General features: G+C 47.4%; 1 pseudogene across 1 annotated transcript; it reads left to right on the top strand.

The window, feature by feature from the left end:
- The first annotated feature begins 14,985 nt into the window (after positions 1 to 14,985).
- LOC309653575 (myosin-10 pseudogene) lies at positions 14,986 to 43,946 on the top strand (annotated as a pseudogene). The gene is made up of 3 exons (XR_014268815.1): positions 14,986 to 15,192; positions 27,970 to 28,068; positions 40,846 to 43,946. The product of XR_014268815.1 is annotated as a myosin-10 pseudogene (transcript).
- The last annotated feature ends 28,143 nt before the right edge of the window (positions 43,947 to 72,089 follow it).

A 72,089-nucleotide genomic window follows, 5' to 3' on the forward strand; every position in this document is an offset into this window, starting at 1 on the left:
CATTATGGTGACAGTGGTCAAGGAGCATTGTGATGAAAGTGTTCATGGAGCAATGCGATTATCGGGACAATGGAGCATTGTGAATACAAAGGCCATGGAACATTGAGATAACAGAGTTCATGGAGTATTGTGATGACAAGGGTCTTCGAACTTACTGATGACACGTTTCATACAGCATTGAGATGATAAGGCCCAAGGTGAATTGTGATGACACGTGTCATGGGGCATTGTGATGACATTGGTCATCTTGCATTGTGATGACAGTGGTCATGCAGAATTTTGATTAAAGGTATCATGGAGCACTGTGATGACAAAGGCCAAGGAACATTTTGATGACAAGTGTCATTGAGCAATGTGATGACACGGGAATGGAGCATTATGATGACAAGTGTTCCAGAGCATTGTGATGACAAGGGCACGGAGCATTGTGATTACAGGGGCCATGGAGCATTGTGATGACAACGGCATGGAGCAGTGTGATGACAGTGGTCATTGACAATTGTGATTACAAAGACCATGAGGCATTGTGATGACAGGGGCCTTGGAGCATTGTGATGACAATGGTCATCAAGCATTTTGATGACAGGGGTCATAGAGCATTGTGATGAGAAAGACCATGGAACATGGTGATGACAGTGGCCATGGAACATTGTGATGACAAGGGCATGGAGCATTGTGATTACAGGAGACATGGAGCATTGTGATGACATTGGCAGGGATCATTGTGATGACAGGGATCATGGAGCATTGCGATGACAAAGACCAAGGAACATTTTGATGACAAGTGTCATTGAGCAATGTATTGACACGGGAATGGAGCATTATGATGACAAATGTTCTGGAGCATTGTGATGACAAGCGCATGGAGCATTGTGATGACAGTGGTCATTGAGCATTGTGATTACAAAGACCATGAGGCATTGTGATGACAGGGGCCTTGGAGCATTGTGATGAAAATGGTCATAAAGCATTGTGATGACAGGGGTCATAGAGTATTGTGATGAGAAAGACCATGGAGCATGGTGATGACAGAGGCCATGGATCATTGTGATGACAAGGCAATGTACCAGTGTGATGAAAAGGGCAGGGAACCTTGTGCTGACCGGGGTCATGGAGCATTTTGATGACAACTTTCATGGAACGTTGTGATGACAGGGGTCATGGAGCATTGTGTTGAAAGGGAACATGGAGCAGTGTGATTACAGGGTCCATGGAGCATTGTGAATACATAGGCCATGGAACAATGTGATGACAGTGGTCATGGAGCATTGTGATGAAAGGGTCATGGAGCATTGTGATTACAGGGGTTATGGGGCACTGTGATGACAGGGGGCATGGAGCATTGTGATGAAAATTGTCCTGGAGCATTGTGATGACAGCGGTCACAGAGATTTGGGATGAAATGTATCATGCAGTACTGTGATGACAACGGTCATGGATCATTTTGATGACAGGGGTCATGGAACATTGTGATAACAAGGTTCATAAAGCATTTTGATGACAGGGGTCATGGAGCATTGTAATGATAGGATATCTGGAATATTGTGATGAAAATGGGATGGAGCATATTGATGACAGGATCCAAGGAGCATTGTGCTGACAATGGCATGGAGCATTGTGATGAAAAGGGTACTGGAGCACTGTGAGGAAAGTAGACATGGATCTTTGTGATGACAGGGGTCATGGAACTTTGTGATGATAAGTGTCATGGAGCATTGTAATGACAGCTTTCATTGTGCACTGTGATGACAAGGGGGATGGAGTGTTGTGATGAAACTGCTTCTGGTGCATTGTGATAACAAAAGCCATGGAGCATTGTGATGACAGGCATCATGGAGCATTGTGAAGAAAGGGGCCAATGGGAATTGTAATGACAATAGAGGAATGTGATGAAAACGGTCAGCGAGCATAGTGATTAAAATGGTCATTGAGCATTGTGATGAAAAGTGGCATAGAGCATTGTGATGACAAAGTCATGGAGAACTGTGATGACCAGGGTCATGTAGCATTGTGATGACACGTTCATGGAACATTGTGATTACAACAATTCTGGAGCATTGTGATGACAAGGGCCATAGAGAATTGTGATGCCACGGTCATGGAACATTGTGATGACTAAATTCTGGAGCATTGTGAGGAAAAAGACATTGAGCATTGTGATTATAGGGGACATGGGGCACTGTGATGACATGGGCAGGGAACACTGTGATGACAGGTGTTATGGAGAAATGAGATGACAAGTGTCATGGAGCATTGTGATGAGAGGGGCCTTGGAGAATTGTGATGACAGGCGTCATGAGGCATTGAGATGGCAGTGTTCATGGAGCGTTATGATGAAAGGTGTTATGGAGCACTGTGATTACAGGGGCCATGGAGCATTGTGAATACAAAGGCCATGGAGCATTGAGATGACAGTGGTCATGGAGCATTGTGATGAAACTGGTAATGGATCATTGTGATGACAAGTGTCCTGGGACCCTGTGATGACATGGTTCATGGAACATTGTGATGACAATGGTCATGGCGAATTGTGATGACAATGTCATGGGGCATTGTGATGGCACTGGTCATTTAGAAATGTGATTCAAGTTATTATGGAGCACAGTAATGAGAGGGGCCATGGAGCATTGTGATGACAAGTGTCATGGTGCATTGTGATGACCCGTGTCATGGAGCATCGTGATGACAAATGCCATGGAGAATTGTGATGAGAGGAGGCATTGGGCATTGTGATGAAACGGCTCATGGAGTACTGGGATTACAGGGGCCATGGAGCATTGTGATAACAAGTGACATGGAGAATAGTGATGACAGGCCTCATAGAGCATTGTGATGACAACTGCCATTTAGCATTTTGATGACAAGGGTCATCAGGCATTGTGTTGACGGGGGTCACGGGTCATTGTGATGACATGGGCCATGGAGCATTGTGAAGACAAGATTCATGGAGCATTGTGATGACACGGGCATGAAGCATGGTGATGACAACAGACCTGGAGCACTGTGATGACAAGGGCATGGAGCATTGTGATTACAGGAGACAAGGAACATTGTGATGACATTGGCAAGGATCATTGTGATGACAGGGATCATGGAACATTGTGAGGACAAGTGTCATGCAATATTGTGCTGACTCAGATCATGGAGCATTTTGATGAGAGTGGCCTTGGAGCACAGTGATGAGAGACGTCATGGGGCATTATGGTGACAGTGGTCAAGGAGCATTGTGATGAAAGTGTTCATGGAGCAACGCGATTATCGGGACAATGGAGCATTGTGAATACAAAGGCCATGGAACATTGAGATAACAGAGTTCATGGAGTATTGTGAGGACAAGGGTCTACGAACTTACTGATGACACGTTTCATACAGCATTGAGATGATAAGGCCCAAGGCGAATTGTGATGACACGTGTCATGGGGCATTGTGACGACATTGGTCATCTTGCATTGTGATGACAGTGGTCATGTAGAATTTTGATTAAAGGTATCATGGAGCACTGTGATGACAAAGGCCAAGGAACATTTTGATGACAAGTGTCATTGAGCAATGTGATGACACGGGAATGGAGCATTATGATGACAAGTGTTCCAGAGCATTGTGATGACAAGGGCACGGAGCATTGTGATTACAGGGGCCATGGAGCATTGTGATGACAACGGCATGGAGCAGTGTGATGACAGTGGTCATTGAGCATTGTGATTACAAAGACCATGAGGCATTGTGATGACAGGGGCCTTGGAGCATTGTGATGACAATGGTCATCAAGCATTGTGATGACCGGGTTCATAGAGCATTGTGATGAGAAAGACCATGGAGCATGGTGATGACAGAGGCCTTGGAACATTGTGATGACAAGGCCATGTACCAGTGTGATGACAAGGGCAGGGAAACTTGTGCTGAACGGGGTTATGGAGCTTTTTGATGACAACTTTCATGGAACGTTGTGATGACAGGGGTCATGGAGCATTGTGTTGAAAGGGAACATGGAGCAGTGTGATTACAGGGTCCATGGAGCATTGTGAATACATAGGCCATGGAACAATGTGATGACAGGAATCATGTAGCATTGTGATGAAAGGGTCACGGAGCATTGTGATTACAGGGGTTATGGGGCACTGTGATGACAGGGGTCATGGAGCATTGTGATAACAAGGTTCATAAAGCATTTTGATGACAGGGGTCATGGAGCATTGTGTGGACATGGGCATGGAGCATTGTAATGATAGGATATCTGGAGTATTGTGATGAAATAAGGATGGAGCATATTGATGACAGGATGCAAGGAGCATTGTGCTGACAATGGCATGGAGCATTGTGATGAAAAGGGTACTGGAGCACTGTGAGGAAAGGAGACATGGATCTTTGAGATGACAGGGGTCATGGAGCTTTGTGATGATAAGTGTCATGGAGCATTGTAATGACAGCTTTCATTGTGCACTGTGATGAGAAGGGGGATGGAGAGTTGTGATGAAACAGGTTCTGGTGCATTGTGATAACAAAAGCCATAGAGCATTGTGATGACAGGCATCATGGAGCATTGTGAAGAAAGGGGCCAATGGGAATTGTAATGACAAAAGAGGATGTGATGAAAACGGTCAGCGAGCATAGTGATTAAAGTGGTCATTGAGCATTGTGATGAAAAGTGGCATAGAGCATTGTGATGACAAAGTCATGGAGAACTGTGATGACCAGGGTCATGTAGCATTCTGATGACACGTTCATGGAACATTGTGATTACAACAATTCTGGAGCATTGTGATGACAAGGGCCATAGAGCATTGTGATGCCACGGTCATGGAACATTGTGATGACAAAATTCTGGAGCATTGTGAGGAAAAAGACATGGAGCATTGTGATTATAGGGGACATGGGGCACTGTGATGACATGGGCAGGGAACACTGTGATGACAGGTGTTATGGAGCAATGAGATGACAAGTGTCATGGAGCAATGTGATGAGAGGGGCCTTGGAGAATTGTGATGACAGGCGTCATAAGGCATTGAGATGGCAGTGTTCATGGAGCATTATGATGAAAGGTGTTATGGAGCACTGTGATTACAGGGGCCATGGAGCATTGTGAATACAAAGGCCATGGAGCATTGAGATGACAGTGGTCATGGAGCATTGTGATGAAAGTGGTAATGGATCATTGTGATGACAAGTGTCCTGGGACCCTGTGATGACACGGTTCATGGAGCATTGTGATGACAATGGTCATGGCGAATTGTGATGACAATGTCATGGGGCATTGTGATGGCACTGGTCACCTAGAAATGTGATTCAAGTTATTATGGAGCACAGTAATGAGAGGGGCCATGGAGCATTGTAATGACAAGTGTCATGGAGCATTGTGATGACAGGTGTCATGGAGAATCGTGATGACAAATGCCATGGAGAATTGTGATGAGAGGTGGCATTGGGCATTGTGATGAAAGGGGTCATGGAGTACTGGGATTTCAGGGGCCATGGAGCATTGTGATAACAAGTGACATGGAGAATAGTGATGACAGGCCTCATAGAGCATTGTGATGACAAGTGCCATTTAGCATTTTGATGACAAGGGTCATCAGGCATTGTGTTGACGGGGGTCACGGATCATTGTGATGACATGGGCCATGGAGCATTGTGAAGACAAGATTCATGGAGCATTGTGATGACACGGGCATGAAGCATGGTGAGGACAACAGACCTGGAGCATTGTGATGACAAGGGCATGGAGCATTGTGATTACAGGAGACATGGAACATTGTGATGACATTGGCAAGGATCATTGTGATGACAGGGATCATGGAGCATTGTGAGGACAAGTGTCATGCAATATTGTGCTGACACAGATCATGGAGCATTTTGATGAGAGTGGCCTTGGAGCACAGTGATGAAAGACGTCATGGGGCATTATGGTGACAGTGGTCAAGGTGCATTGTGATGAAAGTGTTCATGGAGCAACGCGATTATCAGGACAATGGAGCATTGTGAATACAAAGGCCATGGAACATTGAGATAACAGAGTTCATGGAGTATTGTGATGACAAGGGTCTTCGAACTTACTGATGACACGTTTCATACAGCATTGAGATGATAAGGCCCAAGGCGAATTGTGATGACACGTGTCATGAGGCATTGTGATGACATTGGTCATCTTGCATTGTGATGACAGTGGTCATGTAGAATTTTGATTAAAGGTATCATGGAGCACTGTGATGACAAAGGCCAAGGAACATTTTGATGACAAGTGTCATTGAGCAATGTGATGACACGGGAATGGAGCATTATGATGACAAGTGTTCTGGAGCATTGTGATGACAAGGGCATGGAACATTGTGATTACAGGGGCCATGGAGCATTGTGATGACAACGGCATGGAGCAGTGTGATGACAGTGGTCATTGAGCATTGTGATTGCAAAGACCATGAGGCATTGTGATGACAGGGGCCTTGGAGCATTGTGATGACAATGGTCATCAAGCATTGTGATGACAGGGTTCATAAAGCATTGTGATGAGAAAGACCATGGAGCATGGTGATGACAGAGGCCTTGGAACATTGTGATGACAAGGCCATGTATCAGTGTGATGACAAGGGTAGGGAAACTTGTGCTGAACCGGGTCATGGAGTTTTTGATGACAACTTTCATGGAACGTTGTGATGACAGGGGTCATGGAGCATTGTGTTGAAAGGGAACATGGAGCAGTGTGATTACAGGGTCCATGGAGCATTGTGAATACATAGGCCATGGAACAATGTGATGACAGGAATCAAGTAGCATTCTGATGAAAGGGTCACGGAGCATTGTGATTACAGGGGTTATGGGGCACTGTGATGACAGGGTTCATGGAGCATTGTGATAACAAGGTTCATAAAGCATTTTGATGACAGGGGTCATGGAGCATTGTGTGGACATGGGCATGGAGCACTGTGATGAAAAGAGCCATGGAGCATTGTGATGACAGGCATCATGGAGCATTGTGATGACAGGGCCCATGGAGCATTGTGATGACAGGGCCATGGAACATTGTGATTGCATAGGCCATGGAGCATTGTGATGACAAGTGTCATGGGACATTTTGATGACATTGGCATGGAGCATTATGATGACAAGAGTTCTTGAGCATTTTGATGACAAGGGCATGGAGCATTGTGATGACAGGGCCCATGGAGCATTGTGATGAAAAAAGCCATGGAGCATTGTGATGACAGGCATCATGGAGCATTGTGAAGAAAGGGGCCATGGGGAATTTTAATGACAATAGAGAAATGTGATGAAAATGGTCAGCGAACATATTGATTAAAGTGGTCATTGAGAATTGTGATGAAAAGTAACATAGAGCATTGTGATGACAAAGGTCATGGAGAAATGTGATGACCAGGGTCATGTAGCATTGTGATGACACGTTCACGGAACATTGTGATGACAAGAATTCTGGAGCATTGTGATGACAAGGGCCATGGAGCATTGTGATGCCACGGTCATGGAACATTGTGATGACAAAATTCTGGAGCATTGTGAGGAAAACTGCATGGAGCATTGTGATCATAGGGGACATGGAGCATTGTGATGACATGGGCAGGGAACACTGTGATGACAGGTGTTATGGAGCAATGTGATGACAAGTGTCATGGAGCATTGTGATGAGAGGGGCCTTGGAGAATTGTGATGACAGGCGTCATGAGGCATTGAGATGGCAGTGGTCATGAAGCATTATGATGAAAGGTGTTTTGGAGCACTGTTATTAAAGGGGCCATGGAATATTGTGAATACAAAGGCCATGGAGCATTGAGATGACAGTGGTCATGGAGCATTGTGATGAAAGTGGTAATGGAACATTGTGATGACAAGTGTCCTGGGACCCTGTGATGACATGGTTCATGGAGCATTGTGATGACAATGGTCATGGCGAACTGTGATGACAATTTCATGGGGCATTGTGATGGCAGTGGTCATCTAGAAATGTGATTAAAGTTATTATGGAGCACAGTAATGAGAGGGGACATGGAGCATTGTGATAAAAAGTGTCATGGAGCATCGTGATGACAAATGCCATGGAGAATTGTGATGTGAGGTGAAATTGGGCATTGTGATGAAAGGGGTCATGGAGTACTGGGATTACAGGGGCCATGGAGCATTGTGATAACAAGTGACATGCAGAATAGTGATGACAGGCATCATAGAGCATTGTGATGACAAGTGCTATTTGGCATTTTGTTGACATGGATCATGGAGCATTGTGATGACATGGGCCATGGAGCACTGTGAAGACAAGATTCATGGAGCATTGTGATGACACGGGCATGAAGCATGGTGATGACAATGGACTTGGAGCATTGTGATGACAAGGGCATGGAGCATTGTGATTACAGGAGATATGGAGCATTGTGATGACATTGGCAGGGATCATTATGAAGACAGGGGTCATGGAGCATTGTGATGACAAGTGTCATGCAATATTGTGCTGACACAGATCATGGAGCATTTTGATAAGAGTGGCCTTGGAGCACAGTGATGAGAGACGTCATGGGGCATTATGGTGACAGTGGTCAAGGAGCATTGTGATGAAAGTGTTCAGGGAGCAACGCGATTATCGTTACAATGGAGCATTGTGAATACAAAGGCCATGGAACATTGAGACAACAGAGTTCATGGAGCATTGTGATGACAAGGGTCTTGGAACCTACTGATGACACGTTTCATACAGTATTGAGATCAGAAGGGCCAAGGCAAATTGTGATGACACGTGTCATGGGGCATTGTGATGACATTGGTCATCTTGCATTGTGATGACAGTGGTCATGTAGAATTTTGATTAAAGGTATCATGGAGCACTGTGATGACAAAGGCCAAGGAACATTTTGATGACAAGTGTCATTGAGCAATGTGATGACATGGGAATGGAGCATTATGATGACAAATGTTCTGCAGCATTGTGATGACAAGGGCATGGAGCATTGTGATTACAGGGGCCATGGAGCATTGTGATGAAAACGGCATGGAGCATTGTGATGACAGTGGTCATTGAGCATTGTGATTACAAAGACCATGAGGCATTGTGATGACAGGGGCCTTGGAGCATTGTGATGACAATGGTCATCAAGCATTGTGAAGTCAGGGGTCATAGCGCATTGTGATGAGAAAGACCATGGAGCATGGTGATGACAGAGGCCATGAAATATTGTGATGGCAAGGCCATGTACCATTGTGATGACAAGGGCAGTGAATCTTGTGGTGACCGGGGTCATGGAGCATTTTGATGAAAACTTTCATGGAACGTTGTGATGACAGGGGTCATGGAGCATTGTGTTGAAAAGGAACATGGAGCAGTGTGATTACAGGATCCATGGAGCATTGTGAATACATAGGTCATGGAACAATGTGATGACAGGGGTCATGTAGCATTGTGATGACAGGGTCATGGAGCATTGTGATTACAGGGCTTATGGGGCACTGAGATGACAGGGGGCATGGAGCATTGTGATGAATATTGTCCTGGAGCATTGTGATGACAGCAGTCACAGAGAATTGTGATGAAAGGTATCATGCAGCATTGTGATGACAACGTCCATTAATCATTTTGATGACAGGGGTCATGGAGCATTGTGATAACAATGTTCATAAAGCATTTTGATGACTGGGGTCATGGAACATTGTGATAAGAATGTTCATAAAGCATTTTGATGACAGGGGTCATGGAACATTGTGTTGACACGGGCATGGAGCATTGTAATGATAGGATATCTGGAGCATTGTGATGAAAAGGGGATGGAGCATTTTGATGACAGGGTCCAAGGAGCATTGTGCTGACAATGGCATGGAGCATTGTGATGAAAAGGGTACTGGAGCACTGTGAGGAAAGGAATCATGGATCATTGTGATGACAGGGGTCATGGAGCTTTGTGATGACAAGGGTCATGGAGCATTGTGATGACACGGTCAAGGAACATTGCGATGACAAGAATTCTGGAGCATTGTGATGAAAGGCATGGAGCATTGTGATTAAAGGTGACAAGGAGCATAGTGATGATATGGGCAGAGAACTTTGTGATGACACGGGTCATGGAGCATTGTGATGAAAAGTGTCATGGAACATTTTACTGACAGGGATCATGGAGCTTTTTGGTAAGAGAGGCCTTGGAGATTTGTGGTGGCAGGCGTCATCGAGCATTGTGATGACAGCGGTCTTGGAGCATTGTGATGAAAGGGGTCATGGAGCACTCTGATTACAGGGGCCAGGGAGCATTGTGAAAACAAAGGCTATGGAGCATTGAGAATACAAAGGCTATGGAGCATTGAGATGACACGGTTCATGGAGCATTGTGATGAAAGTGATCATGGATCATTGTGATGACAAGTGTCCTGGAACCTTGTGATGACACGGTTCATGGAGCATTGTGATGACAAGGACCATGGCGAATTGTGATGACATCTGTTATTGGGCATTGTGATGACAGTGGTCATCTAGAATTGTGATGAAAGGTATCATGGAGCACTGTGATGACAGGGGCCATGGAACATTGTGATGAGAAAGGCCATGGAGCATTGTGATGACAAGTGTCATGGGGCATTTTGATGACATTGGCATGGAGCTTTATGATGACAAATGTTCTGGAGCATTTTGATAACAAGGCCATGGAGCATTGTTATGACAGGGGCCATGGAACATTGTGATGGCAAAGGCCATGGATCATTGTCATGACAAGTGTCATGGGACATTTTGATGACATTGGCATGGAGCATTATGATGACAAGAGTTCTGGAGCATTTTGACGACAAGGGCATGGAGCATTGTGATGACTGGGCCCTTGGAGCATTGTGATGAAAAGGGCAGGGAAAATTGTGATGACTGGGTTCATGGAGCATTGTGACGAAAGGGGCCATGGAGCATTGAGATGACAGGCGTCTTGAGGTATGGTGATGACAGTGGTCATGGGGCATTGTGATGAAAGAGATCATGGAGCAACATGATAACAGGGGCCATGGAGGATTGTGATGAGAGGTGTATTGGATCAGTGTGATGAAAATATGAATGGATCATTGTGATGACATGTGGCCTGGAACACTGTGATGACACGGTTCTTCGAGTATTGTGATGACAAGGGTCATAGCGAATTGTGATGACAGGTGTCATGGGGCATTGTGATGGCATTGATCACATAAGAGTTGTGATGAAAGGTATCATGGAACACTGTGATGACTGGGGGCATGAAGCATTGTTATGAAAATTGTCCTGGATTATTGTGATGACAGCAGTCATGGAGAATTGTGATGACAGGAATTATGCAGCATTGTGTTGACAAGGGTATGGACTATTGTGATGACAATGGTTATGGAGCAATGTGATGAAAGTTTTCATGGAACATCGTGATGAAAAGTGCCTGGGAGCATTGTGACGATAAAGGCCATGGAGCATTGTGAAGACAAGTGTCATGGAGCATTGTAATGAAAGCATTCATTATGCACTGTGATGACAAGGGGGATGGAGTATTGTGATAAAACTGTTCCTGGAGCATTGTGATAACAAAAGCCATGGAGCATTGTGATGACAGGCATCATGGAGCATTGTGAAGAAATGGGCCAGGGGAATTGTAATGACAATAGAGAAATGTGATGAAAATGGTCAGTGAGCATAGTGATTAAAGTGGTCATTGAGAATTGTGATGAATAGTGACATAGAGCATGGTGATGACAAAGGTCATGGAGAAGTGTGATGACCAGGGTCATGTAGCATTGTGATGACACGTCCATGGAATATTGTGATGACAAGAATTCTGGAGCATTGTGATGAGAAGGGCCATGAAGCACTGTGATGCCAGAGTCATGGAACATTTTGATGATAAGATTCTGGAGCATTGTGAGGAAAATGGCTTGGAGCATTGTGATTATAGGGGACATGGAGCATTGTGATGACATGGGCAGGGAACACTCTGATGACAGGTGTTATGGAACAATGTGATGACACGTGTCATGGAGCATTGTGATGAGAGGGGCCTTGGAGAATTGTGATGACAGGCGTCATGAGGCATTGAGATGGCAGTGGTCATGGAGCATTATGATGAAAGGTGTTTTGGAGCACTGTGATTACAGGGGCCATGGAGCATTGTGAATACAAAGGCCATGGAGCATTGAGATGACAGTGGTCATGGAGCATTGTGATGAAAGTGGTAATGGATCATTGTGATGACAAGTGTCCTGGGACCCTGTGATGACATGGTTCATGGAGCATTGTGATGACAATGGTCATGGCGAATTGTGATGACAATGTCATGGGGCATTGTGATGGCAGTGGTCATCTAGAAATGTGATTAAAGTTATTATGGAGCACAGTAATGAGAGGGGCCATGGAGCATTGTGATGACAAGTGTCATGGAGCATTGTGATGACAGGTGTCATGGAGCATCGTGATGACAAATGCCATGGAGAATTGTGATGAGAGGTGGCATTGGGCATTGTGATGAAAGGGGTCATGGAGTACTGGGATTACAAGGGCCATGGAGCATTGTGATAACAAGTGACATGGAGAATAGTGATGACAGGCATCATAGAGCATTGTGATGACAAGTGCCATTTAGCATTTTGATGTCAGGGTTCATCAGGCATTGTGCTGATGGGGGTCATGGAGCATTGTGATGACAAAGGTCATAGAGCATTGTGATGACAGGGCTCATGGAGCATTGTGATGACATGGGCAATGGAGCATTGTGAAGAGAAGATTCATGGAGCATTGTGATGACACGGGCATGAAGCATGGTGATGACAACACACCTGGAGCATTGTGATGACAAGGGCATGGAGCAATGTGTTTACAGGAGACATGGAGCATTGTGATGACATTGGTAGGGATCCTTGTGAAGACAGGGATCATGGAGCATTGTGATGACAAGTGTCATGCAAAATAGTGCTGACACAGATCATGGAGCATTTTGATAAGATTGGCATTGGAGCACGGTGATGAGAGACGTCATGAGGCATTATGGTGAAAGTGGTCAAGGAGCATTGTGATGAAAGTGTTCATGGAGCAACGCGATTATCGGGACAATGGAGCATTGTGAATACACAAGCCATGGAACATGGAGATAACAGAGTTCATGGAGCATTGTGATGACAAGGGTCTTGGAACCTACTGATGACACGTTTCATACAGCATTGAGATGACAAGGGCCAAGGCGAATTGTGATGACACGTGTCATGGGGCATTGTGATGACATTGGTCATCTTGCATTGTGATGACAGTGGTCATGTAGAATTTTGATTAAAGGTATCATGGAGCACTGTGATGACAAAGGCCAAGGAACATTTTGATGACAAGTGTCATTCAGCAATGTGATGACACGGGAATGGAGCATTATGATGACAAGTGTCCTGGAGCATTGTGATGACAAGGGCATGGAGCATTTTGATTACAGGGGCCATGGAGCATTGTGATGAAAACGGCATGGAGCATTGTGATGACAGTGGTCATTGAGCATTGTGATTACAAAGACCATGAGGCATTGTGATGACAGGGGCCTTGGAGCATTGTGATGACAATGGTCATCAAGCATTGTGATGACAGGGGTCATAGAGCATTGTGATGAGAAAGACCATGGAGCATGGTGATGACAGAGGCCATGGAACATTGTGATGACAAGGCCATGTACCATTGTGATGACAAGGGCAGGGAACCTTGTGGTGACCAGGGTCATGGAGCATTTTGATGACAACTTTCATGGAACATTGTGATGACAGCGGTCATGGAGCATTGTGATGACAGGGTCATGGAGCATTGTGTTTACAGGGCTTATGGGGCAATGTGATGACAGGGGGCATGGAGCATTGCGATGAAAATTGTCCTGGAGCATTGTGATGACAGCAGTCACAGAGGATTGTGATGAAAGGTATCATGCAGCATTGTGATGAAAACGTTCATTAATCATTTTGATGACAGGGGTCATGGAACATTGTGATAACAAGGTTCATAAAGCATTTTGATGACAGGGGTCATGGAACATTGTGATAAGAATGTTCATAAAGCATTTTGATGACAGGGGTCATGGAGCATTGTGTTGACACGGGCATGGAGCATTGTAATGATAGGATATCTGGAGCATTGTGATGAAAAGGGGATGGAGCATTTTGATGACAGGGTCCAAGGAGCATTGTGCTGACAATGGCATGGAGCATTGTGATGAAAAGGGTACTGGAGCACTGTGAGGAAAGGAATCATGGATCATTGTGATGACATGGCTCATGGAGCTTTGTGATGACAAGGGTCATGGAGCATTGTGATAACACGGTCAAGGAACATTGCAAAGACAAGAATTCTGGAGCATTGTGATGAAAGGGCATGGAGCATTGTGATGAAAGGTGACAAGGAGTATAGTGTTGATATGGGCAGAGAACTTTGTGATGAAAGGGGTCATGGAGCACCGTGATTACAGGGGCCATGGAGCATTGTGAATACAAAGGCTATGGAGCATTGAGATGACAGGTTTCATGGAGCATTGTGATGAAAGTGATCATGGATCATTGTGATGACAAGAGTCCTGGAACCTTGTGATGACACGGTTCATGGAGCATTGTGATGACAAGGACCATGGCGAATTGTTATGACATCTGTCATGGGGCATTGTGATGACAGTGGTCATCTAGAATTGTGATGAAAGGTATCATGGAGCACTGTGATGACAGGGGCCATGGAACATTGTGATGACAAAGGCCATGGAGCATTGTGATGACAAGTGTCATGGGGCATTTTGATGACATTGGCATGGAGCATTATGATGACAAGTGTTCTGGAGCATTTTTTTTTCTATAATGAATAAATGTATTGTCTTACAAAAATCATTGTCTAGAAATATGGGAATACAAGAAAAGATATTTGCAGTCATGTGTCTGGTGGTCAACAGCCAGTACAATTCATAAAGGGGGAAAATCAAAGATTCCAAACCCACATGACAAATTCTTCCTAACAGATGTTAAAGCTTTTAACCCAAAAGGTTTGTGTTTTCAAGCATGTTGCAGAGGATCAAGGATTTGATCCTGGCCAAGATCAGGAATAAGCAAGAAATGATGATCTCAGATTTAGAAGAGCGCTTAAAGAAGGTGAAGAAGACCCGCCAGGAACTGGAAAAGGCCAAAAGGAAACTGCACGGCGAGACCACGGACCTGCAGGACCAGATCCCTGAGCTCCAGGTGCAGATTGACGAGCTCAAGATCCAGGTGGCCAAGAAGGAGGAGGAGCTGCAGGGCGCCCTGGCCAGGGGTGACGATGAGACGCTGCACAAAAACAATGCGCTTAAAGTTGTGCGAGAGCTGCAAGCCCAGCTTGCTGAGCTGCAGGAAGACTTTGAATCCGAGAAGGCTTCGCGGAACAAGGCGGAAAATCAGAAGAGGGACTTGAGTGAGGAGCTGGAAGCTCTGAAGACAGAGCTTGAGGACACGCTGGACACCACGGCAGCTCAGCAGGAGCTGCGCACCAAACGTGAACAAGAAGTGGCAGAGCTGAAGAAGGCTCTTGAGGAGGAAACGAAGAACCACGAGGCTCAGATCCAGGACATGAGGCAGCGGCACGCGACCGCCCTGGAGGAGCTCTCGGAGCAGCTGGAGCAGGCGAAGCGGTTCAAAGCAAATCTGGAGAAGAACAAGCAGGGCCTGGAGACAGACAACAAGGAGCTGGCGTGCGAGGTGAAGGTGCTGCAGCAGGTCAAGGCCGAGTCTGAGCACAAGCGGAAGAAGCTGGACGCCCAGGTCCAGGAGCTCCACGCCAAGGTCTCGGAAGGAGACAGACTCAGGGTGGAACTGGCCGAGAAAGCGAACAAGTTACAGAATGAATTGGATAATGTCTCAACTCTTCTAGAAGAAGCAGAGAAAAAGGGTATTAAGTTTGCCAAGGACGCAGCTGGTCTTGAGTCTCAACTCCAGGACACACAGGAGCTTCTTCAGGAGGAGACACGACAGAAACTGAACCTGAGCAGTCGGATCCGGCAGCTGGAGGAGGAGAAGAACAGCCTTCAGGAGCAGCAGGAGGAGGAGGAGGAGGCCAGGAAGAACCTGGAAAAGCAGGTGCTGGCCCTGCAGGCCCAGTTGACAGATACCAAGAAGAAAGTAGATGATGACCTGGGGACAATTGAAAGTTTGGAAGAAGCCAAGAAGAAGCTCCTTAAAGACGTGGAAGCACTGAGCCAGCGCCTGGAGGAGAAGGCCCTGGCCTACGACAAGCTGGAGAAGACCAAGAACCGCCTGCAGCAGGAGCTCGATGACCTGCTGGTGGACCTGGACCACCAGCGCCAGATCGTCTCCAACTTAGAGAAGAAGCAGAAGAAGTTCGATCAGCTGTTAGCAGAAGAGAAGAACGTCTCTGCCCGCTACGCGGAAGAGCGAGACCGGGCCGAAGCAGAGGCCAGAGAGAAGGAAACCAAAGCCCTGTCCCTGGCCCGCGCCCTTGAGGAGGCCCTGGAGGCCAAGGAAGAGTCTGAGCGGCAGAACAAGCAGATGCGGGCAGACATGGAGGACCTGATGAGCTCCAAGGACGACGTGGGCAAGAACGTTCATGAACTTGTAAAATCCAAACGGGCCCTAGAGCAGCAGGTGGAGGAAATGAGGACCCAGCTGGAAGAGCTGGAAGATGAGCTTCAGGCTACAGAAGACGCCAAGCTTCGCCTGGAGGTCAACATGCAGGCCATGAAGGCCCAGTTTGAGAGGGACTTGCAGGCCAGAGATGAGCAGAACGAGGAGAAGAAGCGGCTCCTCGTTAAACAGGTGCGGGAGCTGGAGGCTGAGCTGGAGGATGAGCGGAAACAGCGGGCCCTTGCTGTGGCTTCAAAGAAGAAAATGGAAATAGACCTGAAGGACCTGGAAGCGCAGATCGAGGCTGCAAACAAAGCTAGGGATGAAGTGATCAAGCAGCTCCGCAAACTTCAGGCTCAGATGAAGGACTACCAACGTGAATTAGAAGAAGCTCGTGCATCCCGGGATGAGATTTTTGCTCAGTCCAAAGAGAGTGAAAAGAAACTGAAGAGTCTGGAAGCAGAAATCCTTCAACTGCAGGAGGAACTTGCCTCATCTGAGCAAGCCCACCGACACGCCGAGCAGGAGAGAGATGAGCTGGCGGATGAGATCGCCAACAGTGCCTCTGGCAAGTCTGCGCTGCTGGATGAGAAGCGGCGTCTGGAGGCATGGATAGCGCAGCTGGAGGAGGAGCTTGAAGAGGAGCAGAGCAACATGGAGTTGCTCAACGACCGCTTCCGCAAGACCACGCTGCAGGTGGACACGCTGAACACAGAGCTGGCGGCCGAGCGCAGCGCCGCCCAGAAGAGCGACAATGCGCGCCAGCAGCTGGAGCGGCAGAACAAGGAGCTGAAGGCCAAGCTGCAGGAGCTGGAGGGCGCTGTCAAGTCCAAGTTCAAGGCCACCATCTCGGCCCTGGAAGCCAAGATTGGGCAGTTGGAGGAGCAGCTTGAGCAGGAGGCCAAGGAAAGAGCAGCTGCCAACAAACTAGTCCGTCGTACCGAGAAGAAGCTGAAGGAAATCTTCATGCAGGTTGAGGATGAACGCCGCCATGCCGATCAGTATAAAGAACAGATGGAGAAGGCCAATGCCAGGATGAAGCAGCTCAAACGGCAGCTGGAGGAAGCAGAGGAAGAAGCTACACGTGCCAACGCGTCTCGGCGCAAACTCCAGCGGGAACTGGATGACGCCACCGAGGCCAACGAGGGCCTGAGCCACGAGGTCAGCACGCTGAAGAACCGGCTGAGGCGAGGAGGCCCCATCAGCTTCTCCGCCAGCCGATCTGGCTGGTGCCAGCTGCACATCGAGGGCGCTTCCCTGGAGCTGTCGGATGATGACACAGAAAGTAAGACCAGTGACGTCAATGAGACGCAGCCACCCCAGTCTGAGTAGATCCAAGGAAGCCGGGGGAGGCGATACCGAGGGACACGCAGGAAGTCACCCAGCGCCCCGGCCCCGGGGGCCGCCCTGCAGATCTGGGCGACTGGCGAACTGCACGACTCCTTCCTGAGAGATCAACTGTGTCTTAAGGACTTGCAGCCTACACAACTGTCTCCTGCTTCAGATTTAGGTACAATTGCTCCCCTTTTTATATATATATACACAAAACCTACACATATTAAACAGATCGTCTCATCATTGCGTCTATTTTCCATATATCCATCAAGAGACCATTTTATAATACATGTTAAGAAGAGAACCCTTTTTCAAACAAACTCTAGACCCCGTTGCCGGTCGCTGGGGCAGCCCCGGGGTTGCTGCCCAGTCGCTCTGCATGCTCTGTCGTACGGACAGCTACCTTAGTTCTGTGTTCATGTGGCCCCTGCCTCCTCAGCCACGTAAAGTCTCTTTTAGAACGTCGTGGAACCTAAACTGCACTTGTAGCTCTCATTTCCTTCAAATAATGATCAACACTATTTCAGTGAGCAAACTGTGAAAGGGGCTTTGGAGAGATTAGGAGGGGTGGGTTGGATGGGGGGAAGCGGCATCCGTGTGGGGTGGCCATGCCCACCTCCCTCGAGTCGTGGTGTGCCCGTATCTCTTCACGTCAACTGTCCTCGGCCCAGTCTGTACATAGGAAGAACGGTGGCCACCACCCAGCTGAGGCCCCGGGGGCAGCCATCACAGTGACTTCAGGATGGCCTCCTGAGGCCCCGGCTTCCCCAGTGTGCTCCTCGCTTCTGGAGCGAGCAGCTGCAGGCCCCTGAGCAGCAGCTCGGGGCATACCCTCCCTCGCCAGCCAGGCTCTCATGCTGACCTTGCAAATTCAGCCGCTGCTTTGAGCCCAAAATGGGAATATTGGTTTTGTGTCCGAGACTTGTTCCAAGTTTGTTGGTGAGGTTGACAGAATCTCGAGAACAGATGCCACCTGCCTGAATGTTGACATGCCAGTGGATGTGACTCCTTTTTCATTTCTCCTTTCCCCTCCCCCTTGGGACAGTGTTACAGTGAACACTTAGCATTCTGTTTTTGGTTGATAGTTAATCAAACTGACATTACAGAAAGTGCCTTAGACACTACAGTACTAAGACAATGTTAAATATATTATTTGCCTCTGTAACAATCTAATGTATTAAGTTTTGACTGCTTCATATATCATGTACCTCTCTAGTCAAAGTGGTATTATAAACATTCAGACTTCTGGAGCATTTTGATGACAAGGGCATGGAGCACTGTGATGACAGGGGCCATGGAACACTGTGATGGCAAAGGCCATGGAGCATTGTGATGACAAGTGTCATGGAACATTTTGATGACATTGGCATGGAGCATTATGATGACAAGAGTTCTGGAGCATTTTGATGACAAGGGCATGGAGCACTGTGATGACAGAGGCCATGGAACTCTGTGATGGCAAAGGTCATGGAACATTGGGATGACAAGTGTCATGTGATATTTTGATGACATTGGCATGGAGCATTATGATGACAAGAGTTCTGGAGCATTTTGATGACAAGAGCATGGAGCATTGTGATGACAGGGCCATTGAACATTGTGATGGCATAGGCCATGGAACATTGTGATGACAAGTGTCATGGGACATTTTGATGACATTGACATGGAGCATTATGATGACAAGAGTTCTGGAGCATTTTGATGACAAGGGCATGGAGCATTGTGATGACAGGGCCCATGGAGCATTGTGATGAAAAGAGCCATGGAGCATTGTGATGATAAGAGTTCTGGAGCATTTTGATGACAAGGGCATGGAGCACTGTGATGACAGAGGCCATGGAACTCTGTGATGGCAAAGGCCATGGAACATTGTGATGACAAGTGTCATGTGATATTTTGATGACATTGGCATGGAGCATTATGATGGCAAGAGTTGTGGAGCATTTTGATGACAAGAGCATGGAGCATTGTGATGACAGGGCCCATGGAGCATTGTGATGACAGGGCCATGGAACATTGTGATGGCATAGGCCATGGAGCATTGTGATGACAAGTGTCATGGGACATTTTGATGACATTGGCATGGAGCATTATGATGACAAGAGTTCTGGAGCATTTTGATGACAAGGGCATGGAGCATTGTGATGACAGGGCCCATGGAGCATTGTGATGAAAAGAGCCATGGAGCATTGTGATGACAGGCATCATGGAGCATTGTGAAGAAAGGGGCCATGGGGAATTTTAATGACAATAGAGAAATGTGATGAAAATGGTCAGCGAACATATTGATTAAAGTGGTCATTGAGAATTGTGATGAAAAGTGACATAGAGCATTGTGATGACAAAGGTCATGGAGAACTGTGATGACCAGGGTCATGTAGCATTGTGATGACACGTTCACGGAACATTGTGATGACAAGAATTCTGGAGCATTGTGATGACAAGGGCCATGGAGCATTGTGATGCCACGGTCATGGAACATTGTGATGACAAAATTCTGGAGCATTGTGAGGAAAACTGCATGGAGCATTGTGATCATAGGGGACATGGAGCATTGTGATGACATGGGCAGGGAACACTGTGATGACAGGTGTTATGGAGCAATGTGATGACAAGTGTCATGGAGCATTGTGATGAGAGGGGCCTTGGAGAATTGTGATGACAGGCGTCATGAGGCATTGAGATGGCAGTGGTCATGAAGCATTATGATGAAAGGTGTTTTGGAGCACTGTTATTAAAGGGGCCATGGAATATTGTGAATACAAAGGCCATGGAGCATTGAGATGACAGTGGTCATGGAGCATTGTGATGAAAGTGGTAATGGAACATTGTGATGACAAGTGTCCTGGGACCCTGTGATGACATGGTTCATGGAGCATTGTGATGACAATGGTCATGGCGAACTGTGATGACAATTTCATGGGGCATTGTGATGGCAGTGGTCATCTAGAAATGTGATTAAAGTTATTATGGAGCACAGTAATGAGAGGGGACATGGAGCATTGTGATAAAAAGTGTCATGGAGCATCGTGATGACAAATGCCATGGAGAATTGTGATGTGAGGTGAAATTGGGCATTGTGATGAAAGGGGTCATGGAGTACTGGGATTACAGGGGCCATGGAGCATTGTGATAACAAGTGACATGCAGAATAGTGATGACAGGCATCATAGAGCATTGTGATGACAAGTGCTATTTGGCATTTTGTTGACATGGATCATGGAGCATTGTGATGACATGGGCCATGGAGCACTGTGAAGACAAGATTCATGGAGCATTGTGATGACACGGGCATGAAGCATGGTGATGACAATGGACTTGGAGCATTGTGATGACAAGGGCATGGAGCATTGTGATTACAGGAGATATGGAGCATTGTGATGACATTGGCAGGGATCATTATGAAGACAGGGGTCATGGAGCATTGTGATGACAAGTGTCATGCAATATTGTGCTGACACAGATCATGGAGCATTTTGATAAGAGTGGCCTTGGAGCACAGTGATGAGAGACGTCATGGGGCATTATGGTGACAGTGGTCAAGGAGCATTGTGATGAAAGTGTTCAGGGAGCAACGCGATTATCGTTACAATGGAGCATTGTGAATACAAAGGCCATGGAACATTGAGACAACAGAGTTCATGGAGCATTGTGATGACAAGGGTCTTGGAACCTACTGATGACACGTTTCATACAGTATTGAGATCAGAAGGGCCAAGGCAAATTGTGATGACACGTGTCATGGGGCATTGTGATGACATTGGTCATCTTGCATTGTGATGACAGTGGTCATGTAGAATTTTGATTAAAGGTATCATGGAGCACTGTGATGACAAAGGCCAAGGAACATTTTGATGACAAGTGTCATTGAGCAATGTGATGACATGGGAATGAAGCATTATGATGACAAATGTTCTGGAGCATTGTGATGACAAGGGCATGGAGCATTGTGATTACAGGGGCCATGGAGCATTGTGATGAAAACGGCATGGAGCATTGTGATGACAGTGGTCATTGAGCATTGTGATTACAAAGACCATGAGGCATTGTGATGACAGGGGCCTTGGAGCATTGTGATGACAATGGTCATCAAGCATTGTGAAGTCAGGGGTCATAGCGCATTGTGATGAGAAAGACCATGGAGCATGGTGATGACAGAGGCCATGAAATATTGTGATGGCAAGGCCATGTACCATTGTGATGACAAGGGCAGTGAATCTTGTGGTGACCGGGGTCATGGAGCATTTTGATGAAAACTTTCATGGAACGTTGTGATGACAGGGGTCATGGAGCATTGTGTTGAAAAGGAACATGGAGCAGTGTGATTACAGGATCCATGGAGCATTGTGAATACATAGGCCATGGAACAATGTGATGACAGGGGTCATGTAGCATTGTGATGACAGGGTCATGGAGCATTGTGATTACAGGGCTTATGGGGCACTGAGATGACAGGGGGCATGGAGCATTGTGATGAATATTGTCCTGGAGCATTGTGATGACAGCAGTCACAGAGAATTGTGATGAAAGGTATCATGCAGCATTGTGATGACAACGTCCATTAATCATTTTGATGACAGGGGTCATGGAGCATTGTGATAACAAGGTTCATAAAGCATTTTGATGACTGGGGTCATGGAACATTGTGATAAGAATGTTCATAAAGCATTTTGATGACAGGGGTCATGGAACATTGTGTTGACACGGGCATGGAGCATTGTAATGATAGGATATCTGGAGCATTGTGATGAAAAGGGGATGGAGCATTTTGATGACAGGGTCCAAGGAGCATTGTGCTGACAATGGCATGGAGCATTGTGATGAAAAGGGTACTGGAGCACTGTGAGGAAAGGAATCATGGATCATTGTGATGACAGGGGTCATGGAGCTTTGTGATGACAAGGGTCATGGAGCATTGTGATGACACGGTCAAGGAACATTGCGATGACAAGAATTCTGGAGCATTGTGATGAAAGGCATGGAGCATTGTGATTAAAGGTGACAAGGAGCATAGTGATGATATGGGCAGAGAACTTTGTGATGACACGGGTCATGGAGCATTGTGATGAAAAGTGTCATGGAACATTTTACTGACAGGGATCATGGAGCTTTTTGGTAAGAGAGGCCTTGGAGATTTGTGGTGGCAGGCGTCATCGAGCATTGTGATGACAGCGGTCTTGGAGCATTGTGATGAAAGGGGTCATGGAGCACTCTGATTACAGGGGCCAGGGAGCATTGTGAAAACAAAGGCTATGGAGCATTGAGAATACAAAGGCTATGGAGCATTGAGATGACACGGTTCATGGAGCATTGTGATGAAAGTGATCATGGATCATTGTGATGACAAGTGTCCTGGAACCTTGTGATGACACGGTTCATGGAGCATTGTGATGACAAGGACCATGGCGAATTGTGATGACATCTGTTATTGGGCATTGTGATGACAGTGGTCATCTAGAATTGTGATGAAAGGTATAATGGAGCACTGTGATGACAGGGGCCATGGAACATTGTGATGAGAAAGGCCATGGAGCATTGTGATGACAAGTGTCATGGGGCATTTTGATGACATTGGCATGGAGCTTTATGATGACAAATGTTCTGGAGCATTTTGATAACAAGGCCATGGAGCATTGTTATGACAGGGGCCATGGAACATTGTGATGGCAAAGGCCATGGATCATTGTCATGACAAGTGTCATGGGACATTTTGATGACATTGGCATGGAGCATTATGATGACAAGAGTTCTGGAGCATTTTGACGACAAGGGCATGGAGCATTGTGATGACTGGGCCCTTGGAGCATTGTGATGAAAAGGGCAGGGAAAATTGTGATGACTGGGTTCATGGAGCATTGTGACGAAAGGGGCCATGGAGCATTGAGATGACAGGCGTCTTGAGGTATGGTGATGACAGTGGTCATGGGGCATTGTGATGAAAGAGATCATGGAGCAACATGATAACAGGGGCCATGGAGGATTGTGATGAGAGGTGTATTGGATCAGTGTGATGAAAATATGAATGGATCATTGTGATGACATGTGGCCTGGAACACTGTGATGACACGGTTCTTCGAGTATTGTGATGACAAGGGTCATAGCGAATTGTGATGACAGGTGTCATGGGGCATTGTGATGGCATTGATCACATAAGAGTTGTGATGAAAGGTATCATGGAACACTGTGATGACTGGGGGCATGAAGCATTGTTATGAAAATTGTCCTGGATTATTGTGATGACAGCAGTCATGGAGAATTGTGATGACAGGAATTATGCAGCATTGTGTTGACAAGGGTATGGACTATTGTGATGACAATGGTTATGGAGCAATGTGATGAAAGTTTTCATGGAACATCGTGATGAAAAGTGCCTGGGAGCATTGTGACGATAAAGGCCATGGAGCATTGTGAAGACAAGTGTCATGGAGCATTGTAATGAAAGCATTCATTATGCACTGTGATGACAAGGGGGATGGAGTATTGTGATAAAACTGTTCCTGGAGCATTGTGATAACAAAAGCCATGGAGCATTGTGATGACAGGCATCATGGAGCATTGTGAAGAAATGGGCCAGGGGAATTGTAATGACAATAGAGAAATGTGATGAAAATGGTCAGTGAGCATAGTGATTAAAGTGGTCATTGAGAATTGTGATGAATAGTGACATAGAGCATTGTGATGACAAAGGTCATGGAGAAGTGTGATGACCAGGGTCATGTAGCATTGTGATGACACGTCCATGGAATATTGTGATGACAAGAATTCTGGAGCATTGTGATGAGAAGGGCCATGAAGCACTGTGATGCCAGAGTCATGGAACATTTTGATGATAAGATTCTGGAGCATTGTGAGGAAAATGGCTTGGAGCATTGTGATTATAGGGGACATGGAGCATTGTGATGACATGGGCAGGGAACACTCTGATGACAGGTGTTATGGAACAATGTGATGACACGTGTCATGGAGCATTGTGATGAGAGGGGCCTTGGAGAATTGTGATGACAAGCGTCATGAGGCATTGAGATGGCAGTGGTCATGGAGCATTATGATGAAAGGTGTTTTGGAGCACTGTGATTACAGGGGCCATGGAGCATTGTGAATACAAAGGCCATGGAGCATTGAGATGACAGTGGTCATGGAGCATTGTGATGAAAGTGGTAATGGATCATTGTGATGACAAGTGTCCTGGGACCCTGTGATGACATGGTTCATGGAGCATTGTGATGACAATGGTCATGGCGAATTGTGATGACAATGTCATGGGGCATTGTGATGGCAGTGGTCATCTAGAAATGTGATTAAAGTTATTATGGAGCACAGTAATGAGAGGGGCCATGGAGCATTGTGATGACAAGTGTCATGGAGCATTGTGATGACAGGTGTCATGGAGCATCGTGATGACAAATGCCATGGAGAATTGTGATGAGAGGTGGCATTGGGCATTGTGATGAAAGGGGTCATGGAGTACTGGGATTACAAGGGCCATGGAGCATTGTGATAACAAGTGACATGGAGAATAGTGATGACAGGCATCATAGAGCATTGTGATGACAAGTGCCATTTAGCATTTTGATGTCAGGGTTCATCAGGCATTGTGCTGATGGGGGTCATGGAGCATTGTGATGACAAAGGTCATAGAGCATTGTGATGACAGGGCTCATGGAGCATTGTGATGACATGGGCAATGGAGCATTGTGAAGAGAAGATTCATGGAGCATTGTGATGACACGGGCATGAAGCATGGTGATGACAACACACCTGGAGCATTGTGATGACAAGGGCATGGAGCAATGTGTTTACAGGAGACATGGAGCATTGTGATGACATTGGTAGGGATCCTTGTGAAGACAGGGATCATGGAGCATTGTGATGACAAGTGTCATGCAAAATAGTGCTGACACAGATCATGGAGCATTTTGATAAGATTGGCATTGGAGCACGGTGATGAGAGACGTCATGAGGCATTATGGTGAAAGTGGTCAAGGAACATTGTGATGAAAGTGTTCATGGAGCAACGCGATTATCGTTACAATGGAGCATTGTGAATACACAAGCCATGGAACATGGAGATAACAGAGTTCATGGAGCATTGTGATGACAAGGGTCTTGGAACCTACTGATGACACGTTTCATACAGCATTGAGATGACAAGGGCCAAGGCGAATTGTGATGACACGTGTCATGGGGCATTGTGATGACATTGGTCATCTTGCATTGTGATGACAGTGGTCATGTAGAATTTTGATTAAAGGTATCATGGAGCACTGTGATGACAAAGGCCAAGGAACATTTTGATGACAAGTGTCATTCAGCAATGTGATGACACGGGAATGGAGCATTATGATGACAAGTGTCCTGGAGCATTGTGATGACAAGGGCATGGAGCATTTTGATTACAGGGGCCATGGAGCATTGTGATGAAAACGGCATGGAGCATTGTGATGACAGTGGTCATTGAGCATTGTGATTACAAAGACCATGAGGCATTGTGATGACAGGGGCCTTGGAGCATTGTGATGACAATGGTCATCAAGCATTGTGATGACAGGGGTCATAGAGCATTGTGATGAGAAAGACCATGGAGCATGGTGATGACAGAGGCCATGGAACATTGTGATGACAAGGCCATGTACCATTGTGATGACAAGGGCAGGGAACCTTGTGGTGACCAGGGTCATGGAGCATTTTGATGACAACTTTCATGGAACATTGTGATGACAGGGGTCATGGAGCATTGTGATGACAGGGTCATGGAGCATTGTGTTTACAGGGCTTATGGGGCAATGTGATGACAGGGGGCATGGAGCATTGCGATGAAAATTGTCCTGGAGCATTGTGATGACAGCAGTCACAGAGGATTGTGATGAAAGGTATCATGCAGCATTGTGATGAAAACGTTCATTAATCATTTTGATGACAGGGGTCATGGAACATTGTGATAACAAGGTTCATAAAGCATTTTGATGACAGGGGTCATGGAACATTGTGATAAGAATGTTCATAAAGCATTTTGATGACAGGGGTCATGGAGCATTGTGTTGACACGGGCATGGAGCATTGTAATGATAGGATATCTGGAGCATTGTGATGAAAAGGGGATGGAGCATTTTGATGACAGGGTCCAAGGAGCATTGTGCTGACAATGGCATGGAGCATTGTGATGAAAAGGGTACTGGAGCACTGTGAGGAAAGGAATCATGGATCATTGTGATGACATGGCTCATGGAGCTTTGTGATGACAAGGGTCATGGAGCATTGTGATAACACGGTCAAGGAACATTGCAAAGACAAGAATTCTGGAGCATTGTGATGAAAGGGCATGGAGCATTGTGATGAAAGGTGACAAGGAGTATAGTGTTGATATGGGCAGAGAACTTTGTGATGAAAGGGGTCATGGAGCACCGTGATTACAGGGGCCATGGAGCATTGTGAATACAAAGGCTATGGAGCATTGAGATGACAGGTTTCATGGAGCATTGTGATGAAAGTGATCATGGATCATTGTGATGACAAGAGTCCTGGAACCTTGTGATGACACGGTTCATGGAGCATTGTGATGACAAGGACCATGGCGAATTGTTATGACATCTGTCATGGGGCATTGTGATGACAGTGGTCATCTAGAATTGTGATGAAAGGTATCATGGAGCACTGTGATGACAGGGGCCATGGAACATTGTGATGACAAAGGCCATGGAGCATTGTGATGACAAGTGTCATGGGGCATTTTGATGACATTGGCATGGAGCATTATGATGACAAGTGTTCTGGAGCATTTTTTTTTCTATAATGAATAAATGTATTGTCTTACAAAAATCATTGTCTAGAAATATGGGAATACAAGAAAAGATATTTGCAGTCATGTGTCTGGTGGTCAACAGCCAGTACAATTCATAAAGGGGGAAAATCAAAGATTCCAAACCCACATGACAAATTCTTCCTAACAGATGTTAAAGCTTTTAACCCAAAAGGTTTGTGTTTTCAAGCATGTTGCAGAGGATCAAGGATTTGATCCTGGCCAAGATCAGGAATAAGCAAGAAATGATGATCTCAGATTTAGAAGAGCGCTTAAAGAAGGTGAAGAAGACCCGCCAGGAACTGGAAAAGGCCAAAAGGAAACTGCACGGCGAGACCACGGACCTGCAGGACCAGATCCCTGAGCTCCAGGTGCAGATTGACGAGCTCAAGATCCAGGTGGCCAAGAAGGAGGAGGAGCTGCAGGGCGCCCTGGCCAGGGGTGACGATGAGACGCTGCACAAAAACAATGCGCTTAAAGTTGTGCGAGAGCTGCAAGCCCAGCTTGCTGAGCTGCAGGAAGACTTTGAATCCGAGAAGGCTTCGCGGAACAAGGCGGAAAATCAGAAGAGGGACTTGAGTGAGGAGCTGGAAGCTCTGAAGACAGAGCTTGAGGACACGCTGGACACCACGGCAGCTCAGCAGGAGCTGCGCACCAAACGTGAACAAGAAGTGGCAGAGCTGAAGAAGGCTCTTGAGGAGGAAACGAAGAACCACGAGGCTCAGATCCAGGACATGAGGCAGCGGCACGCGACCGCCCTGGAGGAGCTCTCGGAGCAGCTGGAGCAGGCGAAGCGGTTCAAAGCAAATCTGGAGAAGAACAAGCAGGGCCTGGAGACAGACAACAAGGAGCTGGCATGCGAGGTGAAGGTGCTGCAGCAGGTCAAGGCCGAGTCTGAGCACAAGCGGAAGAAGCTGGACGCCCAGGTCCAGGAGCTCCACGCCAAGGTCTCGGAAGGAGACAGACTCAGGGTGGAACTGGCCGAGAAAGCGAACAAGTTACAGAATGAATTGGATAATGTCTCAACTCTTCTAGAAGAAGCAGAGAAAAAGGGTATTAAGTTTGCCAAGGACGCAGCTGGTCTTGAGTCTCAACTCCAGGACACACAGGAGCTTCTTCAGGAGGAGACACGACAGAAACTGAACCTGAGCAGTCGGATCCGGCAGCTGGAGGAGGAGAAGAACAGCCTTCAGGAGCAGCAGGAGGAGGAGGAGGAGGCCAGGAAGAACCTGGAAAAGCAGGTGCTGGCCCTGCAGGCCCAGTTGACAGATACCAAGAAGAAAGTAGATGATGACCTGGGGACAATTGAAAGTTTGGAAGAAGCCAAGAAGAAGCTCCTTAAAGACGTGGAAGCACTGAGCCAGCGCCTGGAGGAGAAGGCCCTGGCCTACGACAAGCTGGAGAAGACCAAGAACCGCCTGCAGCAGGAGCTCGATGACCTGCTGGTGGACCTGGACCACCAGCGCCAGATCGTCTCCAACTTAGAGAAGAAGCAGAAGAAGTTCGATCAGCTGTTAGCAGAAGAGAAGAACGTCTCTGCCCGCTACGCGGAAGAGCGAGACCGGGCCGAAGCAGAGGCCAGAGAGAAGGAAACCAAAGCCCTGTCCCTGGCCCGCGCCCTTGAGGAGGCCCTGGAGGCCAAGGAAGAGTCTGAGCGGCAGAACAAGCAGATGCGGGCAGACATGGAGGACCTGATGAGCTCCAAGGACGACGTGGGCAAGAACGTTCATGAACTTGTAAAATCCAAACGGGCCCTAGAGCAGCAGGTGGAGGAAATGAGGACCCAGCTGGAAGAGCTGGAAGATGAGCTTCAGGCTACAGAAGACGCCAAGCTTCGCCTGGAGGTCAACATGCAGGCCATGAAGGCCCAGTTTGAGAGGGACTTGCAGGCCAGAGATGAGCAGAACGAGGAGAAGAAGCGGCTCCTCGTTAAACAGGTGCGGGAGCTGGAGGCTGAGCTGGAGGATGAGCGGAAACAGCGGGCCCTTGCTGTGGCTTCAAAGAAGAAAATGGAAATAGACCTGAAGGACCTGGAAGCGCAGATCGAGGCTGCAAACAAAGCTAGGGATGAAGTGATCAAGCAGCTCCGCAAACTTCAGGCTCAGATGAAGGACTACCAACGTGAATTAGAAGAAGCTCGTGCATCCCGGGATGAGATTTTTGCTCAGTCCAAAGAGAGTGAAAAGAAACTGAAGAGTCTGGAAGCAGAAATCCTTCAACTGCAGGAGGAACTTGCCTCATCTGAGCAAGCCCACCGACACGCCGAGCAGGAGAGAGATGAGCTGGCGGATGAGATCGCCAACAGTGCCTCTGGCAAGTCTGCGCTGCTGGATGAGAAGCGGCGTCTGGAGGCATGGATAGCGCAGCTGGAGGAGGAGCTTGAAGAGGAGCAGAGCAACATGGAGTTGCTCAACGACCGCTTCCGCAAGACCACGCTGCAGGTGGACACGCTGAACACAGAGCTGGCGGCCGAGCGCAGCGCCGCCCAGAAGAGCGACAATGCACGCCAGCAGCTGGAGCGGCAGAACAAGGAGCTGAAGGCCAAGCTGCAGGAGCTGGAGGGCGCTGTCAAGTCCAAGTTCAAGGCCACCATCTCGGCCCTGGAAGCCAAGATTGGGCAGTTGGAGGAGCAGCTTGAGCAGGAGGCCAAGGAAAGAGCAGCTGCCAACAAACTAGTCCGTCGTACCGAGAAGAAGCTGAAGGAAATCTTCATGCAGGTTGAGGATGAACGCCGCCATGCCGATCAGTATAAAGAACAGATGGAGAAGGCCAATGCCAGGATGAAGCAGCTCAAACGGCAGCTGGAGGAAGCAGAGGAAGAAGCTACACGTGCCAACGCGTCTCGGCGCAAACTCCAGCGGGAACTGGATGACGCCACCGAGGCCAACGAGGGCCTGAGCCACGAGGTCAGCACGCTGAAGAACCGGCTGAGGCGAGGAGGCCCCATCAGCTTCTCCGCCAGCCGATCTGGCTGGTGCCAGCTGCACATCGAGGGCGCTTCCCTGGAGCTGTCGGATGATGACACAGAAAGTAAGACCAGTGACGTCAATGAGACGCAGCCACCCCAGTCTGAGTAGATCCAAGGAAGCCGGGGGAGGCGATACCGAGGGACACGCAGGAAGTCACCCAGCGCCCCGGCCCCGGGGGCCGCCCTGCAGATCTGGGCGACTGGCGAACTGCACGACTCCTTCCTGAGAGATCAACTGTGTCTTAAGGACTTGCAGCCTACACAACTGTCTCCTGCTTCAGATTTAGGTACAATTGCTCCCCTTTTTATATATATATACACAAAACCTACACATATTAAACAGATCGTCTCATCATTGCGTCTATTTTCCATATATCCATCAAGAGACCATTTTATAATACATGTTAAGAAGAGAACCCTTTTTCAAACAAACTCTAGACCCCGTTGCCGGTCGCTGGGGCAGCCCCGGGGTTGCTGCCCAGTCGCTCTGCATGCTCTGTCGTACGGACAGCTACCTTAGTTCTGTGTTCATGTGGCCCCTGCCTCCTCAGCCACGTAAAGTCTCTTTTAGAACGTCGTGGAACCTAAACTGCACTTGTAGCTCTCATTTCCTTCAAATAATGATCAACACTATTTCAGTGAGCAAACTGTGAAAGGGGCTTTGGAGAGATTAGGAGGGGTGGGTTGGATGGGGGGAAGCGGCATCCGTGTGGGGTGGCCATGCCCACCTCCCTCGAGTCGTGGTGTGCCCGTATCTCTTCACGTCAACTGTCCTCGGCCCAGTCTGTACATAGGAAGAACGGTGGCCACCACCCAGCTGAGGCCCCGGGGGCAGCCATCACAGTGACTTCAGGATGGCCTCCTGAGGCCCCGGCTTCCCCAGTGTGCTCCTCGCTTCTGGAGCGAGCAGCTGCAGGCCCCTGAGCAGCAGCTCGGGGCATACCCTCCCTCGCCAGCCAGGCTCTCATGCTGACCTTGCAAATTCAGCCGCTGCTTTGAGCCCAAAATGGGAATATTGGTTTTGTGTCCGAGACTTGTTCCAAGTTTGTTGGTGAGGTTGACAGAATCTCGAGAACAGATGCCACCTGCCTGAATGTTGACATGCCAGTGGATGTGACTCCTTTTTCATTTCTCCTTTCCCCTCCCCCTTGGGACAGTGTTACAGTGAACACTTAGCATTCTGTTTTTGGTTGATAGTTAATCAAACTGACATTACAGAAAGTGCCTTAGACACTACAGTACTAAGACAATGTTAAATATATTATTTGCCTCTGTAACAATCTAATGTATTAAGTTTTGACTGCTTCATATATCATGTACCTCTCTAGTCAAAGTGGTATTATAAACATTCAGACTTCTGGAGCATTTTGATGACAAGGGCATGGAGCACTGTGATGACAGGGGCCATGGAACACTGTGATGGCAAAGGCCATGGAGCATTGTGATGACAAGTGTCATGGAACATTTTGATGACATTGGCATGGAGCATTATGATGACAAGAGTTCTGGAGCATTTTGATGACAAGGGCATGGAGCACTGTGATGACAGAGGCCATGGAACTCTGTGATGGCAAAGGTCATGGAACATTGGGATGACAAGTGTCATGTGATATTTTGATGACATTGGCATGGAGCATTATGATGACAAGAGTTCTGGAGCATTTTGATGACAAGAGCATGGAGCATTGTGATGACAGGGCCATTGAACATTGTGATGGCATAGGCCATGGAACATTGTGATGACAAGTGTCATGGGACATTTTGATGACATTGACATGGAGCATTATGACGACAAGAGTTCTGGAGCATTTTGATGACAAGGGCATGGAGCATTGTGATGACAGGGCCCATGGAGCATTGTGATGAAAAGAGCCATGGAGCATTGTGATGATAAGAGTTCTGGAGCATTTTGATGACAAGGGCATGGAGCACTGTGATGACAGAGGCCATGGAACTCTGTGATGGCAAAGGCCATGGAACATTGTGATGACAAGTGTCATGTGATATTTTGATGACATTGGCATGGAGCATTATGATGGCAAGAGTTGTGGAGCATTTTGATGACAAGAGCATGGAGCATTGTGATGACAGGGCCCATGGAGCATTGTGATGACAGGGCCATGGAACATTGTGATGGCATAGGCCATGGAGCATTGTGATGACAAGTGTCATGGGACATTTTGATGACATTGGCATGGAGCATTATGATGACAAGAGTTCTGGAGCATTTTGATGACAAGGGCATGGAGCATTGTGATGACAGGGCCCATGGAGCATTGTGATGAAAAGAGCCATGGAGCATTGTGATGACAGGCATCATGGAGCATTGTGAAGAAAGGGGCCATGGGGAATTTTAATGACAATAGAGAAATGTGATGAAAATGGTCAGCGAACATATTGATTAAAGTGGTCATTGAGAATTGTGATGAAAAGTGACATAGAGCATTGTGATGACAAAGGTCATGGAGAACTGTGATGACCAGGGTCATGTAGCATTGTGATGACACGTTCACGGAACATTGTGATGACAAGAATTCTGGAGCATTGTGATGACAAGGGCCATGGAGCATTGTGATGCCACGGTCATGGAACATTGTGATGACAAAATTCTGGAGCATTGTGAGGAAAACTGCATGGAGCATTGTGATCATAGGGGACATGGAGCATTGTGATGACATGGGCAGGGAACACTGTGATGACAGGTGTTATGGAGCAATGTGATGACAAGTGTCATGGAGCATTGTGATGAGAGGGGCCTTGGAGAATTGTGATGACAGGCGTCATGAGGCATTGAGATGGCAGTGGTCATGAAGCATTATGATGAAAGGTGTTTTGGAGCACTGTTATTAAAGGGGCCATGGAATATTGTGAATACAAAGGCCATGGAGCATTGAGATGACAGTGGTCATGGAGCATTGTGATGAAAGTGGTAATGGAACATTGTGATGACAAGTGTCCTGGGACCCTGTGATGACATGGTTCATGGAGCATTGTGATGACAATGGTCATGGCGAACTGTGATGACAATTTCATGGGGCATTGTGATGGCAGTGGTCATCTAGAAATGTGATTAAAGTTATTATGGAGCACAGTAATGAGAGGGGACATGGAGCATTGTGATAAAAAGTGTCATGGAGCATCGTGATGACAAATGCCATGGAGAATTGTGATGTGAGGTGAAATTGGGCATTGTGATGAAAGGGGTCATGGAGTACTGGGATTACAGGGGCCATGGAGCATTGTGATAACAAGTGACATGCAGAATAGTGATGACAGGCATCATAGAGCATTGTGATGACAAGTGCTATTTGGCATTTTGTTGACATGGATCATGGAGCATTGTGATGACATGGGCCATGGAGCACTGTGAAGACAAGATTCATGGAGCATTGTGATGACACGGGCATGAAGCATGGTGATGACAATGGACTTGGAGCATTGTGATGACAAGGGCATGGAGCATTGTGATTACAGGAGATATGGAGCATTGTGATGACATTGGCAGGGATCATTATGAAGACAGGGGTCATGGAGCATTGTGATGACAAGTGTCATGCAATATTGTGCTGACACAGATCATGGAGCATTTTGATAAGAGTGGCCTTGGAGCACAGTGATGAGAGACGTCATGGGGCATTATGGTGACAGTGGTCAAGGAGCATTGTGATGAAAGTGTTCAGGGAGCAACGCGATTATCGTTACAATGGAGCATTGTGAATACAAAGGCCATGGAACATTGAGACAACAGAGTTCATGGAGCATTGTGATGACAAGGGTCTTGGAACCTACTGATGACACGTTTCATACAGTATTGAGATCAGAAGGGCCAAGGCAAATTGTGATGACACGTGTCATGGGGCATTGTGATGACATTGGTCATCTTGCATTGTGATGACAGTGGTCATGTAGAATTTTGATTAAAGGTATCATGGAGCACTGTGATGACAAAGGCCAAGGAACATTTTGATGACAAGTGTCATTGAGCAATGTGATGACATGGGAATGAAGCATTATGATGACAAATGTTCTGGAGCATTGTGATGACAAGGGCATGGAGCATTGTGATTACAGGGGCCATGGAGCATTGTGATGAAAACGGCATGGAGCATTGTGATGACAGTGGTCATTGAGCATTGTGATTACAAAGACCATGAGGCATTGTGATGACAGGGGCCTTGGAGCATTGTGATGACAATGGTCATCAAGCATTGTGAAGTCAGGGGTCATAGCGCATTGTGATGAGAAAGACCATGGAGCATGGTGATGACAGAGGCCATGAAATATTGTGATGGCAAGGCCATGTACCATTGTGATGACAAGGGCAGTGAATCTTGTGGTGACCGGGGTCATGGAGCATTTTGATGAAAACTTTCATGGAACGTTGTGATGACAGGGGTCATGGAGCATTGTGTTGAAAAGGAACATGGAGCAGTGTGATTACAGGATCCATGGAGCATTGTGAATACATAGGCCATGGAACAATGTGATGACAGGGGTCATGTAGCATTGTGATGACAGGGTCATGGAGCATTGTGATTACAGGGCTTATGGGGCACTGAGATGACAGGGGGCATGGAGCATTGTGATGAATATTGTCCTGGAGCATTGTGATGACAGCAGTCACAGAGAATTGTGATGAAAGGTATCATGCAGCATTGTGATGACAACGTCCATTAATCATTTTGATGACAGGGGTCATGGAGCATTGTGATAACAAGGTTCATAAAGCATTTTGATGACTGGGGTCATGGAACATTGTGATAAGAATGTTCATAAAGCATTTTGATGACAGGGGTCATGGAACATTGTGTTGACACGGGCATGGAGCATTGTAATGATAGGATATCTGGAGCATTGTGATGAAAAGGGGATGGAGCATTTTGATGACAGGGTCCAAGGAGCATTGTGCTGACAATGGCATGGAGCATTGTGATGAAAAGGGTACTGGAGCACTGTGAGGAAAGGAATCATGGATCATTGTGATGACAGGGGTCATGGAGCTTTGTGATGACAAGGGTCATGGAGCATTGTGATGACACGGTCAAGGAACATTGCGATGACAAGAATTCTGGAGCATTGTGATGAAAGGCATGGAGCATTGTGATTAAAGGTGACAAGGAGCATAGTGATGATATGGGCAGAGAACTTTGTGATGACACGGGTCATGGAGCATTGTGATGAAAAGTGTCATGGAACATTTTACTGACAGGGATCATGGAGCTTTTTGGTAAGAGAGGCCTTGGAGATTTGTGGTGGCAGGCGTCATCGAGCATTGTGATGACAGCGGTCTTGGAGCATTGTGATGAAAGGGGTCATGGAGCACTCTGATTACAGGGGCCAGGGAGCATTGTGAAAACAAAGGCTATGGAGCATTGAGAATACAAAGGCTATGGAGCATTGAGATGACACGGTTCATGGAGCATTGTGATGAAAGTGATCATGGATCATTGTGATGACAAGTGTCCTGGAACCTTGTGATGACACGGTTCATGGAGCATTGTGATGACAAGGACCATGGCGAATTGTGATGACATCTGTTATTGGGCATTGTGATGACAGTGGTCATCTAGAATTGTGATGAAAGGTATAATGGAGCACTGTGATGACAGGGGCCATGGAACATTGTGATGAGAAAGGCCATGGAGCATTGTGATGACAAGTGTCATGGGGCATTTTGATGACATTGGCATGGAGCTTTATGATGACAAATGTTCTGGAGCATTTTGATAACAAGGCCATGGAGCATTGTTATGACAGGGGCCATGGAACATTGTGATGGCAAAGGCCATGGATCATTGTCATGACAAGTGTCATGGGACATTTTGATGACATTGGCATGGAGCATTATGATGACAAGAGTTCTGGAGCATTTTGACGACAAGGGCATGGAGCATTGTGATGACTGGGCCCTTGGAGCATTGTGATGAAAAGGGCAGGGAAAATTGTGATGACTGGGTTCATGGAGCATTGTGACGAAAGGGGCCATGGAGCATTGAGATGACAGGCGTCTTGAGGTATGGTGATGACAGTGGTCATGGGGCATTGTGATGAAAGAGATCATGGAGCAACATGATAACAGGGGCCATGGAGGATTGTGATGAGAGGTGTATTGGATCAGTGTGATGAAAATATGAATGGATCATTGTGATGACATGTGGCCTGGAACACTGTGATGACACGGTTCTTCGAGTATTGTGATGACAAGGGTCATAGCGAATTGTGATGACAGGTGTCATGGGGCATTGTGATGGCATTGATCACATAAGAGTTGTGATGAAAGGTATCATGGAACACTGTGATGACTGGGGGCATGAAGCATTGTTATGAAAATTGTCCTGGATTATTGTGATGACAGCAGTCATGGAGAATTGTGATGACAGGAATTATGCAGCATTGTGTTGACAAGGGTATGGACTATTGTGATGACAATGGTTATGGAGCAATGTGATGAAAGTTTTCATGGAACATCGTGATGAAAAGTGCCTGGGAGCATTGTGACGATAAAGGCCATGGAGCATTGTGAAGACAAGTGTCATGGAGCATTGTAATGAAAGCATTCATTATGCACTGTGATGACAAGGGGGATGGAGTATTGTGATAAAACTGTTCCTGGAGCATTGTGATAACAAAAGCCATGGAGCATTGTGATGACAGGCATCATGGAGCATTGTGAAGAAATGGGCCAGGGGAATTGTAATGACAATAGAGAAATGTGATGAAAATGGTCAGTGAGCATAGTGATTAAAGTGGTCATTGAGAATTGTGATGAATAGTGACATAGAGCATTGTGATGACAAAGGTCATGGAGAAGTGTGATGACCAGGGTCATGTAGCATTGTGATGACATGTCCATGGAATATTGTGATGACAAGAATTCTGGAGCATTGTGATGAGAAGGGCCATGAAGCACTGTGATGCCAGAGTCATGGAACATTTTGATGATAAGATTCTGGAGCATTGTGAGGAAAATGGCTTGGAGCATTGTGATTATAGGGGACATGGAGCATTGTGATGACATGGGCAGGGAACACTCTGATGACAGGTGTTATGGAACAATGTGATGACACGTGTCATGGAGCATTGTGATGAGAGGGGCCTTGGAGAATTGTGATGACAAGCGTCATGAGGCATTGAGATGGCAGTGGTCATGGAGCATTATGATGAAAGGTGTTTTGGAGCACTGTGATTACAGGGGCCATGGAGCATTGTGAATACAAAGGCCATGGAGCATTGAGATGACAGTGGTCATGGAGCATTGTGATGAAAGTGGTAATGGATCATTGTGATGACAAGTGTCCTGGGACCCTGTGATGACATGGTTCATGGAGCATTGTGATGACAATGGTCATGGCGAATTGTGATGACAATGTCATGGGGCATTGTGATGGCAGTGGTCATCTAGAAATGTGATTAAAGTTATTATGGAGCACAGTAATGAGAGGGGCCATGGAGCATTGTGATGACAAGTGTCATGGAGCATTGTGATGACAGGTGTCATGGAGCATCGTGATGACAAATGCCATGGAGAATTGTGATGAGAGGTGGCATTGGGCATTGTGATGAAAGGGGTCATGGAGTACTGGGATTACAAGGGCCATGGAGCATTGTGATAACAAGTGACATGGAGAATAGTGATGACAGGCATCATAGAGCATTGTGATGACAAGTGCCATTTAGCATTTTGATGTCAGGGTTCATCAGGCATTGTGCTGATGGGGGTCATGGAGCATTGTGATGACAAAGGTCATAGAGCATTGTGATGACAGGGCTCATGGAGCATTGTGATGACATGGGCAATGGAGCATTGTGAAGAGAAGATTCATGGAGCATTGTGATGACACGGGCATGAAGCATGGTGATGACAACACACCTGGAGCATTGTGATGACAAGGGCATGGAGCAATGTGTTTACAGGAGACATGGAGCATTGTGATGACATTGGTAGGGATCCTTGTGAAGACAGGGATCATGGAGCATTGTGATGACAAGTGTCATGCAAAATAGTGCTGACACAGATCATGGAGCATTTTGATAAGATTGGCATTGGAGCACGGTGATGAGAGACGTCATGAGGCATTATGGTGAAAGTGGTCAAGGAGCATTGTGATGAAAGTGTTCATGGAGCAACGCGATTATCGGGACAATGGAGCATTGTGAATACACAAGCCATGGAACATGGAGATAACAGAGTTCATGGAGCATTGTGATGACAAGGGTCTTGGAACCTACTGATGACACGTTTCATACAGCATTGAGATGACAAGGGCCAAGGCGAATTGTGATGACACGTGTCATGGGGCATTGTGATGACATTGGTCATCTTGCATTGTGATGACAGTGGTCATGTAGAATTTTGATTAAAGGTATCATGGAGCACTGTGATGACAAAGGCCAAGGAACATTTTGATGACAAGTGTCATTCAGCAATGTGATGACACGGGAATGGAGCATTATGATGACAAGTGTCCTGGAGCATTGTGATGACAAGGGCATGGAGCATTTTGATTACAGGGGCCATGGAGCATTGTGATGAAAACGGCATGGAGCATTGTGATGACAGTGGTCATTGAGCATTGTGATTACAAAGACCATGAGGCATTGTGATGACAGGGGCCTTGGAGCATTGTGATGACAATGGTCATCAAGCATTGTGATGACAGGGGTCATAGAGCATTGTGATGAGAAAGACCATGGAGCATGGTGATGACAGAGGCCATGGAACATTGTGATGACAAGGCCATGTACCATTGTGATGACAAGGGCAGGGAACCTTGTGGTGACCAGGGTCATGGAGCATTTTGATGACAACTTTCATGGAACATTGTGATGACAGCGGTCATGGAGCATTGTGATGACAGGGTCATGGAGCATTGTGTTTACAGGGCTTATGGGGCAATGTGATGACAGGGGGCATGGAGCATTGCGATGAAAATTGTCCTGGAGCATTGTGATGACAGCAGTCACAGAGGATTGTGATGAAAGGTATCATGCAGCATTGTGATGAAAACGTTCATTAATCATTTTGATGACAGGGGTCATGGAACATTGTGATAACAAGGTTCATAAAGCATTTTGATGACAGGGGTCATGGAACATTGTGATAAGAATGTTCATAAAGCATTTTGATGACAGGGGTCATGGAGCATTGTGTTGACACGGGCATGGAGCATTGTAATGATAGGATATCTGGAGCATTGTGATGAAAAGGGGATGGAGCATTTTGATGACAGGGTCCAAGGAGCATTGTGCTGACAATGGCATGGAGCATTGTGATGAAAAGGGTACTGGAGCACTGTGAGGAAAGGAATCATGGATCATTGTGATGACATGGCTCATGGAGCTTTGTGATGACAAGGGTCATGGAGCATTGTGATAACACGGTCAAGGAACATTGCAAAGACAAGAATTCTGGAGCATTGTGATGAAAGGGCATGGAGCATTGTGATGAAAGGTGACAAGGAGTATAGTGTTGATATGGGCAGAGAACTTTGTGATGAAAGGGGTCATGGAGCACCGTGATTACAGGGGCCATGGAGCATTGTGAATACAAAGGCTATGGAGCATTGAGATGACAGGTTTCATGGAGCATTGTGATGAAAGTGATCATGGATCATTGTGATGACAAGAGTCCTGGAACCTTGTGATGACACGGTTCATGGAGCATTGTGATGACAAGGACCATGGCGAATTGTTATGACATCTGTCATGGGGCATTGTGATGACAGTGGTCATCTAGAATTGTGATGAAAGGTATCATGGAGCACTGTGATGACAGGGGCCATGGAACATTGTGATGACAAAGGCCATGGAGCATTGTGATGACAAGTGTCATGGGGCATTTTGATGACATTGGCATGGAGCATTATGATGACAAGTGTTCTGGAGCATTTTTTTTTCTATAATGAATAAATGTATTGTCTTACAAAAATCATTGTCTAGAAATATGGGAATACAAGAAAAGATATTTGCAGTCATGTGTCTGGTGGTCAACAGCCAGTACAATTCATAAAGGGGGAAAATCAAAGATTCCAAACCCACATGACAAATTCTTCCTAACAGATGTTAAAGCTTTTAACCCAAAAGGTTTGTGTTTTCAAGCATGTTGCAGAGGATCAAGGATTTGATCCTGGCCAAGATCAGGAATAAGCAAGAAATGATGATCTCAGATTTAGAAGAGCGCTTAAAGAAGGTGAAGAAGACCCGCCAGGAACTGGAAAAGGCCAAAAGGAAACTGCACGGCGAGACCACGGACCTGCAGGACCAGATCCCTGAGCTCCAGGTGCAGATTGACGAGCTCAAGATCCAGGTGGCCAAGAAGGAGGAGGAGCTGCAGGGCGCCCTGGCCAGGGGTGACGATGAGACGCTGCACAAAAACAATGCGCTTAAAGTTGTGCGAGAGCTGCAAGCCCAGCTTGCTGAGCTGCAGGAAGACTTTGAATCCGAGAAGGCTTCGCGGAACAAGGCGGAAAATCAGAAGAGGGACTTGAGTGAGGAGCTGGAAGCTCTGAAGACAGAGCTTGAGGACACGCTGGACACCACGGCAGCTCAGCAGGAGCTGCGCACCAAACGTGAACAAGAAGTGGCAGAGCTGAAGAAGGCTCTTGAGGAGGAAACGAAGAACCACGAGGCTCAGATCCAGGACATGAGGCAGCGGCACGCGACCGCCCTGGAGGAGCTCTCGGAGCAGCTGGAGCAGGCGAAGCGGTTCAAAGCAAATCTGGAGAAGAACAAGCAGGGCCTGGAGACAGACAACAAGGAGCTGGCGTGCGAGGTGAAGGTGCTGCAGCAGGTCAAGGCCGAGTCTGAGCACAAGCGGAAGAAGCTGGACGCCCAGGTCCAGGAGCTCCACGCCAAGGTCTCGGAAGGAGACAGACTCAGGGTGGAACTGGCTGAGAAAGCGAACAAGTTACAGAATGAATTGGATAATGTCTCAACTCTTCTAGAAGAAGCAGAGAAAAAGGGTATTAAGTTTGCCAAGGACGCAGCTGGTCTTGAGTCTCAACTCCAGGACACACAGGAGCTTCTTCAGGAGGAGACACGACAGAAACTGAACCTGAGCAGTCGGATCCGGCAGCTGGAGGAGGAGAAGAACAGCCTTCAGGAGCAGCAGGAGGAGGAGGAGGAGGCCAGGAAGAACCTGGAAAAGCAGGTGCTGGCCCTGCAGGCCCAGTTGACAGATACCAAGAAGAAAGTAGATGATGACCTGGGGACAATTGAAAGTTTGGAAGAAGCCAAGAAGAAGCTCCTTAAAGACGTGGAAGCACTGAGCCAGCGCCTGGAGGAGAAGGCCCTGGCCTACGACAAGCTGGAGAAGACCAAGAACCGCCTGCAGCAGGAGCTCGATGACCTGCTGGTGGACCTGGACCACCAGCGCCAGATCGTCTCCAACTTAGAGAAGAAGCAGAAGAAGTTCGATCAGCTGTTAGCAGAAGAGAAGAACGTCTCTGCCCGCTACGCGGAAGAGCGAGACCGGGCCGAAGCAGAGGCCAGAGAGAAGGAAACCAAAGCCCTGTCCCTGGCCCGCGCCCTTGAGGAGGCCCTGGAGGCCAAGGAAGAGTCTGAGCGGCAGAACAAGCAGATGCGGGCAGACATGGAGGACCTGATGAGCTCCAAGGACGACGTGGGCAAGAACGTTCATGAACTTGTAAAATCCAAACGGGCCCTAGAGCAGCAGGTGGAGGAAATGAGGACCCAGCTGGAAGAGCTGGAAGATGAGCTTCAGGCTACAGAAGACGCCAAGCTTCGCCTGGAGGTCAACATGCAGGCCATGAAGGCCCAGTTTGAGAGGGACTTGCAGGCCAGAGATGAGCAGAACGAGGAGAAGAAGCGGCTCCTCGTTAAACAGGTGCGGGAGCTGGAGGCTGAGCTGGAGGATGAGCGGAAACAGCGGGCCCTTGCTGTGGCTTCAAAGAAGAAAATGGAAATAGACCTGAAGGACCTGGAAGCGCAGATCGAGGCTGCAAACAAAGCTAGGGATGAAGTGATCAAGCAGCTCCGCAAACTTCAGGCTCAGATGAAGGACTACCAACGTGAATTAGAAGAAGCTCGTGCATCCCGGGATGAGATTTTTGCTCAGTCCAAAGAGAGTGAAAAGAAACTGAAGAGTCTGGAAGCAGAAATCCTTCAACTGCAGGAGGAACTTGCCTCATCTGAGCAAGCCCACCGACACGCCGAGCAGGAGAGAGATGAGCTGGCGGATGAGATCGCCAACAGTGCCTCTGGCAAGTCTGCGCTGCTGGATGAGAAGCGGCGTCTGGAGGCATGGATAGCGCAGCTGGAGGAGGAGCTTGAAGAGGAGCAGAGCAACATGGAGTTGCTCAACGACCGCTTCCGCAAGACCACGCTGCAGGTGGACACGCTGAACACAGAGCTGGCGGCCGAGCGCAGCGCCGCCCAGAAGAGCGACAATGCGCGCCAGCAGCTGGAGCGGCAGAACAAGGAGCTGAAGGCCAAGCTGCAGGAGCTGGAGGGCGCTGTCAAGTCCAAGTTCAAGGCCACCATCTCGGCCCTGGAAGCCAAGATTGGGCAGTTGGAGGAGCAGCTTGAGCAGGAGGCCAAGGAAAGAGCAGCTGCCAACAAACTAGTCCGTCGTACCGAGAAGAAGCTGAAGGAAATCTTCATGCAGGTTGAGGATGAACGCCGCCATGCCGATCAGTATAAAGAACAGATGGAGAAGGCCAATGCCAGGATGAAGCAGCTCAAACGGCAGCTGGAGGAAGCAGAGGAAGAAGCTACACGTGCCAACGCGTCTCGGCGCAAACTCCAGCGGGAACTGGATGACGCCACCGAGGCCAACGAGGGCCTGAGCCACGAGGTCAGCACGCTGAAGAACCGGCTGAGGCGAGGAGGCCCCATCAGCTTCTCCGCCAGCCGATCTGGCTGGTGCCAGCTGCACATCGAGGGCGCGTCCCTGGAGCTGTCGGATGATGACACAGAAAGTAAGACCAGTGACGTCAATGAGACGCAGCCACCCCAGTCTGAGTAGATCCAAGGAAGCCGGGGGAGGCGATACCGAGGGACACGCAGGAAGTCACCCAGCGCCCCGGCCCCGGGGGCCGCCCTGCAGATCTGGGCGACTGGCGAACTGCACGACTCCTTCCTGAGAGATCAACTGTGTCTTAAGGACTTGCAGCCTACACAACTGTCTCCTGCTTCAGATTTAGGTACAATTGCTCCCCTTTTTATATATATATACACAAAACCTACACATATTAAACAGATCGTCTCATCATTGCGTCTATTTTCCATATATCCATCAAGAGACCATTTTATAATACATGTTAAGAAGAGAACCCTTTTTCAAACAAACTCTAGACCCCGTTGCCGGTCGCTGGGGCAGCCCCGGGGTTGCTGCCCAGTCGCTCTGCATGCTCTGTCGTACGGACAGCTACCTTAGTTCTGTGTTCATGTGGCCCCTGCCTCCTCAGCCACGTAAAGTCTCTTTTAGAACGTCGTGGAACCTAAACTGCACTTGTAGCTCTCATTTCCTTCAAATAATGATCAACACTATTTCAGTGAGCAAACTGTGAAAGGGGCTTTGGAGAGATTAGGAGGGGTGGGTTGGATGGGGGGAAGCGGCATCCGTGTGGGGTGGCCATGCCCACCTCCCTCGAGTCGTGGTGTGCCCGTATCTCTTCACGTCAACTGTCCTCGGCCCAGTCTGTACATAGGAAGAACGGTGGCCACCACCCAGCTGAGGCCCCGGGGGCAGCCATCACAGTGACTTCAGGATGGCCTCCTGAGGCCCCGGCTTCCCCAGTGTGCTCCTCGCTTCTGGAGCGAGCAGCTGCAGGCCCCTGAGCAGCAGCTCGGGGCATACCCTCCCTCGCCAGCCAGGCTCTCATGCTGACCTTGCAAATTCAGCCGCTGCTTTGAGCCCAAAATGGGAATATTGGTTTTGTGTCCGAGACTTGTTCCAAGTTTGTTGGTGAGGTTGACAGAATCTCGAGAACAGATGCCACCTGCCTGAATGTTGACATGCCAGTGGATGTGACTCCTTTTTCATTTCTCCTTTCCCCTCCCCCTTGGGACAGTGTTACAGTGAACACTTAGCATTCTGTTTTTGGTTGATAGTTAATCAAACTGACATTACAGAAAGTGCCTTAGACACTACAGTACTAAGACAATGTTAAATATATTATTTGCCTCTGTAACAATCTAATGTATTAAGTTTTGACTGCTTCATATATCATGTACCTCTCTAGTCAAAGTGGTATTATAAACATTCAGACTTCTGGAGCATTTTGATGACAAGGGCATGGAGCACTGTGATGACAGGGGCCATGGAACACTGTGATGGCAAAGGCCATGGAGCATTGTGATGACAAGTGTCATGGAACATTTTGATGACATTGGCATGGAGCATTATGATGACAAGAGTTCTGGAGCATTTTGATGACAAGGGCATGGAGCACTGTGATGACAGAGGCCATGGAACTCTGTGATGGCAAAGGTCATGGAACATTGGGATGACAAGTGTCATGTGATATTTTGATGACATTGGCATGGAGCATTATGATGACAAGAGTTCTGGAGCATTTTGATGACAAGAGCATGGAGCATTGTGATGACAGGGCCATTGAACATTGTGATGGCATAGGCCATGGAACATTGTGATGACAAGTGTCATGGGACATTTTGATGACATTGACATGGAGCATTATGATGACAAGAGTTCTGGAGCATTTTGATGACAAGGGCATGGAGCATTGTGATGACAGGGCCCATGGAGCATTGTGATGAAAAGAGCCATGGAGCATTGTGATGATAAGAGTTCTGGAGCATTTTGATGACAAGGGCATGGAGCACTGTGATGACAGAGGCCATGGAACTCTGTGATGGCAAAGGCCATGGAACATTGTGATGACAAGTGTCATGTGATATTTTGATGACATTGGCATGGAGCATTATGATGGCAAGAGTTGTGGAGCATTTTGATGACAAGAGCATGGAGCATTGTGATGACAGGGCCCATGGAGCATTGTGATGACAGGGCCATGGAACATTGTGATGGCATAGGCCATGGAGCATTGTGATGACAAGTGTCATGGGACATTTTGATGACATTGGCATGGAGCATTATGATGACAAGAGTTCTGGAGCATTTTGATGACAAGGGCATGGAGCATTGTGATGACAGGGCCCATGGAGCATTGTGATGAAAAGAGCCATGGAGCATTGTGATGACAGGCATCATGGATCATTGTGAAGAAAGGGGCCATGGGGAATTGTAATGACAATAGAGAAATGTGATGAAAATGGTCAGCGAACATATTGATTAAAGTGGTCATTGAGAATTGTGATGAAAAGTGACATAGAGCATTGTGATGACAAAGATCATGGAGAACTGTGATGACCAGGGTCATGTAGCATTGTGATGACACGTTCACGGAACATTGTGATGACAAGAATTCTGGAGCATTGTGATGACAAGGGCCACGGAGCATTGTGATGCCACGGTCATGGAACATTGTGATGACAAAATTCTGGAGCATTGTGAGGAAAACTGCATGGAGCATTGTGATCATAGGGGACATGGAGCATTGTGATGACATGGGCAGGGAACACTGTGATGACAGGTGTTATGGAGCAATGTGATGACAAGTGTCATGGAGCATTGTGATGAGAGGGGCCTTGGAGAATTGTGATGACAGGTGTCATGAGGCATTGAGATGGCAGTGGTCATGAAGCATTATGATGAAAGGTGTTTTGGAGCACTGTTATTAAAGGGGCCATGGAGCATTGTGAATACAAAGGCCATGGAGCATTGAGATGACAGTGGTCACGGAGCATTGTGATGAAATTGGTAATGGAACATTGTGATGACAAGTGTCCTGGGACCCTGTGATGACATGGTTCATGGAGCATTGTGATGACAATGGTCATGGCGAACTGTGATGACAATTTCATGGGGCATTGTGATGGCAGTGGTCATCTAGAAATGTGATTAAAGTTATTATGGAGCACAGTAATGAGAAGGGACATGGAGCATTGTGATAAAAAGTGTCATGGAGCATCGTGATGACAAATGCCATGGAGAATTCTGATGTGAGGTGAAATTGGGCATTGTGATGAAAGGGGTCATGGAGTACTGGGATTACAGGGGCCATGGAGCATTGTGATAACAAGTGACATGCAGAATAGTGATGACAGGCATCATAGAGCATTGTGATGACAAGTGCTATTTGGCATTTTGATGACATGGGTCATGGAGCATTGTGATGACATGGACCATGGAGCATTGTGAAGACAAGATTCACGGAACATTGTGAGGACACGGGCATGAAGCATGGTGATGACAATGGACTTGGAGCATTGTGATGACAAGGGCATGGAGCATTGTGATTACAGGAGAGATGGAGCATTGTGATGACATTGGCAGGGATCATTGTGATGACAGGGGTCATGGAGCATTGTGATGACAAGTGTCATGCAATATTGTGCTGACACAGATCATGGAGCATTTTGATAAGAGTGGCCTTGGAGCACAGTGATGAGAGACGTCATGGGGCATTATGGTGACAGTGGTCAAGGAGCATTGTGATGAAAGTGTTCATGGAGCACCGCGATTATCGTTACAATGGAGCATTGTGAATACAAAGGCCATGGAACATTGAGACAACAGAGTTCATGGAGCATTGTGATGACAAGGGTCTTGGAACCTACTGATGACACGTTTCATACAGTATTGAGATCAGAAGGGCCAAGGCAAATTGTGATGACACGTGTCATGTAGAATTTTGATTAAAGGTATCATGGAGCACTGTGATGACAAAGGCCAAGGAACATTTTGATGACAAGTGTCATTGAGCAATGTGATGACACGGGAATTGAGCATTATGATGACAAGTGTTCCGGAGCATTGTGATGACAAGGGCATGGAGCATTGTGATTACAGGGGCCATGGAGCATTGTGATGAAAACGGCATGGAGCATTGTGATGACAGTGGTCATTGAGCATTGTGATTACAAAGACCATGAGGCATTGTGATGACAGGGGCCTTGGAGCATTGTGATGACAATGGTCATCAAGCATTGTGAAGACAGGGGTCATAGCGCATTGTGATGAGAAAGACCATGGAGCATGGTGATGACAGAGGCCATGAAATATTGTGATGGCAAGGCCATGTACCATTGTGATGACAAGGGCAGGGAATCTTGTGGTGACCGGGGTCATGGAGCATTGTGTTGAAAAGGAACATGGAGCAGTGTGATTACAGGGTCCATGGAGCGTTGTGTATACATAGGCCATGGAACAATGTGATGACAGGGGTCATGTAGCATTGTGATGACAGGGTCATGGAGCATTGTGATTACAGGGATTATGGGGCACTGTGATGACTGGGGGCATGGAGCATTGTGATGAATATTGTCCTGGAGCATTGTGATGACAGCAGTCACAGAGGATTGTGATGAAAGGTATCATGCAGCATTGTGATGACAACGTTCATTAATCATTTTGATGACAGGGGTCATGGAACATTGTGATAACAAGGTTCATAAAGCATTTTGATGACAGGGGTCATGGAACATTGTGATAAGAATGTTCATAAAGCATTTTGATGACAGGGGTCATGGAGCATTGTGTTGACACGGGCATGGAGCATTTTAATGATAGGATATCTGGAGCATTGTGATGAAAAGGGGATGGAGCATTTTGATGAGTGTCAAAGGAGCATTGTGCTGACAATGGCATGGAGCATTGTGATGAAAAGGGTACTGGAGCACTGTGAGGAAAGGAATCATGGATCATTGTGATGACAGGGGTCATGGAGCTTTGTGATTACAAGGGTCATGGAGCATTGTTATGACACGGTCAAGGAACATTGCGATGACAAGAATTCTGGAGCATTGTGATGAAAGGCATGGAGCATTGTGATTAAAGGTGACAAGGAGCATAGTGATGATATGGGCAGAGAACTTTGTGATGACAGGGGTCATGGAGCATTGTGATGAAAAGTGTCATGGAACATTGTACTGACAGGGATCATGGAGCTTTTTGGTAAGAGAGGCCTTGGAGATTTGTGGTGGCAGGCGTCATCCGGCATTGTGATGACAGCGGTCTTGGAGCATTGTTATGAAAGGGGTCATGGAGCACTGTGATTACAGGGGCCAGGGAGCATTGTGAATACAAAGGCTATGGAGCATTGAGATGACACGGTGCATGGAGCATTGTGATGAAAGTGATCATGGATCATTGTGATGACAAGTGTCCTGGAACCTTGTGATGACACGGTTCATGGAGCATTGTGATGACAAGGACCATGGCGAATTGTGATGACATGTGGCATGGGGCATTGTGATGACAGTGGTCATCTAGAATTGTGATGAAAGGTATCATGGAGCACTGTGATGACAGGTGCCATGGAACATTGTGATGACAAAGGCCATGGAGCATTGTGATGACAAGTGTCATGGGGCATTTTGATGACATTGGCATGGAGCATTATGATGAAGAGAGTTCTGGAGCATTTTGATGAAAAGGGCATGGAGCATTGTGATGACAGAGGCCATGGAACATTGTGATGGCAAAGGCCATGGAGCATTGTGATGACAAGTGTCATGGGACATTTTGATGACATTGGCATGGAGCATTATGATGACAAGAGTTCTGGAGCATTTTGATGACAAGGGGATGGAGCATTGTGAAGACACGGCCCATGGAGCATTGTGATGTAAAGCGCAGGGAACATTGTGATGACTGGGTTCATGGAGCATTTTGATGAAAGGGGCCATGGAGCATTGAGATGACAGGCGTCTTGAGGTATGGTGATGACAGTGGTCATGGAGCATTGTGATGAAAGAGATCATGGAGCAATATGATAACAGGGGCCATGGAGCATTGTGATGACAGGTGTATTGGAGCATTGTGATGAAAATAGTCATGGCTCATTGTGATGACATGTGTCCTGCAACACTGTGATGACACGGTTCATCGAGTATTGTGATGACAAGGATCATAGCGAATTGTGATGACAGGTGTCATGGGGCATTGTGATGACATTGATCATCTAGGAATTGTGATGTAGGGTATCATGGAGCACTGTGATGACTGGGGGCATGAAGCATTGTTATGAAAATTGTCCTGGATTATTGTGATGACAGCACTCATGGAGAATTGTGAGGACAGGGATTATGCAGCATTGTGGTGACAAGGGTATCGACTATTGTGATGACAATGGTCATGGAGCAATGTGATGAAAGTTTTCATGGAACATCGTGATGAAAATTGCCTGGGAGAATTGTGACGATAAAGGCCATGGAGCATTGTGATGACAAGTGTCATGGAGCATTGTAATGAAAGCTTTCATTATGCACTGTGATGACAAGGGGGATAGAGTATTGCGATGAAACTGCTCCTGGAGAATTGTGATAACAAAAGCCATGGAGCATTGTGGTGACAGGCATCATGTAGCATTGTGAAGAAAGGGGCCATGGGGAATTGTAATGACAATAGAGAAATGTGATGAAAATGGTCAGCGAGCATAGTGATTAAAGGGGTCATTTAGAATTGTGATGAATAGTGACATAGAGCATTGTGATGACAAAGGTCATGGAGAACTGTGATGACCAGGGTCATGTAGCATTGTGATGACACGTCCATGGAACATTGTGATGACAAGAATTCTGGAGCATTGGGATGACAAGTGCCATGGAGCATTGTGATGCCAGGGTCATGGAACATTGTGATGACAAGATTCTGGAGCATTGTGAGTCAAATGGCTTGGAGCATTGAGATTATAGGGGACATGGAGCATTGTGATGACATGGGCAGGGAACACTGTGATGACAGGTGTTATGGAGCAATGTGATGACAAGTGTCATGGAGCATTGTGATGAGAGGGGCCTTGGAGAAATGTGATGACAGGCTTCATGAGGCATTGAGATGGCAGTGGTCATGGAGCATTATGATGAAAGGTGTTTTGGAGCACTGTGATTACAGGGGCCATGGAGCATTGTGAATACAAAGGCCATGGAGCATTGAGATGACAGTGGTCATGGAGCATTGTGATGAAAGTTGTAATGGATCATTGTGATGACAAGTGTCCTGGGACCCTGTGATGACATGGTTCATGGAGCATTGTGATGACAATGGTCATGGCGAATTTTGATGACAATTCATGTGGCATTGTGATGGCAGTGGTCATCTAGAAATGTGATTAAAGTTTTTACGGAGCACAGTAATGAGAGGGGCCATGGAGCATTCTGATGACAAGTGTCACGGAGCATTGTGATGACAGGTGTCATGGAGCATCGTGATGACAAATGCCATGGAGAATTGTGATGAGAGGTGGCATTGGGCATTGTGATGAAAGGGGTCATGGAGTACTGGGATTACAGGGGGCATGGAGAATTGTGAAAACAAGTGACATGGAGAATAGTGATGACAGGCATCATAGAGCATTGTGATGACAAGTGCCATTTAGCATTTTGATGACAGGGGTCATCAGGCATTGTGTTGACGGTGGTCACGGAGCATTGTGATGACAAAGGCCATAGAGCATTTTGATGACAGGGCTCATGGAGCATTCTGATGACATGGGCCATGGAGCATTGTGAAGACAAGATTCATGGAGCATTGTGATGACACGGGCATGAAGCATGGTGATGACAACAGACCTGGAGCATTGTGATGACCAGGGCATGGAGCATTGTGATTACAGGAGACATGGAGCATAGTGATGACATTGGCAGGGATCATTGTGAGGACAGGGATCATGGAGCATTGTGATGACAAGTGTCATGCAATATTGTGCTGACACAGATCATGGAGCATTTTGATGAGAGTGGCCTTGGAGCACAGTGATGAGAGACGTCATGAGGCATTATGATGACAGTGGTCAAGGAGCATTGTGATGAGAGTGTTCATGGAGCAACGCGATTATCGGGACAATGGAGCATTGTGAATACAAAGGCCATGGAACTTTGAGATAACAGAGTTCATGGAGCATTGTGATGACAAGAGTCTTGGAACCTACTGATGACACGTTTCATACTGCATTGAGATGACAAGGGCCAAGGCGAATTGTGATGACACGTGTCATGGGGCATTGTGATGACATTGGTCATCTTGCATTGTGATGACAGTGGTCATGTAGAATTTTGATTAAAGGTATCATGGAGCAATGTGATGACAAAGGCCAAGGAACATTTTGATGACAAGTGTCATTCAGCAATGTGATGACACGGGAATGGAGCATTATGATGACAAATGTTCTGGAGCATTGTGATGACAAGCGCATGGAGCATTGTGATTACAGGGGCCATGGAGCATTGTGATGACAACGGCATGGGGCATTGTGATGACAGTGGTCATTGAGCATTGTGATTACAAAGACCATGAGGCATTGTGTTGACAGGGGCTTTGGAGCATTGTGATGACAATGGTCATCAAGCATTGTGATGACAGGTGTCATAGAGCATTGTGATGAGAAAGACCATGGAGCATGGTGATGACAGAGGCAATGGAACATTGTGATGACAAGGCCATGTACCATTGTGATGACAAGGCCAGGGAACCTTGTGGTGACCGGGGTCATGGAGCATTTTGATGACAACTTTCATGGAACGTTGTGATGACGGGGTCATGGACAATTGTGGTGAAAGGGAACATGGAGCAGTGTGATTACAGGGTCCATGGAGCTTTGTGAATACATAGGCCATGGAACAATGTGATGACAGGGGTCATGTAGCATTATGATGAGAGGGTCATGGATCATTGTGATTACAGGGCTTATGGGGCACTGTGATGACAGGGTCATGGAGCATTGTGATGAATATTGTCCTGGAGCATTGTGTTGACAGCAGTCACAGAGGATTGGGATGAAAGGTGTCATGCAGCATTGTGATGACAACGGTCATGGATCATTTTGATGACAGGGGTCATGGGACATTGTGATAAGAATGTACATAAAGCATTTTGATGGCAGGGTTCATGGAGCATTGTGTTGACACGGGCATGGAGCATTGTAATGATAGGATATCTGGAGCATTGTGATGAAAAGGGGATGGAACATTTTGATGACAGTGTCCAAGGAGAATTGTGCTGACAATGGCATGGAGCATTGTGATGAAAACGGTCCTGGAGCACTGTGAGGAAAGGAATCATGGATCATTGTGATGACAGGGCTCATGGAGCTTTGTGATGACAAGGGTCATGGAGCATTGTGATGACACGGTCAAGGAACATTGCGATGACAAGAATTCTAGAGCATTGTGATGAAAGGGCATGGAGCATTGTGATGAAAGGTGACAAGGAGCATTGTGATGATATGGGCAGAGAACTTTGTGGTGACAGGGTTCATGGAGCATTGTGATGAAAAGTGTCATGGAACATTGTACTGACAGGGATCATGGAGCTTTTTGGTAAGAGATTCCTTGGAGTTTTGTGGTGGCAGGAGTCATGGGGCATTGTGATGACAGCGCTCTTGGAGCATTGTGATGAAAGGGGTCATGGAGCACTGTGATTACAGGGGCCATGGAGCATTGTGAATACAAAGGCTATGGAGCATTGAGATGACAGGTGTCATGGAGCATTGTGATGAAAGTGATCATGGATCATTGTGATGACAAGTGTCCTGGAACCTTGTGATGACACGGTTCATGGAGCATTGTGATGGCAAGGACCCTGGCGAATCCTGATGACATCTCTAATGGGGCATTGTGATGACAGTGGTCATCTAAATTGTGATGAAATCTATCATCGAGCACTGTGATGACAGGGGCCATGGAACATTGTGATGACAAAGGCCATGGAGCATTGTGATGACAAGTGTCATGGGGCATTTTGATGACGTTCGCATGGAGCATTATGATGACAAGAGTTCTGGAGCATTTTGATGACAAGGGCATGGAACATTGTGATGACAGGGCCCATGGAGCATTGTGTTGAAAAGGGCAGGGAACATTCTGATGACTGGGTTCATGGAGCATTGTGATGAAAGGGGCCATGGAGCATTGAGATGACAGGCGTCATGAGGCATGGTGATGACAGTGGTCATAGAGCATTGTGAAGAAAGGGATCATGGAGCAGTATGATAACAGGGGCCATGGAGCATTGTGATGACAGGTGTATTGGCGAATTGTGATGAAAGTGGACATGGATCACTGTGATGACAAGTGTCCTGATACCTAGTGATGACACAGTTCATGGAGCATTGTGATGAGAAAGACCATGTAGCATGGTGATGACAGAGGCCATGGAACATTGTGATGACAAGGCCATGTACCATTGTGATAACAAGGGTCATGGAGCATTGTGTTGACAAGGGGAGGGAACCTTGTGGTGACAAGGGTCATGGAGCATTTTGATGGCAACTTTCATGGAACGTTGTGATGACAGGGGTCATGGAGCATTGTGTTGAAAGGCAACATGGAGCAATGTGATTACAGGGTCCATGGAGCATTGTGAATACATAGGCCATGGAACAATGTGATGACAGGGGTCATGTAGCATTGTGATGACAGGGTCATGGAGCATTGTGATTACAGGGTTTATGGGGCACTGTGATGACAGGGGGCATGTAGCATTGTGATGAAAATTGTCCTGGAGCATTGTGATGATAGCGGTCACAGAGAATTGGGATGAAAGGTATCATGCAGCATTGTGATGACAACGGTCATGGATCATTTTGGTGACAGGGGTCATGGAACATTCTGATAACAAGGTTCATAAAGCATTTTGATGACAGGGTTCATGGAACATTCTGATAACAAGGTTCATAAAGCATTTTGATGACAGGGGTCAGGGAGCATTGTGTTGACACGGGCATGGAGCATTGTAGTGATAGGATATCTGGAGCATTGTGATGAAAAGGGGATGGAGCATTTTGATGACAGGGTCCAAGGAGCATTGTGCTGACAATGGCATGGAGCATTGAGATGAAAAGGGTACTGGAGCACTGTGAGGAAAGGAATCATGGATCATTGTGATGACAGGGGTCATGGAGCTTTGTGCTGACAAGGGTCATGGAGCATTGTGATGACACGGTCAAGGAACATTGCGATGACAAGAATTCTGGAGCATTGTGATGAAAGGGCATGGAGCATTGTGATAAAAGGTGACAAGGAGCATTGTGATGATATGGGCAGAGAACTTTGTGATGGCAGGGGTCATGGAGCATTGTGATGAAAAGTGTCATGGAACATTGTGCTGACAGAGATCATGGAACTTTTTGGTAAGAGAGGGCTTGGAGAATTGTGATGGCAGGCGTTATGGGGCATTGTGATGACAGGGGTTATGGAGCATTGTGATGACAAGGGCGTGGAGCATTGTGATGACACTGGTCATGGAACGTTTTGACGATAAGGACATCGAACCGAGTTAGGGACAGTCTAGCGGCCTTGGGACTAAATTCAGTGCCTGAATTAGGCACAGCATAAGGTCTTTAGTTAGCATAAGAGGTAGGACATTAGCTCTGGATAGGGTTAGGGTAAAGGCTTGGAATCGTGTCAGGAAATGACCTAAGGATAGTGTGAAGACCTTTGTTACTGAGACTCTCAGGGACTTATTCAGAAGCAGCGTTAGGGCTTCAGGTAGGCACAGCATTAGGGCCTGGCTTAGGGAGAGCGACAGGGCCTGAGTGAGTCCTAATGTCAGGCCCGTAGCTGGGGACACTGTCAGGGAATGACTTAGGAGCAGCATCAGTGCCTTTGTTGGATCAGCTTTAGCCTCTTAGTTAAAGACATGACCAGAGCCCAAGTTACTCACAGCGTCAAGGCCTCAGTTAGGGAAAACTTCAGGGTCTTAGTTACAAACAGCCTCAGGTCTTCACTTAAAGACAGCGACAGGGCTTTCTTAGAGACAGTGTCAGGACCTTGGTTAGAAATGAGTCAGGATATTAGCTCAGGAGAGTGTCAGGATTTTAGTTCTTGCTGGCAGCAGGGCCTATATTAAGGACAGATTCCGGGCCTTTGTTAGATTCAGTGTCATGGCCTTAGTTAGGAGTAGTCAGGGCCTTAGTTAGGGAGAGCATTAGGGTTTCAGTTAGCATAAGATGCAGGAGATTATCTCGGGACAGAGTCAGGTTCCAGGCCAGAGATAGTGAAAGGAAATGACCAAGGGATAACGAGAAGACCTGAGTTATTGAGAGCATCAGGGCCATAGTTAGCAGCAGCATGAGCACCTTAATCAGGACCAGCGCCAGGGCTTGATGTACGGACAGCGTCAGAGCCTAACTAAGGTACAGCAACAGGGCCTAAGTGAGGCCTATCTTTATGGCCTGAGTAAGGGACAGTATCAGGGCATGACTTAGGAGCAGCATAAAGGCCTCTGTAGGATCAGCATTAGGGTCTTCGTTAAAGCTATTATCAGGGTCTCCGTTAGGGATAACCTCAAGGCCTCACGTAGGGACAGCGTCAGGGCTTACTTTGGGAAAGTTTCAGGACCTTGGTAAGACATGTGTCAGGCTATTAGCTCAGGATAAAATCAGGTGTTCAGATATTGACGGCAGCAGGGCCGTAGTTAGAGGCAGTGTCAGGGCCTAAGTTAGGACTAGCATCAGAGCCTTTGTTAGGTACAGTGTCAGTGACTGAGTTAGGTGTAGTGTCAGAGCCTTAGTTAGGGAAAGTGTCAGTGCATGCATTAGGACTAGCCTCCAGGCCTCAGTTGGGACAGGTTCACGGCCTCAGACCTAAATTCAGGGCCTCATTTAAGGACAGAATCAGGGATTTAGCTAGCATAAGGGGATCTCCAGCTGAAAGCAACCTGAACACCACCACAAGCAGATGCAGAAGTGAACCATGCACGCTCCTATGAAGGAATATTCCACAGCAGTTGAGTACATTTTGTTTAAAGTTAGTAACACTATAAAAATTATGTTTTGAAGAAAAATATATTCAGAAGATGAAAGAATCTCGTTCTAAAGAATCTCTTTAGCTAATCTCGACATTAGCTAAAGAGAAGGTTAGGTTAAGTTCTAGGGAGAGTGTTAGGAAATGACCTAGAGATAGTGTCAAGACCTTAGTTACTTAGCACATCAGGACCTAATTTAGGATTAGTGAGTGTCAGGGCTTCGGGTAGGAACAGCGTCAGAGCTTGACTTAGGGAGTGAGACAGGGCCTGAGTGAGGCCTAGCGTCAGGGCCTTAGCTAGAGACAGTGTCAGGGCATGACTTAGGAGCAGCATAAGAGCCACGGTAGGATCAGCCTCAGGGGCTATGTTAAAGATATTATCAGGGCCTCTGTTAGGGACAGCCTCAAGGCCTCACTTAGAGACAGCATCAGGGCTTCCTTAGGGACAGTTTCAGGACCTTGGTAAGAGATGGGTCAAGAAATTAGCTCACGATACTGTCAGGCCTTTTGATATGGATGGCAGCAGGGCCTTAGTTAAGGACAGTGTCAGGCCCTGAATTAGGACGAACATCGAGGCCTTAGGGACGGACAGGGTCACACCCTCGAGAGTAATTTTAGGCCCTTAGTTAAGGACAGCAGCAGGGCTGTAGTTAGCATAAGAGGCACGACATTTGCTAGGGACAGGGTCAGGTTATGGTCTAGGGATAGTGTCAGGAAAGGACCTAAGCATAGTGTCAAAACCTTAGTTACTGAGAGTATCAGGTCCTTATTTAGAACCAGTGTCAGGGCTTCGGGTAGGGACAGCATCAGAGCCTGACTTAGGGAGAGCGACAGGGCCTGAGTGAGGCCTAGCGTCAGGCCCTTAGCTGAGGACACTGTCAGGGCATGACTTAGGAACAGAATCAGCGCCTCTGTTGGATCAACCTTAGCGTCTTTGTTACAGATATGATCAGGGCCTGACTTAGTCACAGCGTCAAGGCCTCAGTTAGGGAAAGCTTCAGGGCCTGAGTTAGGGGCAGCCTCAGTTCGTAACATAGGGACAGCGACAGGGCTTTCTTAGGGACAGTGTCAGGACCTTGGTTAGAAATATGTCAGGATATTAACTCAGGCTAGTGTCCAGTTTTTAGTTATTGCTGACAGCAGGGCCTATATTAGGGGCAAATTCTGAGCCTTACTTAGAGACAGTGTCAGGGCCTGAGTTAGGACTAGCATCAGAGCCCTTGTAAAGTACTGTGTCAGGGCTTTAGTTAGGGACAGTGTCAGCCCCTCAGTTAGGATGAGCCTTCAATCTCAGTTAGGGACAGGTGGACGGCCTCGGGACTAATTTCAGGCTCTTAGTTAGAGACAGCATCAGAGATTTAGTTAGCATAAGAGGCTCGACAATTGCTAAAGACAAGTTTAGGTTAAGATCTAGGGATAGTGTCAGGAAATGACCTAGGGATAGTGTCAAGACCATAGCTAATTAGAGCATCAGTGCCTAATTTAGGCCCAGTGTCAGGGCTTCAGGTAGGGACAGAGTCTTAGCCTGACTTAGGGAGAGCGACAGGGCCTGAGTGATGCCTAGAGTCAGGGCCTTAGCTACGGACAGCGTCAGGGCATGACATAGGATCAACATAATGGTCTCTGTAAGGTCAGCATTAGAGTTTATTTAAAGACATTATCAGGACCTCTGTGAGGGACAGCCTCAGGGCCTCACTTAGGGACAGTGTCAGGGCTAACGTTGGGAGAGTTTCAGGACCTTGGTAAGACATGGGTCAGGATATTAGCTCAGGATAACGTCAGGACTTTATATATTGATGGTAGCAGCGCCTACGTTAGGGAAAGTTCCAAGGCGTTAGTTAGGAGTAGCTGGCCTCTGATAGGTCCAGTGTCAGATCCTCAGTTAGCAATAGTGTTAGGGCCTTAGTTAGGGACAGTGTCAGGGCCGGATGTAGGGCGAGCATCTAGGCCTTAGTTCGGGACAGTTTCATGGTCTTGGGACTAAATTCAGTGCCTGAGGTAGGCACAGTCTAAGGACTTCAGTTAGCATAAGAGGCAGGACATTAGCTAGTGGCCGTGTCAGTTTAACATCTAGGGATAGTGTCAGGAAATGACCTAAGGATAGTGTGAAGACCTTTGTTATGGAGACTCTCACGGCCTTATTCAGAACCAGTGTTAGGGCTTCAGGTAGGGACAGCATCAGAGCCTGACTTAGGGAGAGCGTTAGGGTCTGAGTGAGGCCTAGCATCAGACACTTAGTGGGGGACACTATCGGGGCATGACTTAGGAGCAGCATCAGGGCCTCTGTTGGATCAGCCTTAGGGTCTTAGTTAAAGACATGATCAGGGTCTGAGTTAGTCACAGCATCAAGGCCTGAGTTAGTTAGGGAAAGCTTCAGGGCCTCACTTAGGGACAGCGTCAGGGCTTACTTTGGGACAGTTTCAGGACCTTGGTAAGACATGGATCAGGGTATTAGCTCCAGATAATGTCAGGACTTTAGATGTTGATGTCAGCAGCCCTTAGTTAGAGACAGTGTCAGGCCCTGAGTTACGACTAGCATCAGAGTCTTTGTTAGATACAATGTACGGGACTGAATTAGGAGTAGAGTCAGGGCCTTAGTTAGTGACAGTGTCAGGGCCTGACTTAGGGAGAGCGACAGGGCCTGAGTGAGGCTTAGCATCAGGCCCTTCGCTGGGCACACTGACAGGGCATGACTTTGGAGCAGCATCAGCCTCTTTGCTGGATCAGCATTAAGGTCTTCGTTAGGTACCTGATCAGGGCCTGAATTAGTCACAGCTTCAAGGCTTCAGTTCAGGAAAGCTTCAGGGCCTGAGTTAGGGACAGCCTCAGGTCTTCACTTAGGGACAGCGTCAGGGCTTACTTTGGGACAGTTTCCGGACCTTGGAAAGACATAGGTAAGGATATTAGCTCAGAATAATGTCAGGACTTTTGATAGTGATGGCAGCAGGGCCTTCGTTACAGACGGTTTCAGGGCCTGAGTTAGGCCTAGCATCAGAGACTTTGTTAGGTACAGTGTAAGGGACTGAGTTAGGAGTAGTGTCAGGGCCTTGCTTAGGGACAGTGTCAGGGTCTGATTTAAGGGTACTGTCTGAGACCTAGTTAGGGACAGTGCTAGGGCCTGAGTTAGGATTAGTGTCAAGGCCTTATTTAGGACCAATTTCAGGGCCTTAGTTTGGACTAGCATCAGAGCCATTGTTAGGAATCGTATGAGGGCCTGAGTTAGGCATACTATCAGGGCCTTAGTTAGGGACAGTTTTAGGGCCTGAGTTAGGGTTAGTGTCAAGGCCTTATTTGGGACCAATTTCAGGGCTTTAGTTTGGACTAGCAACAAAGCCTTTGTAAGGTATCATGTCGGGGGCCTCAGTTAGGTGTAGTGTCAGGGCAATTGTTAGGGACAGTATCAGTGCCTGACGTAGGAGAAGTTCAGGGCCTTAGCCAGGGAAAGTGTCAGGGAATTAGTTAGGGACATTATCAGGGCCTGAATTAGCAGTAGTGTCCAAAGTCCTTAGTGAGGAGAGTAAGGAGTAAGTCAGGACTCAGGCCCTGACACTGTTCTTAAATAAGGCCCTGACATTACCTGTAACACAGGTCCTGATCTGATTCCTATCATAGGCGCTGATGTTGGACTGACTTAACTAAGGCCCTGACACTGGTCCTAACTAAAGCTGTGACACTACTCTTAACTCAGGCCCTGACACTGTCCCTAACAAAGCCTCTGACACTACTCCTAAATCAGGCACTGACGCTGGCCCTAACTAAGGCCCTGACATACACCTAACTCAGGCCCTGACACTGTCTCTAACTAAGGCCCTGATACTACTCCAAACTCAGCACTGACACTGTCACTAACTAAGGCCCTGACACTATTCATAGCTCACGCCCTAACACAACTCCTAAATCATGCCATGACAATGTCCGTAACTAAGGCCCTGACACTACTCCTATCTCAAGCAATGACACTGTCCCTAACTTAGGCCCTGACTCTACTCCTGACTCAGTCACTGACACTGGCCCTAACTTAGGCCGTGACGATACTCCTAACTAAGCAACTGACACTGTCCCTAACTAAGGCCCGGACACTACTCCCTACTCAGGCACTGATAATGTCACTAAGGCCGTGACACTACTCCCAAAATAGGCATTGAGACTGTCCCTAAATACGCCCTGACAGTACTCCCAACTCAGGCACTGACACTGTCCCTAACTAAGGCGCTGACACTACTCCCAAACTAGGCACTTACATTGTCCCTAACTAAGGCCCTGACATTACTCTCAACTCAGGCACTAACACTGTCCCTAACTAAGGACTTCACACTACTCTTAACTCAGGCCCTGGCACAGTCCCTAACAAAGGCCTGCCACTACCCCCAACTCTGGCACTGAGAGTGTCCCTAACTACGGCCTTCACACTACTCCTAACTCAGGCACTGACGCTGTCCCTAAGTAAGGCCCTGACACTACTCCCAACGCAGTCACTGACGCTGTCCCTTACTAAGTCTCTGACACAACTCCCAACAGAGGCATTGACACTGTCCCTAACTAAGGCCCTCACACTACTACTTACTTAGGCACTGACACGCTACCTAACTAAGGCCCTGAGACTACTTCTACCTCAGACCCTGACACTGTCCCTAACGAAGGGCTTGATATTACTCCCAACACAGGCACTGACACTCTCCCTAACTAAGGCCTTGACACTACTTTTAACTCATGCCCTGATGCTGTCCCCAGAAAAGACCCTGAGACTATTCCCAACTCAGGCACTGACACTCTCGCTAACTAAGACCCTGACACTACTCCCATCTCAGCCACTGACACTGTCCCTAATGCCCTGACACGACTTCCAACTCAGGCACTGACACTGTCCCTAACTAGGCCCTGACACTAATCCCAACTCAGGCACTGACCCTGTCCCTAACTAAGGCCCTGACATAACTCCCAACTCCAGCACTGACACTTTCTCTAACTAAGGCCCTGAAACTACTCCCAACTCAGGCACTGACCCTATCCCTAACTAAGGCCCTGACATAACTCCCAACTCCAGCACTGACACTTTCTCTAACTAAGGCCCTGAAACTACTCCCAACTCAGGCACTGACACTGTCCCTAACTAAGGCCCTGACACTACTCCCATCTCAGCCACTGACACTTTCCCTAATGCCCTGACACTACTTCCAACTCAGGCACTGACACTGTCCCTAACTAGGCCCTGACACTACTCCCAACTCAGGCACTGACACTGTTCCTAACTAGGCCCTGACACTACTCCCAACTCAGGCACTGACACTGTCCCTAACTAAGGCCCTGAAACTACTCCCAACTCAGGCACTGACCCTGTCCCTAACTAGTCCCTGACACTACTCCCAACTCAGGCACTGACACTGTCCCTAACTAAGGCCCTGACATAACTCCCAAACCCGTCACTGACACTTTCTCTAACTAAGGTCCTGAAACTACTCACAACTCAGGCCCTGACACTGTTCCTAACTACCGGTCTCAGACTACTCCTAACTTAGGCCCTGACACTATTCCTAACACAGTCACTGACACTGTCCCTAACTAAGGTCCTGAGACTATTCCTAACTCAGACACTGACACTGTCCATAACTTAGGCCATGTCACTACTCCCAACTCAGGCACTGACGCTGTTTCTAACTAAGGGTCAGACACTACTCCAAACTGAGACACTGACACTCTTCCAAATTAAGGCCTTGACACTACTCTTAACTCAGGGCCTGACACTGTCCACAATAAAGACCCTGACAAAAATCCCAACTTAGGCACTGACAATCTCCGTAACTAAGGCCCTGACACTATTCCCATCTCAGCCACTGACACTGTCCCTAACTATGGCCCTGACACTACTCCCAACGCAAGCACTGGTGCTGTCCCTAACTAAGGCACTGGCACTACTCCCAGCTCGCCCTGGCGCTGTCCCTAACTAAGGCTCTGACACTACTCCCAATTCAGGCAATGACAGTGTCCCTAACTGAGGCAATGACACTACTCCCAACTCAAGCACTAAGGCTCTGGATCATTGTGATGACAAGCGCCATGGAGCATTGTGATGACAAGGGCCATGGAGAATTGGGATGCCGGGTCCTGCTGCATTGTGGTGACAAGGGCCATGGAGCATTTTGATTACAGGGGTCATGGGGCATTGTGATGAAAGTGGTCATGGAGCACTGTGATTAAAGTGGTCATGGAATATTTTGGTAAAAGTGGTCATGTAGCATTGTGATGAAAAGTGCTATGGAGCATTGGGATGACAGGGGTCATGGAGCATTGTGATGACAAATGCGTGGAGATTTGTGATGATGGGGACCATGGAGCATTGAGATTATAAGGATCCTGCAGCATTGTGATGACAGGGGCCATGGAGCATTTTAATGCCAAGGGACATGGAGCATTGTGATGACAGAAGTCATGGAGCATTGTGGTGACCAGCGGCATGGAGCATTGTGAAGAAAGGGGTACTGTAACATTGTGAAGAAAGGGTCAAGGATCATTTTGATTACAAGGATCATGGAGCATTGTGATGACAAGGGCCATGGAGCATTGTGATGACAAGAGTCATGGAGACTTGTGATGACAGGGGGCATGGAGCTTTGTGATTTCACAGACATGTAGCATTTTAGACAAGGGTCATGGAGCATTGTGATGAAAGGGGTCATGGAGCATTGTGATGAGAGTGGTCATGGAGCATTGTGATGACAATGGCATGTAGCATTGCGATGACAAACGTCATGGAGCATTGTGATGACAGGGGTTATGGAGGATTGTGATGACAAGGGCATGGAGCATTGTGATGAGAGTGGTCATGGAAACTTGTGACGACAGTGGTCATGTAACACTGTGACGATAAGGGCATCGAGCCGAGTTAGGGACAGTCTAGCGGCTTTGGGACTAAATTCAGTGCCTGAATTAGGCAGAGCATAAGGTCTTTAGTTAGCATAAGAGGTAGGACATTAGCTCGGGACAGGGTTAGGGTAAAGGCTTGGAATCGTGTCAGGTAATGACCTAAGGATAGTGTGAAGACCTTTGTTACTGAGACTTTCAGGGACTTATTCAGAAGCAGCGTTAGGGCTTCAGGTAGGCACAGCATCAGGGCCTGACTTAGGGAGAGCATCAGGGCCTGAGTGAGGCCTAATGTCAGGCCCTTAGCTGGGGACACTGTCAGGGAATGACTTAGGAGCAGCATCAGTGTCCTTTTTGGATCAGCTTTAGGCTCTTAGTTAAAGACATGACCGGAGCCCTAGTTAGTCACAGCGTCAAGGCCTCAGTTAGGGAAAGCTTCAGGGTCTGAGTTACAGACAGCCTCAAGTTTTCACTTAAAGACAGCGACAGGGCTTTCTTCGGGACAGTGTCAGGACCTTGGTTAGAAATGAGTCAGGATATTAGCTCAGGAGAGTGTCAGGATTTTAGTTCTTGCTGGCAGCAGGGCCTATATTAAGGACAGATTCCGGGCCTTTGTTAGATTCAGTGTCATGGCCTTAGTTAGGAGTAGTCAGGGCCTTAGTTAGGGAGAGCATTAGGGTTTCAGTTAGCATAAGATGCAGGAGATTATCTCGTGACAGAGTCAGGTCCCAGGCCAGAGATAGTAAAAGGAAATGACCAAGGGATAACGAGAAGACCTTAGTTATTGAGAGCATCAGGGCCTTAGTTAGCAGCAGGATGAGCGCCTTAATCAGGACCACCGCCAGGGCTTGATGTACCGACAGCGTCAGAGCCTAACTAAGGTACAGCAACAGGGCCTAAGTGGGGCCTATCTTTAGGGCCTGAGTAAGGGACAGTATCAGGGCATGACTTAGGAGCAGCATAAAGGCATCTGTAGGATCAGCATTAGGGTCTTCGTTAAAGCTATTATCAGGGCCTCCGTTAGGGATAGCCTCAAGGCCTCACTTAGGGACAGCGTCAGGGCTTACTTTGGGAAAGTTTCAGGACCTTGGTAAGACATGGGTCAGGCTATTAGCTCAGGATAATATCAGGTGTTCAGATATTGACGGCAGCAGGGCCTTAGTTAGAGGCAGTGTCAGGGCCTAAGTTAGGACTAGCATCAGAGCCTTTGTTAGGTACAGTGTCAGTGACTGAGTTAGGTGTAGTGTCAGAGCCTTAGTTAGGGACAGTGTCAGGGCCTGCATTAGGACGAGCTTCCAGGCCTCAGTTAGGGACACGTTCACGTCTTCGGACCTAAATTCAGGGCCTCATTTAGGGACAGAATCAGGGAATTAGCTAGCATAAGGGGATCTCCAGCTGAAAGCAACCTGAACACCACCACAAGCAGATGCAGAAGAGAACCATGCACGCTCCTATGAAGGAATATTCCACAGCAGTTGAGTACATTTTGTTTAAAGTTAGTAACACTATAAAAATTATGTTTTGAAGAAAAATATATTCAGAAGATGAAAGAATCTCGTTCTAAAGAATCTCTTTAGCTAATCTCGACATTAGGTAAAGAGAAGGTTAGGTTAAGGTCTAGGGAGAGTGTCAGGAAATGACCTAGGGATAGTGTCAAGACCTTAGTTATTTAGCACATCAGGACCTAATTTAGGAGCAGTGAGTGTCAGGGCTTCGGATACGAACAACGTCAGAGCCTGACTTAGGGAGTGGGACAGGGTCTGAGTGAGGCCTAGCGTCAGGGCCTTAGCTAGAGACAGTGTCAGGGCATGACTTAGGAGCAGCATAAGAGCCACGGTAGGATCAGCCTCAGGGTCTATGTTAAAGATATTATCAGGGCCTCTGGTAGGGACAGCCTCAAGGTCTCACTTAGAGACAGCATCAGGGCTTTCTTAGGGACAGTTTCAGGACATTGGTAAGAAATGGGTCAAGAAATTAGCTCAGGGGCTTCCCAGGTGGCGCAGTGGTTGAGAATCTGCCTGCCAATGCAGGGGACACGGGTTCGAGCCCTGGTCTGGGAAGATCCCACATGCCACGGAGCGACTAAGCCCGTGAGCCACAATTGCTGAGCCTGCGCGTCTGGAGCCTGTGCTCCGCAACGGGAGAGGCCACGATAGTTAGAGGCCCGCGAACCGCGATGAAGAGTGGTCCCCACTTGTCGCAACTAGAGAAAGCCCTCACACAGAAACCAAGACCCAACAGAGCCATAAATACATAAATAAATAAATAAATAAATAAATAAATAAATAAAATTTAAAAAAAAAAGAAATTAGCTCAGGATAGTGTCAGGACTTTAGATATTGTCGACAGCAGGGCCTTAGTTAGGGACAGTGTCAGGTCCTGAATTAGGACGAACATCGAGGCCTTAGGTACGGACAGGGTCACAGCCTCGAGAGTAATTTTAGGCCCTTAGTTAAGAACAGCAGCAGGGCTGTAGTTAGCATAAGAGGCACGACATTTGCTAGGGACAGGGTCAGGTTATGGTCTAGGGATAGTGTCAGGAAAGGACCTAAGCATAGTGTCAAAACCTTAGTTACTGAGACTATCAGATCCTTATTTAGAACCAGTGTCAGGGCTTCGGGTAGGGACAGCATCAGAGCCTGACTTAGGGAGAGCGACAGGGCCTGAGTGAGTCCTAGCGTCAGGCCCTTAGCTGAGGACACTGTCAGGGCATGAGTTAGGAACAGAATCAGCGCCTCTGTTGGATCAACCTTAGCGTCTTTGTTACAGATATGATCAGGGCCTGACTTAGTCACAGCGTCAAGGCCTCAGTTAGGGAAAGCTTCAGGGCCTGAGGTAGGGGCAGCCTCAGTTCTTAACATAGGGACAGCGACAGGGCTTTCTTAGGGACAGTGTCAGGACCTTGGTTAGAAATATGTCAGGATATTAACTCAGGCTAGTGTCCAGTTTTTATTTATTGCTGACAGCAGGGCCTATATTAGGGGCAAATTCTGAGCCTTACTTAGAGACAGTGTCAGGGCCTGAGTTAGGACTAGCATCAGAGCCCTTGTAAAGTACAGTGTCAGGGCTTTAGTTAGGGACAGTGTCAGCGCCTCAGTTAGGATGAGCCTCCAACCTCAGTTAGGGACAGGTGGACGGCCTCGGGACTAATTTCGGGCTCTTAGTTAGAGACAGCATCAGAGATTTAGTTAGCATAAGAGGCTCGACAATAGCTAAAGACAAGTTTAGGTTAAGATCTAGGGATAGTGTCAGGAAATGACCTAGGGATAGTGTCAAGACCATAGCTAATTAGAGCATCAGTGCCTAATTTAGGCCAAGTGTCAGGGCTTCAGGTGGGGACAGAGTCTTAGCCTGACTTAGGGAGAGCGACAGGGCCTGAGTGATGCCTAGAGTCAGGGCCTTAGCTACGGACAGCGTCAGGGCATGACATAGGATCAACATAATGGTCTCTGTAAGATCAGCATTAGAGTTTAGTTAAAGACATTATCAGGACCTCTGTGAGGGACAGCCTCAGGGCCTCACTTAGGGACAGTGTCAGGGCTAACGTTGGGAGAGTTTCAGGACCTTGGTAAGACATGGGTCAGGATATTAGCTCAGGATAATGTCAGGACTTTAGATATTGATGGTAGCAGCGCCTACGTTAGGGAAAGTTCCAAGGCGTTAGTTAGGAGTAGCGGGCCTCTGATAGGTCCAGTGTCAGATCCTCAGTTAGCAATAGTGTTAGGGCCTTAGTTAGGGACAGTGTCAGGGCCGGATGTAGGGCGAGCATCTAGGCCTTAGTTCGGGACAGTTTCATGGTCTTGGGACTAAATTCAGTGCCTGAGGTAGGCACAGCCTAAGGACTTCAGTTAGCATAAGAGGCAGGACATTAGCTAGTGGCCGTGTCAGGTTAACATCTAGGGATAGTGTCAGGAAATGACCTAAGGATAGTGTGAAGACCTTTGTTACGGAGACTCTCAGGGCCTTATTCAGAACCAGTGTTAGGGCTTCAGGTAGGGACAGCATCAGAGCCTGACTTAGGGAGAGCGTTAGGGTCTGAGTGAGGCCTAGCATCAGGCACTTAGTGGGGGACACTATCGGGGCATGACTTAGGAGCAGCATCAGGGCCTCTGTTGGATCAGCCTTAGGGTCTTAGTTAAAGACATGATCAGGGTCTGAGTTAGTCACAGCATCAAGGCCTGAGTTAGTTAGGGAAAGCTTCAGGGCCTCACTTAGGGACAGCGTCAGGGCTTACTTTGGGACAGTTTCAGGACCTTGGTAAGACATGGGTCAGGGTATTAGCTCCAGATAATGTCAGGACTTTAGATGTTGATGGCAGCAGCCCTTAGTTAGAGACAGTGTCAGGCCCTGAGTTACGACTAGCATCAGAGTCTTTGTTAGATACAATGTACGGGACTGAATTAGGAGTAGAGTCAGGGCCTTAGTTAGTGACAGTGTCAGGGCCTGACTTAGGGAGAGCGACAGGGCCTGAGTGAGGCTTAGCATCAGGCCCTTAGCTGGGCACACTGTCAGGGCATGACTTTGGAGCAGCATCAGCCTCTTTGCTGGATCAGCATTAAGGTCTTCGTTAGGTACATGATCAGGGCCTGAATTAGTCACAGCTTCAAGGCTTCAGTTCAGGAAAGCTTCAGGGCCTGAGTTAGGGACAGCCTCAGGTCTTCACTTAGGGACAGCGTCAGGGCTTACTTTGGGACAGTTTCCGGACCTTGGAAAGACATAGGTCAGGATATTAGCTCAGAATAATGTCAGGACTTTTGATAGTGATGGCAGCAGGGCCTTCGTTACAGACGGTTTCAGGGCCTGAGTTAGGCCTAGCATCAGAGACTTTGTTAGGTACAGTGTAAGGGACTGAGTTAGGAGTAGTGTCAGGGCCTTGCTTAGGGACAGTGTCAGGGTCTGATTTGAGTGTACTGTCTGAGACCTAGTTAGGGACAGTGCTAGGGCCTGAGTTAGGATTAGTGTCAAGGCCTTATTTAGGACCAATTTCAGGGCCTTAGTTTGGACTAGCATCAGAGCCATTGTTAGGAATCGTATGAGGGCCTGAGTTAGGCATACTATCAGGGCCTTAGTTAGGGACAGTTTTAGGGCCTGAGTTAGGATTAGTGTCAAGGCCGTATTTAGGACCAATTTTAGGGCTTTAGTTTGGACTAGCAACAAAGCCTTTGTAAGGTATCATGTCGGGGCCTCAGTTAGGTGTAGTGTCAGGGCCATTGTTAGGGACAGTATCAGTGCCTGACGTAGGAGAAGTTCAGGGCCTTAGCCAGGGAAAGTGTCAGGGAATTAGTTAGGGACATTATCAGGGCCTGAATTAGCAGTAGTGTCCAAAGTCTTTAGTGAGGAGAGTAAGGAGTAAGTCAGGACTCAGGCCCTGAAACTGTTCTTAAATAAGGCCCTGACATTACCTGTAACACAGGTCCTGATCTGATTCCTATCATAGGCGCTGATGTTGGACTGACTTAACTAAGGCCCTGACACTGGTCCTAACTAAAGCTGTGACACTACTCTTAACTCAGGCCCTGACACTGTCCCTAACAAAGCCTCTGACACTACTCCTAAATCAGGCACTGACGCTGTCCCTAACTAAGGCCCTGACATACACCTAACTCAGGCCCTGACACTGTCTCTAACTAAGGCCCTGATACTACTCCAAACTCAGCACTGACACTGTCACTAACTAAGGCCCTGACACTATTCATAGCTCACACCCTAACACAACTCCTAAATCATGCCATGACAATGTCCGTAACTAAGGCCCTGACACTACTCCTATCTCAAGCAATGACACTGTCCCTAACTTAGGCCCTGACTCTACTCCTGACTCAGGCACTGACACTGGCCCTAACTTAGGCCGTGACGCTATTCCTAACTAAGCAACTGACACTGTCCCTAACTAAGGCCCGGACACTACTCCCTACTCAGGCACTGATAATGTCACTAAGGCCGTGACACTACTCCCAAAATAGGCATTGAGACTGTCCCTAAATACACCCTGACAGTATTCCCAAATCAGGCACTGACACTGTCCCTAACTAAGGACTTGACACTACTCTTAACTCAGGCCCTGGCACAGTCCCTAACAAAGGCCTGCCACTACCCCCAACTCTGGCACTGAGAGTGTCCCTAACTACGGCCATCACACTACTCCTAACCTAGGCACTGACGCTGTCCCTAAGTAAGGCCCTGACCCTACTCCCAACGCAGGCACTGACGCTGTCCCTTACTAAGTCTCTGACACAACTCCCAACACAGGCATTGACACTGTCCCTAACTAAGGCCCTCACACTACTACTTACTTAGTCACTGACACGCTACCTAACTAAGGCCCTGAGACTATTTCTACCTCAGACCCTGACACTGTCCCTAACGAAGGGCTTGATATTACTCCCAACACAGGCACTGACACTCTCCCTAACTAAGGCCTTGACACTACTTTTAACTCATGCCCTGATGCTGTCCCCAGAAAAGACCCTGAGACTATTCCCAACTCAGGCACTGACACTCTCCCTAACTAAGACCCTGACACTACTCCCATCTCAGCCACTGACACTGTCCCTAATGCCCTGACACTACTTCCAACTCAGGCACTGACACTGTCCCTATGTAGGCCCTTACACTACTCCCAACTCAGGCACTGACTCTGTCCCTAACTAAGGCCCTGACATAACTCCCAACTCCGGCACTGACACTTTCTCTAACTAAGCCCCTGAAACTACTCCCAACTCAGGCACTGACACTGTCCCTAACTAAGGCCCTGACATAACTCCCAAACCCGGCACTGACACTTTCTCTAACTAAGGTCGTGAAACTACTCACAACTCAGGCCCTGACACTGTTCCTAACTACCGGTCTCAGACTACTCCTAACTTAGGCCCTGACACTATTCCTAACACAGTCACTGACACTGTCCCTAACTAAGGTCCTGAGACTATTCCTAACTCAGACACTGACACTGTCCATAACTTAGGCCATGTCACTACTCCCAACTCAGGCACTGACGCTGTTTCTAACTAAGGGTCTGACACTACTCCAAACTGAGACACTGACACTCTTCCAAATTAAGGCCTTGACACTACTCTTAACTCAGGGCCTGACACTGTCCACAATAAAGACCCTGACAAAAATCCCAACTTAGGCACTGACAATGTCCGTAACTAAGGCCCTGACACTATTCCCATCTCAGCCACTGACACTGTCCCTAACTATGGCCCTGACACTACTCCCAACGCAAGCACTGGTGCTGTCCCTAACTAAGGCACTGGCACTACTCCCAACTCGCCCTGGCGCTGTCCCTAACTAAGGCTCTGACACTACTCCCAATTCAGGAAATGACAGTGTCCCTAACTGAGGCAATGACACTACTCCCAACTCAAGCACTAAGGCTCTGGATCATTGTGATGACAAGCGCCATGGAGCATTGTGATGACAAGGGCCATGGAGAATTGGGATGCCGGGTCCTGCTGCATTGTGGTGACAAGGGCCATGGAGCATTTTGATTACAGGGGTCATGGGGCATTGTGATGAAAGTGGTCATGGAGCACTGTGATTAAAGTGGTCATGGAATATTTTGGTAAAAGTGGTCATGTAGCATTGTGATGAAAAGTGCTATGGAGCATTGGGATGACAGGGGTCATGGAGCATTGTGATGAAAAATGCGTGGAGGTTTGTGATGATGGGGACCATGGAGCATTGAGATTATAAGGATCCTGCAGGATTGTGATGACAGGGGTCATGGGGCATTTTAATGACAAGGGACATGGAGCATTGTGATGACAGAAGTCATGGAGCATTGTGGTGACCAGCGGCATGGAGCATTGTGAAGAAAGGAGTACTGTAACATTGTGAAGAAAGGGTCAAAGAGCATTTTGATTACAAGGATCATGGAGCATTGTGATGACAAGGGTCATGGAGCATTGTGATGACAAGAGTCATGGAGACTTGTGAGGACAGGGGGCATGGAGCTTTGTGATTTCACAGACATGTAGCATTTTAGACAAGGGTCATGGAGCATTGTGATGAAAGGGGTCATGGAGCATTGTGATGATAAGGGCATGGAGCATTGTGATGACAGTGGCATGTAGCATTGCGATGACAAAGGTCATGGAGCATTGTGATGACAGGGGTTATGGAGCATTGTGATGACAAGGGCGTGGAGCATTGTGATGACAGTGGTCATGGAACATTGTGACGATAAGGGCATCGAGCCGAGTTAGGGACAGTCTAGTGGCCTTGGTACTAAATTCAGTGCCTGAATTAGGCACAGCATAAGGTCTTTAGTTAGCATAAGAGGTAGGACACTAGCTCGGGACAGGGTTAGGGTAAAGGCTTGGAATCGTGTCAGGAAATGACCTAAGGATAGTGTGAAGACCTTTGTTACTGAGACTTTCAGGGACTTATTCAGAAGTAGCGTTAGGGCTTCAGGTAGGCACAGCATCAGGGCCTGACTTAGGGAGAGCGACAGGGCCTGAGTGAGGCCTAATGTCAGGCCCTTAGCTGGGGACACTGTCAGGGAATGATTTAGGAGCAGCATCAGTGCCTTTTTTGGATCAGCTTTAGGCTCTTAGTTAAAGACATGACCGGAGCCCTAGTTAGTCACAGCGTCAAGGCCTCAGTTAGGGAAAGCTTCAGGGTCTGAGTTACAGACAGCCTCAAGTTTTCACTTAAAGACAGAGACAGGGCTTTCTTAGGGACAGTGTCAGGACCTTGGTTAGAAATGAGTCAGGATATTAGCTCAGGAGAGTGTCAGGATTTTAGTTCTTGCTGGCAGCAGGAACTATATTAAGGACACATTCCGGGCCTTTGTTA

The sequence above is a fragment of the Balaenoptera physalus genome (genome assembly GCF_965194825.1).
Source record: "Balaenoptera physalus genome assembly, contig: HAP1_SCAFFOLD_606, whole genome shotgun sequence".
Classification (NCBI taxonomy): Eukaryota; Metazoa; Chordata; class Mammalia; order Artiodactyla; family Balaenopteridae; genus Balaenoptera; species Balaenoptera physalus.